The sequence below is a fragment of the Camellia sinensis genome, chromosome 13 (genome assembly GCF_055761805.1).
Source record: "Camellia sinensis isolate YWXY chromosome 13, ASM5576180v1, whole genome shotgun sequence".
Taxonomy (NCBI): Eukaryota; Viridiplantae; Streptophyta; class Magnoliopsida; order Ericales; family Theaceae; genus Camellia; species Camellia sinensis.
Genome location: NC_138973.1, coordinates 151,192,326 through 151,257,093, shown reverse-complemented (window position 1 = coordinate 151,257,093; position 64,768 = coordinate 151,192,326). Strand labels below are relative to the sequence as shown.

The 64,768-nt window shown below is 37.6% G+C and overlaps 3 protein-coding genes across 3 annotated transcripts; 2 read left to right on the top strand and 1 right to left on the bottom strand.

Moving 5' to 3' along the window:
* Nucleotides 1–8,258: 8,258 nt before the first annotated feature.
* On the bottom strand, nt 8,259–10,388 carry LOC145805784 (uncharacterized). Its single transcript, XM_082900994.1, has 2 exons — nt 10,318–10,388; nt 8,259–8,742 (listed from the first exon to the last, which is right to left on the bottom strand). Exons 1-2 carry the CDS (start codon nt 10,386–10,388, stop codon nt 8,259–8,261), a joined length of 555 nt encoding a protein of 184 aa, XP_082757120.1.
* A 5,815-nt stretch (nt 10,389–16,203) lies between these two features.
* LOC145806497 (fatty acid amide hydrolase-like) lies at nt 16,204–17,480 on the top strand. Its single transcript, XM_082903735.1, has 3 exons — nt 16,204–16,357; nt 17,167–17,279; nt 17,368–17,480. The coding sequence occupies exons 1-3, from the start codon at nt 16,311–16,313 to the stop codon at nt 17,445–17,447; spliced, it is 240 nt and encodes a 79-aa protein (XP_082759861.1). The 5' UTR covers nt 16,204–16,310; the 3' UTR covers nt 17,448–17,480.
* Nucleotides 17,481–38,663: 21,183 nt separating this feature from the next.
* On the top strand, nt 38,664–44,997 carry LOC114310513 (U-box domain-containing protein 35). Its single transcript, XM_028256525.2, has 9 exons — nt 38,664–38,762; nt 40,303–40,424; nt 40,975–41,183; nt 41,285–41,336; nt 41,746–42,043; nt 42,186–42,287; nt 43,200–44,429; nt 44,791–44,881; nt 44,993–44,997. The coding sequence occupies exons 1-9, from the start codon at nt 38,664–38,666 to the stop codon at nt 44,995–44,997; spliced, it is 2,208 nt and encodes a 735-aa protein (XP_028112326.2).
* The last annotated feature ends 19,771 nt before the right edge of the window (nt 44,998–64,768 follow it).

The following is a 64,768-nucleotide window of genomic DNA, read 5'->3' as shown; positions in this document are numbered from 1 at the left end:
AAGCTGAGTTTCTTCTACCATTACCACCATGCTTGCGTAGAATCAGCTTCCACCCTCTATCATCCATCTACTACCCTTGCGTGGCTACTCCGATCGTGGATCGATGAAAACTTTGCTTGCCTTTTTCCTAACAAATCCTTTTTAATTGATAATATAAGTAATCCACTTCTAGGGATTGAAGTTGTTGAAGGCTTCTTTGCAGTCTATGAAGAGATCAGAGATATGCAAACTTAAATCTTTATATAATATATACCTAATGAAGTACAATATTAAATTAATGATAAATTGACAAAAGTCAAGATTGGTAGACATGGAAGTTTTTGAATATGTGGCAGCAATTTTTTTGTGGCAGATGTCAATATAAAAAAATCACAACAATGTTATTTTGGATGTGGCATAGCTGCAACATTATTATTATTAGTTTGTTATTAGATGAAAACTTGTTTTGCTTTTAAAATTTTATTGGATATTTAAATATTAATGAATGACAATAATTTGGATTAGATGTGTAACGAATCAGCGATGAATATTCATAGGTATTTGCATATATATTATCATTGTGTGTCAATGTTCAAACAAATTCTTCTTATGCATGTGATTTGAAGCACTTTTTTTTTTTAATTTTATTCTTTGAAATATGCGAGTACAATTTGCTTATAAACATGAACTTTGGCTAATCTTATTAAGTGTGTCATGTTAGTGTTAACACGATTATAAGTAAATCAGATCGGTATCAAGATAATTGACACGTTTAATTAAATAGATCATATTAGTGTTAGATTATTTCAAACACTAGCCCGATATGACACAACATAACACAATTCCCACCCCTAGCCTCACATACATGGCTCACGAATGAAGCGCATGGACCGCATGTCTTAGCTTGTGGATAGTGTGTGGGATGCACATCTGGCGCGATGCAATTGCTGCCCGACGTGTGGATAACGTTGCTGATGATTTTTTGCACGCGTGGCCCACACATCGCGTCCCTATGCACTTTTGGGTATCATTTTTCGAAAGGAATCCAATGTTTTAGTATTCAACAAGTCTAAAAAGTAGGGTGGTGTCTACCTTTTCTTTGCTAAGAGTAGTAATGCAAAATTTCTACACTTCATTTTCTTCTTTAAGTCACCAATACTCAAAAAAGAACCAAAGTTACGGTTTGAGTTTTCTTTTCATCGTTAAATCCAAAACAAACATAAAGCCATGTTTGGTTTGTATTTATGAAATAATTTTGAAAATATAATTTTATTGAAAGAGTTCACAAATTTCAAAATTTTGTTTGATTGTATGTTTTGAAAATAGTTTTGGAGTTTTGGAAGATTTAATTTAATTTTTTTATTATTATTATTTTGTAGTTGGTGTGAAAGAAAAAGTGATTAATTAAAGTGTAGGATGTGCGAGAATAAGAGAGGTGAGAGAAGGAGAGAGGAGAGAGAAAAAGTGATTGATTGAAGTGTAGTAGAAAGAAAAGTAATTTTGAATTTTTTTTTTTTTTTTCAAAAATTTTCAACCAAACAAATTTTTGAAATCTTTTTCTCAAAAATTATCTCTTAAGAGACAAACCAAACAAGGCCAAAATATATCATTTCAAAGGTTTCGAAACAAGATTATGAATATATAAGTTTCATAGCATGAAATTGAAGCATGTAAAATACCCATGTAAATAAAGTATCAAAAAATCAATGGGTCTCAATTTTTTCCAAAACCCAACACTTTAATTTCTATGAGACTTTGTATATATATTCTACATATTTTGGACTACAACATATATCAAATTCATGTAAACCAGAGATAGTTCAAAAATCATCATTTTCATGCATGATATGTGATGATATAGTTCGTTCCAGGTGGAACGGGTCAGACTGATCCACGCTCCTCAAGCTTATGTCCGAATGAGCAAGCCCACAGGGAACCTGCACAAAAGTCCAATGGGGAATGGGGAGTCCCCCAGCGAACCCTCCGACAAGCAAGTTAGGAAGAGAAGTGGATTGTAGAGATAGACTAGAGATAGAAAAGCTTAACCTTCTTCTTGTCTTCAACGTCTGCTTATATCCTCTAGTAATCATTTCGTTGTCTCTTCCGACCTGTCACCTTGGCCGAAATGCTTTAGCTTACCTTGTTCAGGGTGAGGGCGTGCTGTCCTGACGGAGAGGGGTTATCACAATAAATGCTGTAAGGGGCCTCATTAATGGCGATGCGCCGTGACAATAACTTTGTAGATCTTTGTTTACTGATGTGGCTTGCCCTTCTCTCCCTACGTGTCTTGATGTCATTGGTTCTTATTGCTATGTGGGGTTTCAACAGTGTTGAGCTTCATTAATTGGATTATGTATTGGGTCCTAAGTGGTGGGCCTGGGTTGTTCATAGTGGGTTGTAGCCTTTATGGGCCTACCCATGTTAGTAGTCCTCCATTCGCAAGTGCAGCTTTAGTCCAACGAAGGGAATAATGAAGAAAATGAGGGTTGTGAGAGAGCGGCGAGATGGAGGCCGACTGATAGGAGTGACCGAGTGGAGGGACCGACCACGAGGAGGGTCGACCGCGAAGGGTGGCTGAGTGGAGGGACTGACCATGAGGAGGGTCGACTGCGGAGGGTCGCCGAGTGGAGGGACCGACCATGAGGAGGGCCGGCCGCGAAGGGTGGCCGAGTGGAGTGACCGACCACGAGGAGGGCCAACCGCGAAGGGTAGCCGAGTGGAGGGACCGACCATGAGGAGGGCTGACCACGAAGGGGGAGGTGGCGGGGTGCGGGGCTCGAGAGGCGGCGGGCCACGTGGTGACTTGAAGTGGAAAAGACAAGGTAGGGGAATGGGGTAGTGAATCGTGGCTGTACACGTGGCAGAATCACGTGGTAGGGAAGGTTAGGCGTTGAGCCAGAAGTGAAACGATAGGTTATTATGGGTGTTGAAAAGACAGTTTTGGCGGATGGTTGAAAATTTTTCAAACTGGCGAAAATTAATTGTGACCCCTAGAATACAGGCAAGCCTTGGGCTTTTGGTATTATACGTTTTACCTACCTTTTTTCGAAAAATCAAAACACTTCAAGTGCAGACTCCTTCGTTGTAAGTGATACACCCTTGCGACATTTTTTGAATTTCCTTGCGCCCGCATCCGAAGCTATCCGTAGACACACCATAGAAATGGCCCAAGAAGAAGCTGCAAATGCCAAGGTTGATCCATTGGGGAACGACGATGCGGTGGATATGGCGGAGCAATACAGGACGGAGAGGCGAGTGAGAAGTGGGAGGGAGTCGTCGGGGCGACCTCGTTCGTCCACAATGATGGCGGCGCCGACGCCAATCAGCCAGGTGGAACCAGATCACTGGCATACAAAGGCCGATAAGTCGATCATTACCGCGAAGGAGCTGGAGGGTATGCGGGAGAAGTACCAGATTCCCGCAGAGATAGAGTTAAGACTACTGGAATCAAAGGAGAGGGCATCTGATGTTCGACCGGGGGAAATCGCCCTATACGAGAAGGCGCTAAAGGGGGGTTTGAGGTTGCCCCTACCCCAGATAGTTGTGGAGGTGTTGAACCGGTTGGAGGTAGCTCCAGGCCAACTGATGCCCAATGCGTGGAAAATCTTGCTGGCCTGTGCGAACGTGTGGCCGAAGGTGAACGGGGAGGCTGAAATGACGGTGGACGAGTTTTTTGCGTGCTACAAGGCGTTGGGACAGCAAGAGACTTGGGTCACTTTGCCGGCGGCGACAAAGAAGGGCCTGGTGGCGGGGTTGTCGTCATCGATAAAGGGGTGGAGGCCACGGTGGTTCTATGTGTCCACCAACGGAGGGGTTGGAGTGCGCACGGTTTGGAAAGTGCCCACCAAGTCTGTGGGGCCAAAACTAGGGGCAGCAGCAGAGGCGAGAGTGAAGAAGGTGAAGGAATGGAGGGAGAAGGAGGGTGCCAGATAGGACGAGCTTGTTTAGCCGTCAGCTTTGTTTGCGGCAGGGTTGGGTCCTCAGCCGATCGGTGGAGACCTGGGACTGGTGGAGTTAGAGGCGAGAAGGAAAGCGCAAGAGACTGAGGATATGACCATCCTTGCCAAAGCCAATAAGTTCAAAGAGTCCCAGGAAGACCGACCGCCGAAGCCGATCGCGAGGGAGAGGATCCGACCGCGCCCCAAACCCCTGGAGGAAAAAGACTTAGGTGGATTTGAGCCACAACCACCCCCAGCTGATCCTTTAAATGAGAGAGCCTACAAGGAGATGAAGGTGTGGTGAAGAAGAAGGGGAGAGTGAAGAGGAGCCTGCCTTGAAGAGGATGAAGGAGGCGACGACGGAGCAGACCCCCTAGTGGAGGAGGTAGAGGGGACCCCTGAAATTAGGTTGGAGGGGGCGGCCAAAGAGGCAGAGAGTGGGGCGACTGGCCTTGGGGAGCAGATGCAAAGTGGTGGGGTCGGCGCTGAGCCAAGGGTAGAGCCAAGGGAAGAGCCACAACCGTAGAAGGGTCTGGCACCCCAAGGAGAGGGAGGGAGGCCTGGGTTGAAGACCGCCTTATACCACGTCACTGCGGTGTCTAGGCGAGTGGGAAGGGAAGGGAGAGAGGCCAGGATGGCTGCAGACTGCCTCTTGGCGGTGGTGGAAGACGTAACCGTTCGCTCGGTGGCTGGTTATACTGAGGCTAAGCTGATGAAGGGGTTGTGCTCAGCCTAGATAGAGGCGGCTGCCTTAGCAGGAGCCCTGTTGAATAAGGCGGCGGTGACGAAGGGCGAATTGAGGAGAGAGAGGGAGAGGTTGGGGCAGGTGGAGGCCCAACTTGAAAATTTCAAGAGGGAGAGGAGGCTCAGAAGGTGAAGAAAATGGAGGTGCTGGCGATCATGCAGCGCAACGTTGCCGTTCGAGCCCATGCTGAGCTACTCGCGGTCAAGTTGGAGCTGGAGGACGAATGCCGCAAGGTGGTGTCGCTCGAGTTCCAGCTGGCTAGCGAGCAGAAGAAGCTGGGCGATGCTCAAAATGCCTGGACGGTCGCCACCGAGAGGTTTGAAGAGGCTATGACCAGCAATGAAGAACTGCGCGCCCTGCAGATCAAAGAAAATGATGAAGCAGATCGAAAGATTGCTGGGCTGCAGAAGAAGCTGGAAGATTAGCGTGCTAGAGCAATGGAGGAGAAGGCGAGGTTGGAGAAGGAGTTGGAGGAAGAAAAAACTAAGGCATCTGAAAGGGCAGCATACCCTGATCTGTACGTCGCAGCAGTAGAGCAATTTAAGGTGTCTGCTGACTTTCAGATGGCCATCGATGCTGCTATTGCCAGCAACTTGGCGAGAGAGGGGGCTGGGGGGGCTGGTCTGTCGGGGACGACTGCTGGGAGCAGGAGTGAAGACGAAGTGATCCAGAGCTTCCAGCAGTCGGACTTCTACAAACACGAAATGGCTGAATTCTGGGACAGTGGCTGGAAGATGTTCAAGCGTAAAGCAGAAGAGCTGTTCCAAGACATAGACTTCAGCAGCGTTAGAATAGACGAAGACGACGTGGCTCAGACCCCCTTAGATGAGGGCATTGAAGAGGAAGATCTCGCCTCAAGTGAAGAAGAGGAGTGAGTGGAGTGGAGAAAATATGTACTTAGAGTTTCGGTTTTTTTTTTTTTTTTTTGGAATGGTTGTAATAAACTTGTGTGCAAGTTTGTGAATAAATATAATTTTGAGTCGTGTTTTCATGCTATTGCTTTTGTTTGTGCTTCTGAAATGAATGAGAATGGTAACTTGTATAAAGCTTGTGTATAAATCATTGTGAAGTGCAAAATGTAAGGAAAACTCAATGTAAAGTGAAGTTTAAAACGTAAGGTAACCTCAATGCAGAGTGACTGTAAGGAAAACTCAATGTAGAGTGAAGTTTAACTTGTAAGAGTGTTAAAGATGCGAAGTTTGTGAATCCCAACCCAGTAAGGAACCAGTCTGATTTGGAAAACGTTGGACTCGAATTTGATAAGAAAAATTCAATGCAGAGTGAATGTGAGAAAAACTCAATGCAGAGTGAAGTTTAACTTGTAAGAGTGTTAAAGATGCGAAGTTTGTGAATCCCAACCCAACAAGGAAACGGTCTGATTTGGAAAACGTTGGACTGGAATTTGACTAAGTATGGCCATTATGCTTACGATCATGAAGCTGGGGCTTGAAGTAACTCAGTCTGGTGGAGCGCGTATGGCCGCTATGCTTATGATCATGAAGTTGCAATGGTGGCTCAGACTGGCTGAGGCTTGAAGTAACTCGGTTTGGATGTGCTTTTCATGTTCAGTCTGGCTGAGACTTTAAGTGACTCGGTCTAGCCGAGCTCTTAATGCTCGGTCTGGCTGAGGCTTTTTGTGCTCGGTCTGGCTGAGGCTTTTTGTGCTCGGTCTGGCTGAGGCTTTTTGTGCTCAGTCTGGCTGAGGCTTTTAGTGACTCGATCTGGTCGAGCTCTTAATGCTCAGTCTGGCTGAGGCTTTTTGTGCTCAGTCTGGCTGAGGCTTTTAGTGACTCGGTCTGGCCGAGCTCTTCATGCTTAGTCTGACTGAGGCTTGTTGTGCTCAGTCTGGCTGAGGCTTTTAGTGACTCGGTCTGGCCGAGCTTTTCATGCTTAGTCTGACTGAGGCTTGTTGTGCTCAGTCTAGCTGAGGCTTTTAGTTACTCAGTCTGGCCAAGCTCTTCATGCTCAGCCTGGCTGAGGCTTGTTGTACTCAGTCTAGCTGAGGCTTTTAGTGACTCGGTCTGGCCGAGCTCTTCATGCTCAGTCTGGTTGAGGCTTTTTGTGCTCAGTCTGGCTGAGGCTTTAAGTGATTCGGTCTGGTCGAGCTCTTCATGTTCAGTCTGGCTGATGCTTGTTATGCTCAGTCTAGCTGAGACTTTTAGTGACTCGGTCTGGCCGAGCTCTTCATATTAAATCTGGCTGAGGCTTTTTGTGCTCAGTCTGGCTGAGGCTTTAAGTGACTTAGTCTGGCCGAGCTCTTCATGCTCAGTCTGGCTGAGGCTTTTTGTTGCTCAGTCTGGCTGAGGCTGCAATCAAAGCGTTATTGGAATACCACAGATAACTGAGATACAAGCTTGCTGTCATACAAAGTGTAGCCCATTGGATCATAATTTACACCATGAGAAGAAAATGAGAACATTCAAGTGTGCAGATTGTCAAAAAGAACATACAGCAATTGGACAATACAAAAGTACAACTTTTATTGAAAATAGCGCTTCAAATACTCAGTGTTCCAAGGATGGGGGAGGTCTCGACCTTCCATGTCCTGAAGTCGGTAAGTGCCCGGACGTGGTCTGGCTTTCACAACGTGAGGTCCCTCCCACTTGGCTGCCAGTTTTCCCTCAGTCAGATTTTTGGTGGCAAGAGTTACTTCTCGCAAAACAAGGTCCCCCACGGCGAATTCCCTAGGTCTGACTTTGCGATTGTAGTGTGTTCTCATTTTCTATTGGTATGAGGCCTGTCTGACAGTGGTGGTTTCTCGGAGTTCTTCGATCAGATATAGGTCTGCCCGACGCAACTCTTCGGTTAGTTCTGGATTCGGGTGTAAAACCCTGGGGTTGGCAGACCGACTTCCACTGTGATGACCGCCTCAGCGCCGTATGTTAGGCGAAAGGGAGTCTCCCCAGTGGGAGTCCGAGCGGTGGTGCGGTAAGCCTAGAGTACATTGGGTAATTCCTCAGCCCAAAGTCCCTTAGCTCTTCCAGCTTGGTTTTGATGATCTTCAGGAGAGAACGGTTGGTGACCTCGACTTGGCCATTGGCTTGGGGATGACCTGGGGAAGAGAAACATGGCTGGATTTGGAGTTCTGCATAGAATTTCCTGAACTCGGCGTTGTCGAATTGTTTGCCGTTGTCGGAGACGATGGCTTGAGGGATGCCGAACTTGCATACGATTGACTGGCAGATAAATCGGGTTATGTTCCACTCAGTAATAGTAGCAAGGGGTTCTGCTTCCACCCATTTAGTGAAGTAGTCGATGGCGACAATTGCGAATTTGGTTTGGCCGCGGCCAGTGGGCAATGGGCCAACCAGGTCGATCCCCCATTTGGCGAATGGGTAGGAGCTGCAAAGCGTGATCAATTTTGTAGGAGGAGCATTGAGGATGTTGGCAAAACGTTGGCACTTATCACATTTGAGCACGAAGTCTGTCGCATCCTGATTAAGAGTAGGCTAGAAATAACCAGTGCGAAGTATTTTGTGGGCTAGAGACCGGGCGCCCGAATGATTACCACAGATACCCTCATGGATTTCTCTCATCACGTAGGTGACTTGAGCAGGATTGAGGCATCTGAGGTATGGGCATGAAAAACCACGTTTCTATAAGAGGTCGCCGACAAGAATGTAGTTGGACGACCGGGCCCTGACTTTGGCGGTCTGCTGTTTGTCGTCTAGAAGTTCCCCCGTTGTCAGATACAGAAAGATGTCTGCCGCCCATGGGATAGGTTCATCTTGGAGGAAGTGGACTTCCTGCAGGTTGGGGGAGATGGCCAAGTGGGACAGGTATTCGAGGCGGACACCGTGGTTGAGGTCTGACTGGTCTGCAGAAGCCAATTGGGCCATCTCATCTACCTTGGAGTTTTCAGCCTGAGAGATGTGTTTGATATGGAAGGTATTGAAGAGGCGAGCAAGGGGGAGAGCAATATCCCTATATGCCCGCATGGTGTCCTCCTTGGCGTCGAATTCTTTCATAATTTGCCTGACGATAAGCTGGGAATCGCTGAACACCTGGATGTAGCTGACACCGATGTCTCTGGCTAGGCGGAGACCTACTATTAGTGCCTCGTGTTCGGCCTCATTATTGCTTGCATCGAACAGGAAGCGGAGAGCACATTTAAAATAACCACTGCCAGGGGCGGTGAGGATGAAACCAGCCCCACTGCCTTCTTTGCGGGATGATCCGTCGACGTTGAAGGTCCAAGAATAGGGGTCTTCTGGCTCGGTAGGGTTTGGTGGGAGTGGAGGAGTTGTGGCTGGGGTGAGGTTAATGAATTCCAGGATGAAGTCGGCAACAGCCTGTCCCTTAATTGCTATCCGAGGCCGGTAGGAGATATTAAACTGACTGAGTTCGACCGACCATTGCATAAGCCTGCCGGAAAGCTCTGGTTGTTGCATTATCTTCTTCAACAGTTGGTCAGTGAGGACCACTATGGAATGGGCTTGGAAGTAAGGGCGGAGTCGTCTGGAAGCGGTGACCAAGGCCAAGGACATTTTTTCTAACAATGGGTAGTTTTGTTCCGCCCCCGAAGAGCCTGACTGATGTAGTAAATCGGTTGCTGGACAGAGCTATCTTCCTTGACGAGTGCTGCACTGACTGCAGTGTGTGACACGGCTAGATAGAGGAAGAGGGGTTTGCCCGTGATGGCTTGAGAAAGTAAGGGGGGTTAGCCATTCACTGTTTCAACTGTTGAAAGGCCTCTTCAGATTCTGCCGTCCATTCAAAAGTTTGCCGAAGGACTTTGAAGAAGGGGAGGCACTTATCCGTTGCTCGGGAAATGAAGCGGTTGAGGGCGGCCAATCGGCCAGTAAGCATCTGAACCTCCTTGACCGTTCTGGGTGACTGCATTTCGATTAAGGCCTTGATCTTTTCGGGGTTAGCCTCGATGCCCCGCTGACTAACCATGAATCCCAAGAACTTCCCAGATCCTACGCCGAAGGCACATTTTTCCGGATTGAGCTTCATCTGGTACTTTCGTGGGGTGGTGAAGGTTTCTCGCAGGTCGGCCAGGTGATCGGTGGAGAGCTTGCTCTTGACTAGCATGTCATCGACATATACTTCCATGTTTCGGCCTATCTGATGATGGAAGACGACATTGACCAACCGTTGGTAAGTGGCCTCGGCATTCTTCAACCCAAATGGCATCACACGGTAATCGTAGGTGCCTCGGTCGGTGATGAAGGAGGTGTGCTCCTGGTCAGATGGGTGCATCAAGATTTGGTTGTATCCAGAGAAGGCATCCATGAAATGGAGCATTTGTATCCAGAGAACGCATCCCCGTTCCCCATTGGACTTTTGTGCAGGTTCCCCTGTGAGCTTGCTCTTGACCAGCATTTGATGACCTGCCTCGGCATTCTTCAACCCAACTGATGATACAGTTCGTTCTGGGTGGAACGGGTCGGATTGATCCATGCTCCTCAAGCCTATGTCCGAATGACCAAGCCCACAGGAGAACCTGCACAAAAGTCCAATGGGGAATGGGGAGTCTCCGGCGAACCCTCCAACGAGGAAGTTAGGAAGAGAAGTGGATTGTAGAGATAGACTAGAGATAGAAAAGCTTAACCTTCTTCTTGTCTTCAACGTCTGCTTATATCCTCTGGTGATCATTTCGTTGTCCCTTCCGACCTATCACCTTGGCCGAAAGTCTATGCTGTAGCTTACCTTGTTGAGGGTGAGGGCGTGCTGTCCCGATGGAGAGTGGTTATCACAATAAATGCTGTAAGGGGCCTCATTAATGGCGATGTGCCGTGGCAATAACTTTGCAAATCTTTGTCGATCTTTGTCTGCTGATGTGGCTTGCCCTTCTCTCGCCACGTGTCTTGATGTCATTGGTTCCTATTGCTATGTGGGGTTTCAGCAGTGCTGGGTTTCATTAATTGGATTATGTATTGGGCCCTAAGTGGTGGGCCTGGGTTGTTCATAATGGACTGTAGCCTTTATGGGCCTACCTATGTCAATATGCATGTATATATATTATGATCACTGTATATATGTTTCGAACAAAAATTACATGCATAAAAATAACATGAAAACACACAAGATGTCTTTGATACCAATGTAGAAAAACTAATACGCACCAGAAAAAATGAATTCAGGCATACATTTAATGCTGAAAACAAATTTATGGATAATACAGGTGAATCATATTTTTCAAATGATGAACTAGAAGCTTTCCCAGTGATAGAGTAGAACTACTAGAAAAGTACCCACACTATTCACAGTACTAATGCTTTAATTGTTCTCTAATGGAAGAAAGAGAGAGAAAGTTGGAGAGATTTTTCAGATCCCCAAATTACATAATGCGTATCTATAATATAGATACAATATGCATATCTATAATATAGATGCAAGAGCTCTAACCACCCACAATTCTATCTCTTTATAAGATGAGATAGTGCGTTATCCACACAAATCTCTAGGATAAACTCAAATTAGCTGGATTGTGGATTACGCCACCATGAACGTTCAAACTTGGGTCTGAAACTACCCGATTTCCAATAGTCACCATAAACCACATACGATGAGTGGTGAAAATGATTAGAAGTAGTGGAGCTATATGCTATTCTATGGCGAGGGGGTGGACAATGCTAAATGAATGGATGTTTAAAATTCATGGTGATAGCTAGTGGTTGTATAGGATGGTAGTTGTAGGGAAAAAAAATTTGTAGGTGGTGGCAGAAAATGGGGGCACTGTTAACAATATGGGGGTATATATAGAAAAATTGGATTTAAGAAAAAAAAAATGGTGGGTACAGAAAGAAAATGCGTGGAGTGAAGTAGAGAGACACTACAAGAAATAAGGGTTTTCACGACGTTTTTTTAACGGCGTTTTCTTAAACGTCATTTTAATTAACATTTAGCGACGTTTTAAAAACGTCGTATGTTTAGTGAATTAAAACGACACCGTATTATGGTCAAAGGCGTTTGAAAACGCCTCCAAATGCGGTATGTCACACGCGCCTATTTTGAATATGAGAGTAAAGCCTTTGTAAACCCTCAGTCTTCAGACATAAACATTGAATCCTCGCGTCGCCTCTCTCTCAATCCTCTCTAAACCCTTATTTTTGAATCTCACATTCAAATCTCACAGATTCATTGATTTCGAAGTTCCACCTCCACCACAATCTGCACCAGCCAGGTAGCGAGATTCACCGATTCACTGATTTCACAGATTCACCGATTCAAATCTCGCAGATTCACCGGTTTCAGATCGATCTGCACCGCCACCGCGATTTCGATTCAGATCGGTCTGCACTGTCACCCGATTTCGATTCTCTCTCTAGATTTCTCTCTCAGAGATTCATCTTTGATTTCATCTTAAAGCGATTTCGATTTCTCTCTCTCTCGATTTCAAAGCTCCACCGCCACCACCATCTATGCAAGCTTCCATGGCTTAGCACCTCATCTCCTTATCTCTTCCACTTTGTATATACATATACATATATGTATATTTATCGATTCTCTCATGTACATACACGTATTTCTATAGACACCGATCGATAATGGAGCAGAGCTTCTTCGATTTGATCTATTTTCTACACTGCCCAGCTCCCGAATGGGTAAAAAGTTATTGATGGAATTTTAGGCAAAATATGTTCCTAATATGGTTATATTTAGGCTTTGTTTCACAGGAGGAAAGGAAGTTCATAAAACAACAATGTGCTGCATGCAAAATTTGGCAAAAGCTTTCTCAAGCTATGAGTTGGAAGTACTGGTACAGACAACATGCACATCCCTCCATTTAGAAGCATCTATATAGTTTACAGTATTTTTTCAGACCAAAACTGATGAGTTTATTGACCTTTGGTCCCTGACCCTTTGTTTTTATTTCAGGTTAAGCGGGAAGGGCTGCTTCAATATGCTCAAGGTGCTATTGCAGGGCTGAAACTAAATTCTGATATTGCAAGGTTGTTAACATTTATTGTCTGTTGTGTGAGTTGGGTGTTAAAGTGTCATTGTTTTTCCTTTTAGAATGAAGTTCACATATATTTGTCTTAGATTCAATATGTAAGTGTCAACGTGCATGTGCCCATATCTATTGAGGCGTGTTCCTGTGTCTACCAAGGGGGCAGTTCTCCTATATGCTTTGACTATACTAATGTTGTCCTTGTAATTCGTAACTTATTAGTTTTTTGTTGTACTTATTGAAATGTTGAATTTTTTGAGTTAGCTGGGAGCATGTTGCATTTGGAGTCGTTGAGCAACTTTTTGCTCAAGTACATAAATTTTGGTATTTTGTTTTGTTTGTCGTTCTGGCCTTATAGTTTGTAAGTTAGTTTATTCAAGGGTTTTAACATTGGCTAATCAACTTGCTTTGGTGTAATGATTCTGAATGAATTACTATAACTGAGTGAGTTTATCTTTAGTTTGTTCTTTGGAAAGCTTCTTCAGTTTTAGTGTGACACTTGTGGGAAAAGCTCATTCATTGTTTGCTTGACTTATCAATTTGCTTGAGTATACATGAGTAGTTGCTATACATGAAGACATTGTTGTAATGCTTGATTATTTATCAGGTTCAACTATTATTAATAGAATTGGTCTATGATATCTAATGAGAAAAACAGAAGAAACTGTTCTAGCATATTGATTAATATGGTTGGCTTGTTTTTCTGTGTTTTAGCAATACGGACCATTGACTTTGAGTCTTTGAGAGGTATGAGTTTGATCATCTCCCTTGTCGGCTTCCAGACAGTTCAACTTATGGGCAAATTACTACTCTACTCAAGATTCAGCCAAAAAAAATTTAAAAATTTTCTTTTTGGGACATGCAGCAATTGTTTAAAGCCTTTAAGACCTATACTTCATTTAATGTTAGGTCTTGGATCTCAAAAAAATTGAGCTGTTACTTCTTCCCTAATGCTTAATAAGGAGTAAAAGAGTAATTCAAAAACACTAATTAGCGTACCAACTAACACACTAATTAAAAGAAGGGCAGGACATACTAACTTCCCCTATGCTAATTTCTTTTTGAAGAAATGAACATGAAAGGTTAACAAGATTACATAAATACTTTGTTTTATATTTCATAAGCATGTCTCCGAATTTATTTTGTAATTGGATATGATGTAGGGGTGTGACGCATCAATTCTCCTTGATGGTCCAAATTCAGAGAAAACAGCACCACAAAATTTTGTTACTTTATGATTGGCATTGTAATCCAAAATTTTGCTTTGGTTAATTATGTTGATTTCACAGTAGGATGTCATCTACTCCATGTTGAATTGCTTTGCTGAATAGTTTGATGTTTATGCTACATAAATAGAAAGTTTCATTTTCAAGATTTCATAGAAATCATTTACATGAAGCTAATATAAACATGATGGAAAATTTAGAGTTATATTTTATATTTGAATATGTAGTTTGAATGGGAGGCATTTATTCTTATTCAAAGTCCAAACCATAATATAGGGAGTGATATTAATTATACTAACCATTTACTCTTCTCAAAGTGATTGAATAGTTGGAAACAAAAATGCATAAAATGAAAATTTATTGAGAACATGGGAACAAAAATGCATAGAATGAAAATTTGCTTATGGAATCTTGACTTTGGAGCAGTTTCTTGACCGCCTGGTGGATCTGCCACTGCTTTGCAATCATATTTTGCAAATATCTCATTTACATGGTACTCATGTAGAGCTTATTGCATTTATAGAGCATACTCTGGCTAGAATATCATCAAGCCACTTGATATCAAATGGAGGCAGCAGTTCTTTTACTGATCCCCACAGTGGTTCTATTCCCACTACAGTGGAGATGGTGGAGGTATAAAATTAGTTTCTTCTATTGACTCATGCAATGTATTTAGACCCCATAAACACCAATCAGTTTGATAAATTTATTTCTTGTTGGATTGACTTTAGTTGAACTATTATTGTGTTGGATATTTTTTGTTAGAATGGAATGTTATTTTAAAGCCCTAACATGCTTCAATCTTCTTCAAGATCCCTTCTTGTTCTCCGCCTTCTTTTCTTGTCGCCAGTAGTGCTAGAAGCCATAGCTGGCTTCAATAAAAGAGCCTTGTTCTTTTAATTTATTATGATGTTCTATAAAATTGTTATGGTATTATGAAGAATGGATGTACTTGCAATTATCTTACTAGTCAAATAGGGTTACAAGAAAATTCAACCTGATCTTCTTAAATTCTTATGTAAAAGACATATAAGATAACTGAGAAAAAGAAAACACACACACACACAACATATATATCTCTGTATCTTCATGTACAGCCATGTCCTTTGTAGATTGAGTTGAGGTGGCCAGTCATTGCAAATAAGACCAATGACTACACCAATAAGTAGGGTTGTCGTCATACTCCCTATCAATAATTTGTTTCCAATCAAGCTGTTAATTTTTCTTGAAATACATTTTAGGATTGGGGAATTCTTGAGCATGTAGAAGATTAAATGATCTTTAAAGTGCTGCTTTGTATTTGTGCTATTAGTTGGAGTTTGCCATGCCGTACCAAGTTGTTTTCAGTGACCCCATTTTCTGTGTATAGTTTTTTGCCTCGGATATGTCTGGTTGCATGTATTCTTACTTTTAGAAGATAGTGCCTCTGTGTTCTGTATTCTCATTTTTTGTGCTTGAGCTGCTTTAGTTTATTAAGCGAAGCATTCTCTAGCGGTTCGTGTTTTTGTTTTTATTTTTTGTTTTTATTACATTAGATGCTTGATTCCTTGTGGCAGTTAGTGGGACCTAGGTCCTCACAGCATGGGAAGCAACTCTCTTCTTCCCTCCCGGTGCAACAAATACACCAAGGTTTACTCGGTGACAGGCATAAAGCACATTCCACTTTAGGCATTTTCCCAAAACCAATTTCACCCCCTGGGAATTCTTCAAATGTTTCCTTGAGTGATATTCCTAATCCTCAAAAGGTATTACATTGTATTTTATTTTTTATGAATAAGTACGGAACTGTATCAGATGGACACCAAGGGGGTGTCACCCCTGTACAGCAAAAGAAAAAAAAATTAATTAGACACAAGAACCCCAAAACTAAATCCCTTCCCTAAAATGTAACTCCTATAATATCTACCAAAAAATAAAAAGTCTCCTCCAAAAATGAATAAATCAGATTGAAGTAAGCTTTATAGACGTCTGTACATCCTTAGAAGGCATTGTATGTATTGTTTTCAATAAAATTATTCTTTTATTGGTTTTATTTATTTATTTTAATTTACACATCTAAGATGTTCTTTGCCTCCAGTTGTCTCTCGGTCTTTACAAATGATCTCATCACAGAATGCAACTGGCGTTCCAGCAGCTGTATTATCTTCTTCTTCCGGGTTTCTACATTTTTCCAGGGCAATTACTTCGAGTAAGTTATTTTATCATGCTTGCCATTTTCGATATTAAATCCTCATTTGTGCTCAAAACACAATTGAAGCACTTTTCATTTATCAACAAGAAAAGAAAACAAGTGTTGCAATTCTTTGTAATAATAGTCTCTCTTATTCTGTGTGCATTGTAGGTTTACTCAAGCTCTCTCTATTGAAAATGAAGTTTTCTTACTCAATTTACAAATGTAGCTCAGTATTCTATGACAAACAGGTGCAACGACGTGGTTTCATGAGGTGCGACCTATTAAAAAAGATGCAGTTTCTGTATCAAGGTTACGTAGCTGTGGTGTTATTTTTGTTGGAAAGGCAAATATGCATGAAATGGGTCTAGGAACAACAGGAAATAATGCAAACTATGGGTAAGATTCCATGTAGTAGCTATGTAAACAAAGAGATAAATATGATTTCAGTGTTCGACATGCATGCATGACAAGGTGACTGCAGAGATTGTTGAATGGAGAAATAAGACTGTTATATTCAGCGTATTACCTGCTGGTAGCGCGTTAGCTTTACAAAGGCTACTTAATTTATAACGTATCTTGCATCTTAGAATTATATTTGATTTATTTATCTGCTTAAAATTGCTTTATACCCCGATGTTTAAGTCTTTGCAATGTTCTTAGAATTATTTAAATGGACCCCACATAACAATGGTGCTTCATATATTGAACATGTTAGATTTTTAGTTTGGAGAAATATCTCAGCATATTGCCTTTTGTTTGCACGTTATTCTTGGAAAACTTATATTATCAAATGTCTTGCGTCCAATTATTATTTATATGATTTATTGGTTATCCACTTTTGCATATATGCTAACCTCATGAGCCACATAAGTTATAACTTAAGTGATTTTTTTTGACAGAATAAATATATTGTTTGGACATAAATGGCCAAGATTATGTTTATCTTATATAATTTGAACCACGGTTGGCTTAGTTCCTGATTTTTTGTTTCCAATTAAATGAACCTATTATTAATAAAAGTGATTCATTGGCTTTAGATCTTGCTTACATGAACTTAAATCGTCTCACATTATAGTTTTTTATTTATTTATTATTTTTAAGAACATGATTTATCCATTCACCTTTTTATCTCCATCACTTCTTTCATTGACTTCTAAATTGCTATCATTGACAAATATCTTTCACAAATCTGCTCATAATGACAGAACAACAAGAAACCCACATGATCCAAAAAGGTATACAGGTGGATCTTCCTCAGGCCCAGCAGCAATTGTAGCTTCTGGGCTTTGTTCAGCTGCACTAGGAACAGATGGTGGAGGTTGTACAAATTTGTCATCTTGTCTTCAACTGATTCTCTTTATTTTTCAAGACAATTATTGATATTGCTTTATTAATGCAAAATACAGGTTCAGTTCGTATTCCTTCTTTCCTTTGTGGTGTAGTGGGCTTGAAAACAACATATGGTCGGACTGACATGAAAGGGTAAAATCTTGGAATTATATGATGTCCAGTGTCTTACATAGTTTATAAACAAAAGCAATGAAAAGTTTATAAACACCATAGTTTTCTACTAGAATTTTTATAGGTACATGGCATGCTATATATGCACCATTGCTGCTTAGAATATTAGGTTGATAAAGTTGGTTATGGGTGTTTCACATTTCACAATGTTAAGTATATAGTTTATATCAAAGTCAAAACTGTTTTTGGATAAAGTTGGTTATGGGTGTTTCACAATTTTTATTTCACATTTCGTTTTTTTGTCATTTATTTTTGCAACCAATCTAAATGTGACTGAATGATCACATATGTTCTTTGGCAGGATGTTAGTGCTTCCCTTTCCAAAAAGTACCCCCAGTTGTACAAGGAGGGAATAAGAAATACCTTCTTCAAATGGAGAGTTGTGGTGACCTTGGCTTTGTTTTCATTTACCAATCATTAGTCATATACAATTTTGTGATCACTTCCGGTTCTAACAGTGTTGATTCGAATGGCAAGATGTTTGGCCTTTGGGATGTCAGCAAAAATGTAAACCATGTTTGTAATAACTGTTAATTTGCGGCTTCTTCTGATGTGCAACACGATTATAAGGCGGCATCAAATAATTGTTGGAGGAAGCATTGTAACATGGTTTATATTATGTGGATAAAATGGAATTAAACAATTTGGGTTAATGAGCTGGGTGTTATTTATATTTGGAATGATCTATATTTTTTTAGTTCAATCAAATAAAATTAGCCTAATTTCAAAAAAAAAAAAAAAAGAGGATATGACGGCGTTTTTACGAACGCCTCTTACACCCTACATACTAACGGTCAAATTTATGCAAGAAGATATGACGGCGTTTTTCCAAAAACGTCGCTAAATGCCGCCAATGACGTCAGCATGAGTTTAGTAGGACATTTCGCGGCGTTTTTAAAAACGCCGCCTATATTAATATCACGACGTTTTTAAAACGTCATAAAGTTATAGCGACGGCCGCGTCCTCGGCGTTCGGGGCTAAGCGTCACAAAAAGAATTGGCGGCGTTTTTGACACTTACAGTGGCGTTTTTTAAACGCCACTAAAAGTTAAAATTCCTGCAGTGAGAGTATTTAATCATGTTACCTCTAAACAACTAAGTTTAGTGAAATGACAAAAATGGCCTTTAACTGTTTTACTAGTGGTAATTCGATGAAGAGTCAAAAATTGCCCCGCAATTATAGGGTGATTACCTTCATTAAGGTACTCCTATTGCTTTTGAAAAGATAGTTGAATACATCTTGAATGGTCTCCATTTATATTGACATAATCAGCTTAATTTAGAATGTAAGAGAGAGAGAGAGAGAGAGAATGGGATGGTTACATGTTAATTTTTAATCTAAAAAACTAAAAAAAGAAACTCCATTGAGAGAGAGAGAGAGAGAGAGGGTCGTAAATCAAGTGGGAAGATCTATGACCCCTCAATGGTTAAGAGATATAGGGTCTGACAACGTGCTAAGTTTGAGTGTTTTGAAGAAAAAAAATCAAGAGACACACACATACACACACATACGGGAAAATTTTGGGAAACTCTTTGGTGCCTCCGAACATGCATTGACAAGGAGGTAGCAAAGAGGGAGGCAGGTGTAATTAACTTGTAAAATAGAGAGAGAGAGAGAGAGAGAGGGGGAGAGGGAGACAGAGACAGAGACACAGAGCTCTTCCACTTTTTTTATTTATCTATTTGTTTATTCATGCAAAGAGCCAACAATAAATTTGGCTAAATGTGGAACCAAAGGGGAAACAATAATGGAAATGCAATTGGGAATGTAGAAAGGAGGGCTGAAATAGTTGCAGTGGCAATAGACAAGGACAAAAGCAGCCAATATGCTCTTAAATGGGGTGTCGATCATCTCCTTTCTAGAGGCCAAAATGTTACCCTAATCCATGTCAAACAAAGGCCATACTCCATTCCCACTCCAAGTAACTCTCTTTTTCTCTCTCATAACTCCATAATATTTTCTTTCGCTTGACAATGTGAATAAGAAAAGTATAGGTCATTCAACTACCAAAAATATTAAATGACCATGTATATGAATATTGTGATTTGCACTTCTCTCAAGGTCATGAATCCCATTTGATTGGTTTGAGAGATTATATTTTGATTATGTTTTATATATATATATTTTTTAATTTTTACTTGTTAAACATATTGGGATACCTTGATTTCTAAACTCCGCCATTTAAAAAATAAATAAATAATCTAAACCATAAGCATGTTTGAACAAACCCCTCCAATCCAATCTCTTAATTCCAATTTTTGGAAGTCTTCTTTCTTTTTTTCTTTTTTTTTCTTTTTTTTTTTTTTTGTTTTGTTTCCGGACAAACAAAAATGATAACGTCATTTTGTGCATAACTTCCTTGATAAATTGCAAACCGTAAAGCTAAGTTAATGTGTAATGTGCTTTTGAAAATCAAGATGGAATCAATATTCAATATTGTGTGCTTGGTTTCGAGATAAACAAATGATAATTAAAATATTTGATGATAGTTTCATGGGGTTCTCTTTTTTTATGGACACCATGTTCTTGTGTGGATGCAGTGGGAAACCATGTTGCTGTCTCTGATGTCAATGATGGAGTTGCGAAAGCATTCAAAACACAAGTTGATAATCAAGCCAAGGAGTTGTTCCTGCCCTTTCGTGCATTCTGTACACGTAAGGATGTGAGTTCAATTATTTTTCTATATATTATTGAATTTTTTGGTGGGTTAAAGCAATTCCTTCAGCTTTTATAACTCAATTTTCCCTACAATGTTGCAAAAGATTAACCCCCGCCCCCTACCCTAAAAAAATAAATAAATAAAAAACAAAGTTTTCAACACGGGATGGACGAGATCCATTGTGGCCAATTTAACCTTAACTAATGTGATAAATTACTATGCATTTACTTTTTATAAGTTCCCTTTGTTTGTAGCAAAGAAAGTAAGACAAATGGGAAAAAAAAAAGGGAACCTTTTTTAATATTTTAACTTGTCTGTAGTCTATCGTGTAGACTAGACAACCCAGTTGGGCATGTAGGACCCACCGCAGGTGTCTTTCGGATGACTAGACCCTTTCATTTAGCATGCCCTTATGTGTAGATCATCCAAAAAAAATTAAAAATCGACGAATCATTTTGACACCATTCTTACCATTTGACGTAGTAGGAAAACATGAAAAGCAAAATTTGAAGTAACAAGAACAACACAACCTTTCTACATATTTGTTGAATTCTATGATTAGTATAATTGTACAAAAAAGAAGAAAAATCTTTCAACAAAATTCTGAATTAATTATCAAAACTTGAATAGCCCTAAGACTTACAACCCTTTTTGGGCACTTGGGCCATAATGTCAATTTCAAAACTTTTGGGCCAATAGCCCCAGGGTTTATTCTTTTGGGACCGAAAGAAAAGAAATAAATTTGAAAACATCATATTATCCCTACCTATCTATATATTTGTCCACGATGCATATATGTCTACCTATATGCCCTTGTCACTTATCCCTGTCCATGTGTCATACTGTTATATGTTCACCTAATATGTCTATCTGTCCATATCACCACTGCTAGCGCTTCCACTGGTCACCATCAGTGACTTTTTTGCCAACAACAGTGGTTCGTCGTTGATCCGGTGGCAATGAGGTAAAAAAGAAAAAAAAAGAACTTCAAAACAATAATTTTTCATTCTCGCCAAACAATTTCATTAATCGTGTCTTTATCTCCAAAAAGGATCAATTCCTGGACTTAATGCCATAGCCCTCCATAGAAATGGACTTATCACAAGTAAACTCTTATTTATAATAGAAGAGAACTTCTAAAGACACTAGCACTAAAAAGGAAAATAAAATATTATGAAATAAAAACAACTTCTTGTAGAACAATCCTTTCTTTTCTTTTTCTTTTTCTTTTTTTTCTTTTTTTTTTTACATTATTAGCAAACAAAAGAAGAATTATATTAGAAGCTATATATGTATATAATAGAATACCAAGGGGATAGGAATTGTATCATTGTTAAAACATTACATCTCAACTATGTTGGCACCTGATACATGACTAATCATTTGCAACCTCAAGGACAAGAAGAAACAAAATCGAAGCGTTGAGATGGTTCTAACTCCACCCTACAGAACAAAAATACAACACATTAACAGAACTAGGAAAAACAAATGCCAAAAGAAACACATCTGCCACTGGAGGAATCACCTACTACGCCCTACACAAAATCTAATTTGCTTTATGTTAAAAATAAAATCAACAACCTAGAAAGATGACCCTAATGAATGGTATTTAAACCATAGCACCACTCAGACTTTTATAAACTCACTCAATTCATCTAGACTTAGATGATGACCATTGAAGAGACAATCATTTCTATGCCTCCACACAAACCACAACACTACTGAAGGAATGGTTTTCCAAATCTAGTATTCTAACTTTTTGAACTTGGTTCCAAACCACCATTGAAGCAAATTTTCCATGGAACCTGGAGATGCCAATTGAAAGCCTCACCAATTAATGATATTAAACCAAACCCTCCAAACAAATGGACATAATAGTAGTACATGATTCAAAGTTCCATTGTTAGAATTACAAAGCACAGGTAGTGAAAGCACTTCTACTCAACATACATATTCTTTGCAAGAACACAAAGGTCTTAACCCTTCCTCTCCATGCTAATCATGTAAGGAATTGCACTTTAGGAGAAGAAGCATTCTTCAAAACCAAACTTGTTAACTAGAGATTGTGTTACCCAAAAGGCAACCCAAGAGGGGGGTGAATTGGGTTTCTACAAATTAAAACTAATAATTACCCAATAAAAACTTGGCAATAAGTACAATAGGTATAACAGATAATAATCACAATAATATCAGATGAATATCACAATTAAAGTAATTTAAATAGATGAGTAAAGAGATGAGGGAAAAGAAAGCAAACAAGATTTATAATAGTTCGACTTCAACCATGCCTACGTCTACTCTTCAAGCTTTACTTGAGATTTTTCACTATTCTTCTAGCTTCATAGGGTGCTAGAAACATCATGTACATGGAGCAATCCTCCACAAATTTTCTAGCTTCACAAGGGTGCTAGTAACCTCATACATATGGAACAATACTCCACAAATTCCCTAGCTTTACAAGAGAGCTAGTGACTTCTTACAAGTTGGTGATGAGTGCTTTTTCTTTCAAAGAAAGATACAAGGATAACCTCTCTCAAGTAGATACAAAATAATGAAGCTCTCAGAATTTTCTATGAACTCTCTCAAAGGTAAATAGACATAAGGCTAAAGCTTAGTATATGTTTTCTGAAGATGAGTGATGTATCAAGGATGAGGAACTCTTCAGATTAAACCAGAGAAGATGGAGTATGAGATTAATGAAGAATAATAAACTTTTCTAGCTTGTGGTTCACATCTCTGTCTCTTTGTTTTATCTTCCTTTCACTTTAGAGCTTTGTAATATATAGAGTAGAGTGCTTTCATTTCTTATCATTGGTGATGGTGAGATAATATACATATAATTAATGTCATCCTTTGTCTCTAGCCTATGTGAGTTTTGCCCGTCGGAAGATGGGTACAGTCGTTGTAGGAACGTTACAAAATTGATTCATACACAGTGGTCGTTCACCTGAATGTCCAGAGTAATCATTTACACTAGGTGGTCATCCGCCCAGACGTCCCCTTGGATGACCACCTGGACGTCCACCAAACATCAGTTGAACGAGGCAAGATAACCTTGGCCAGTCCTCCCTTCGATCAACCAGCTAGCCGACCACCCTGTGGTGGCTCGGCCTTCTTCCTTTACTACTTTGTGCTGCTACTATTCTGGGCCTGGTTCTATACCTGTTTTATCATCATTTTGGCCTTCAAATAGCATAGTTAACACAAAGAGAAGATAGATTATAATAATTAAATCAAACAATAAGTTTTTAATTGTAATCCACTCTACAAAATAAATCAAAACAAATCATCGAAATTCATGTTATTCATGCTATGCTTACAATCTCTCACATTTCGATGATGGCACACAAGGATGTTTTGATTTGTTTGGGTGAGGAACAACTCCCCCTCAAGGCATGCTTTTCTTAAATTTCTCTCCTTGACAAAGTCACATTCACATACATAAAACTTCCTTTCATTCTCTCCCCTTTGACATTATCAAAACAACATTACTGTGTAGCTTGAATTTGAGCTTGGCCTGAATGGGTCGAAATTCATCTTACCGGTCGTCTGACCGATCATTCAGCCGGTCGTTCGGTGACAAAGCTGACAGTCACGGTTGACAAGGTGACAACCGTGGTAGACAAGTGTTTCACCTGGTCATCCAGGTGGTCGTCCGGCCAATCGTCTAGTAATCTGACCGGACAACCAGCGAGAAGGCTGACAGCTGCAATCGATAAGGCGACAACCGCGGTAGACAAGTGTTTCACCTGGTCGTCTGGGAGGTCATCCAATAAACACCAATTTGGGCCTTTTCAAGCTACAAGGCATTTTTTCTATCAAAACTAAATATGGAGTTAATGTTCAAGTCACTCTTCCCCTGAGAAAAACATCTTTACTCTTACATCATCAACAATTAATAAGCCAAAGATCATGTTTGTAAGAATTAAGATACCAAGAACATTGATACCAAAACAATTTCACATTATCAACAATTAATAAGCCAAAGATCATGTTTATAAGAATTAAGATACCAAGAACATAGATACCAAAACAATTTCACATTATCAGCAATTAAAAAGCCAAAGATCATGTTTGTAAGAATTAAGATACCAAGAACGTAGATACTAAAACAATCTCTTTCTCTCCCCCGATGACATTATCAAAAACACATAGGGAAGTTGGCCCTACTTAGCAAAATGGGATGATAAAAAATGGCAAGTCTCATTATATCTCAAATAATCATTCATTTCAATATTACTAGTGGATAGATAGATAATACATTTCAAGCTCATACCAATACCAATTTATAGTAATGGGAAAATAGATAATGATAGTATGAAAGTACCATATAGCAGTTAAAGAGCAAGCTGATATGTTTGATACCAAATGTAAATGATGTTACTGATGCCAATAGGATATCAATATGCAGTCTAAAAGATTTAACAATCATAGCATAAGCATTATGCAGAATACCAATTATAGCTCACAACAATTTAATCTCATTACAATCTCATAGAGCTACTATAATTCAACAACTGAAACGTGTCCAAAGTATAACAGTTCATATGCCTAGAAAATCATGAAATCAATATATAGCACATATTTAAGCATAGGCAAGATTTTCTTTCTTCTTTTTTGGCAAGAGCATATTCATCATTAAAGAATATACATTACAATCATATGATGCAACTTTAAATGCCATGAATAATCAATCCCTTTTTTATATCATTGTAATGAAAATGTTAGTTCAAAGGATGTGAGATAACATATGAAATTTATCACAAGAGCTCAAGAGTGGATTAGGAATCACACCATTAATTCATGAGTTGGAAACTTTTTCATTCTTCAATTTCCTTGCATAAGGAGTCTCTCAGAGGAATTTAACATGCATGGTTAATAAAATTATTTCTCCCCTTAAGTTGGTGCTTCCTTTTTCCATTGTGATTTTGTGCATGTTTATCCAATAATAAAACAATCACATAAAACATATAGTGTATAAAATGTAAGCACATTATAAATGTTGTTCTATATCTCCTCTTTTGAAAATAGATAAACTTAGAAGATGAGAAGATTTCAATAGGTGCCATGATCAATCAAGAGTTTAGAGTGCTATTTTCGGATTTTTCAAATTGTGCCACATAGCATAATGTACATGACAAAATAGGTTTATGCTCTTTGTTCTATCAAGAAGTGATGCATCATACTCAATTAATCACAAAAAATTGACAAGGGGCATTTTCATCAACTATATCCAATCCATATGTTCAAGCTTGATACAATCTTTTTACTCAATGTGGAACAGAACATGAATGCTATACACCAATTAATTTTGACCGTTATCACTCAATAGCATCTCATGAGATATATGCCAATATAGTCTTTATTCAATTGATTTCCAACATAATAGATGCAATGTCTCTACAAAAATATTATTCTTCATTTTATTCAGACATTTTGGATGGACCATTAATCAAAAGATTTATTTCACAATTGAATACATCAAATATTTCATAACTCAATCAAATATTTCAATATGAAGCGTATGAGCATTAATTTTTCATATTAAGCATACTTTTTGAGATCACAAGTGTACATGAATGTACCAAACATAATTTTCACAAAATAGTATACAATCTCAAAACCTGCTATATCAACAAAATTGATTCTATAATGATATAACTCAAAAAGGATTATCAAATTTGTGTTTAATCACATATGTGAGGTGAATATTATGCTTACAATTGAAAAGTCATTTTCTTATCTTTTTTTCATAGCAATGGATGGCAAGATATAAAATAATCAATGTATTCATGAATCATCCATAATTAGGTAATCAATGTATACATGAATCGTCCATAATTAGGCATTCATCAATATAATATAAATATCAATTTTGAGCTTAATGATGGTTTTTAATGAAACAAGCATAACATGACTCATTAAACTAAGCACAATTAGAATTCATGAAAGTAATTATTAAACTCACCCTATTGTATATAAATCACACCTTAAAAATTTATAGAAGTTAGACTCAAAGGTGTGTTAGAGGTTATACCTTCATTTACCTCTTTGTAATTTTCACCCATACATTACCGCTCATGTTCATCTTGGTGGTTCTCATTTCATCATTTTTCTTCATGTAGGGACTGATTTTGTTCTCAAAATTGAATACTTTTGATGTGCATCTTCTCTCCAAGATTTTGGTGTTCTTTGAGATTTCACCTATAAAATAACTTGATTTCTTTCTTGGTACCCATACTTTCTCGGATCTATGGGGATTAACCTCAAGAATATTTAATCTCATAACTAGCTTCGGAGGATCTTTTTCAAAAATGGTTTTGAAGTTCTTTTGTTTCTTGATGGGATTAAAATCAATGCCTACTTTATAAAAAACACATCTTTTTTTTTTCCAAGAAGTTTGTTGAGGTTTTCTTTTCCTTTTACAAAATTTTCAAGTGTTTTGTTTAAATCCTCAACATTGTTTTTCAAAATATTTTTCTCATTAGTAATAGATGTAAAATCATTTTTCAAAGTAGAGTTTTCTATTTTCAATACATCTACATCATTTGATAGAGAAGTAACTAATTTCTTTAACACTTCATCTTCTTTTGCTATTAAGCATAGATAGGATGCTTCATTGTTGTTGTCTTCCTCATCGGAGCAGCTTTCATCATCTTCTCCCCAAATAGATTTAGTTTTCTTTTTACTTCCATCTATCATGGGAAGTTCATGAGCTATGAGTGACCCCGAGAGTTCTTCAATACTTAATCTTGTTAGATCCTTTGCTTCTTGAATAGCAGTTACTTTGGCTCCCAAATCTTTGGCAAGGACCTAAGAATTTTTCTCACAAGCTCAACATTAGTATAAGATTTACCAAGACATTTTGGAACATTAATAATGTTAGTAAATCTAGAAAATTTTTTAGAAATAGATTTATGGAATTCCATCTTAAAAAGCTCATAATCATGAATAAGTATATCAATAGGTGACTCTTTTACTTGACTAGTTCCTTCATAGGTAATTTCAAGTTTATCCCAAATCTCTTTTACAATATCATAACTAGAAATCTTATTGTACTCATTTACAGCTAATCCACACAAAAGGATGAGTTTGGCCTTCTGATTAGTATGTAACAGTTTATAGTCATGCTCCTCATATTCTTCTTCAGTTCTGGGCACACTAATATTGTCTACTAATTTGGTATGGATTTTAAGACCTTTTTGTGATAATGAGCCACAACACATAATTACTAGCTTGAAGATACAAAGTAATTATTTTCTTTCCAATGACTATAATTCCTACCATCAAATAGAGGTGGCCTAGTGCTTACTTGACCTACAACAGAGTAAATACTAGATATGGTTGCCATGGATCAAAAACTCTAAGATTGTTAAATCTAATTAAGAGCCTCAGGCTCTGATACAAATTGTTACCCAAAAAGCAAACCAAGATGGGGGGTAAATTGGGTTTCTGCAAATTAAAACTAATAATTATCCAATAAAAACTTGATGATAAGTACAATAGGTATAATAGATAATAATCACTATAATATCAGATGAATATCACAATTAAAGCAATTTAAAGAAATGATGGAAGAGAAGGCAAACAAGATTTATAGTGGTTCGGCTTCAACCAAGCCTACGTCCACTCCTCAAGCTTCGCTTGAGATTTTTCACTATTATTCTAGCTTCACAGGGGTACTAGCAACTTCATGTACATGGGGCAATCCTCCATAGATTTTCTAGCTTCACAAGGCTGCTAGTAACCTAATACACATGGAGCAATCCTCCATAGATTCCCTAGCTTTACAGGAGAGCTAGTGATTTCTTACAATTTGGTGATCAGTGTTTTGCTTTCAAAGAAAGCCACAAGGATAACCTCTCTCAGGTAGATACAAAATAATGAAGCTCTCAAAATTTTCCATAAAACCTCTCAAAGGTAAATAGGCATAAGGCTAAAGCTCAATATATTTAACGCCCTGAAATAATTAACATTAACCCAACTCATAATAGTGCTACAATCGATCAACCATCTTAGAACTTCTATTTATTATATCTTTGATTATTACAAAAGATAACATATGCAATATATATTCACCAATCCTAGATTTTGAATCTACAACATACGGCATGGATATAAGAGTAAAAAGAGAAATAAAATCAAGCAATGAAATGCCTTAATGGCTATAACTTTCCAAGACGTTGCTTGGTTACAACAAAATGAGTTTAAACTCAATACAAGTAAAGCCCTACGCTTAAACAAAATAATTACATCAAGAAACCAAAAACGAAGCCTTAAGCTCCAAATCCTCCCAAGCTATATCTTTGGCGAAGGCATATCATTAGCACTTGAAAGTTGTTTTTCTTATAGGGTGAGCCACAACCTAGTAGAGATACTCTAATATAGTATATGAATCTTAGCAAAATTATAAGGTGAATGCACATGCATGTCATTTGTCAAACATTTCTCATTTTCCATCTCAAAACAATACAATGCCAAATTATATATCAATTCATGAACATAATCCTTTTATATCAGAAAACAAGGCAGTGGATACAATACACTGGGAATCTCTAGGTACGTGTCTGCCAGTGGGCTATACAAGCACTACCAAACCATTTTACTGGTACTAACCGGAAGGATTGGCACCTAACCGCATGAGTTTCTGGGCTTTCACCAGGGACACACAGGCCAACATAATAAAACCACAGCCACACCCTCTAACTAGATTCACTACGGTATTCACCAATTTTTCTCAAAATTAATAGATTTACAATATTCAATATGAAATGATGCTCAATGCACAACGTCTAAGAAATTAGTTTCAATTCATCCTAATTCTCATGCAATGTTTACAACAATCAAGACTATCCTCCACCGATAGCCCAAAACAGTTATTTCTATACAAAAGATAATTTATAATCAAAAGATACAATTTCATCAATTACTATGGGAGTGATACTACATATCCAACTCCACCATCATCATCAACATAAACATTGTTCCAATGTCACAATACCCAATGTCATTTTACATTTCCCTTCACAATTCCAAATATCCAAAATCTAGGGCAAAACCCCATTTATTTTACAAAGTCAATTTCAAGAAGAAATATCCACCATGTTAACATATCTCACTCCTAAATACATCCCCACAACCATTTTCAAAAATCCATTTGGAAAATCCCTCTTCAGATTTCAAATCCAAACCCTACGTTTTTCTCAAAATTCCCAAATCATTAAACCTTTTCAAAGAGAAAATAACTAAGCTAAAAATCATATAAAAGAGTTAAAGAAATCTCTACCTTAAAGTAGAAAACAAGAGAAAACAATGAGTAGTACTTGATGGAGCCAAAGACACAAACTTCTCCGATTAAAATGAAGCCCTCGACATGCTCAACGTTTTACTCCAAAGGATTAGGGTGAGGAAACCAACAGATTTGGAGTATTTGGAGCTAGAGTACAAGAAAGAGATGAAAAAGTGACTAAAGATTGCTTTCTCTCAGACTAATATACGCACAAACTGCTTGAGTGATCAAAACACCGCTCGAGCGAACAGCCACAATAAGTGACACTGCTCAAGCGACCAAAATCACCTCTCAAGCGCACCATGACCCCCTTCCAATAGTTTTACAGACTGCAAAAGATCGCTCGAGTGCAAGAAGTGCCTCTGGAGCGCAGATATCACATTCTCAGTAGTTTTACTGACTGTAAAAGACCGCTTGAGTGCAAGAAGCATTGCTCGAGGGAACATGCAAAAATTTAAGCAACAACTTATTGGAAAACTGACTTCCCAACTTGTTTCAAACACAACGAAAACTCCCAATAGCCAAACTAAGAAAGTATTATGATGGAAAATATATGAACAACAATTGAGTACATGGATTCTCGAATCTGAAAGCAACGGATGGGTCGGGTCTAAACCAGAATCGTTATAATATATATTTTCTGAAAATGAGTGATGTATCAAGGATGAGGAACTCTTCAGATTAAACCAGAGAAGATGGAGCATAAGATTGATGAAGAATAATAAACTTTTCTAGCTTGTGGTTCAGTTCTCTATCTCTCTGTTCTATCTTCATTTCACTTCAGAGCTTTGTTATATATAGAGCTGAGTAATTTTATTTCTTACCCTTGGTTTTTTCTCGTTGGTGATGGTGAGATAATATACATATAATTAATGTCTGCCTTTGTCTCTAGCACATGTGAGTTTTGCCTGTTGGAAGATGGATGTAGCTGTTGTGAAGTTGAATTTGAAAAATAGCCATTGTAGGAGCATTACAAAACTAATTCATACACAGTGGTCGTCCATCCGGATGTCCAGAGTCATCATTTACATTAGGTGGTCGTCCGCCCGGATGTCCCCTCGGATGACCACTCGGACGTCCACCAAATAGCAGCTAAACTAGGTAGGAGAACCTTGGCCAATCATCATCCAGGGTAACCGGCCGGTCGACCACCCTGTGGTGGCTCGGCGTTCTTCATTTACTGCTTTGTGCTACTATCCTGGGCTTGTTTCTATACCTATTTTATCATCATTTTGGCCTTCATATAACATATTTAACACCAATGGAAGATAGATTATAATAATTAAATCAAACAATAAGTTTTCAATCATAATCCACTCTTTAAAATAAAACAAAACATACTCAAAACAAATCATCAAAATTCATATTATTCATGTTATGATTAACAAATTCAAAAGAAGGGCAGACTTACATCTCATAAAGATTGACTAAGCCATGAATAGACCATAACTTGAGTCAATCAACATACCGGTCTCTTATTAATGGTCCATATCCCAATAAATCACAAAGTCTACTAACTTGATTATTCTTCCAAGCAAATAGAGACCTTATGAAGCTTAAATTCCAACTACCAAAGCTACTCTTTTTTTTTTGTCAACTTACAACCTTAAAGAGCCCTCCTTCTTAGTTGATAAGCTTGAAAGTATAGGAAATTCATTATTCATGTTAACATTACCTATCCATTGGTCCATCGAAAACTGAAATCTATTTCCATCCACAATCGCAACTGTAACATTATCCAAATAAAAGTTAAGTAGAGTCAAATTAGAATAAGCCATAGAAATAACATTATTCCACACCCTTTGTTGTTGGTGGAGCGTGAAACAAGACTTAACCTAATCAGATTAGGAAAAGGAAACAAGAAAATTAGTGTTTGGTTAGATTTGAACTCTAAACTATTTCCTTGTTGGTTAAGATTTTCCTTGTTAGTTTAAGTTTTGGTTTCATTATTACTTCAGGATTGGGTTTGAGGCTACCTTATAAATACACCCATGTAGCTCTATATTTTTGATTCATTAGTTTTGTGATCTTAAAGAGAGATACACAATAGTGAGGATGAAAGATAGATCATTGTAGAGAGAGAGTTTGTGAGATTGGGTGTGAGAGACTCTTGTAACTCGTTTCATATTGATCTTGGAAATCTGCAGTGACTCCGTAGACATAGCCTATGATTTGGGTAAACCACGTAAATTTCTTGTGTTGCTTTGGTGATTTTGATTTTCTAATCTTTTTCATTTCCATTCTAGATTCGTTGTGTGCGTGATTATTTACTCAGATCTTGGAATTTGGTATTAATCATATATACCATAACAAGTGGTATCAAAGCGATAGTTCCTATAGTAAGAATGATGGCGGATGAAGGCAAAGTAAAGATCAAAAAATTTAGCAGTTAAAACTTCGGATTGTGGAAGATGCAGATAGAGGATTATCTCTAACAGAAGGATCTTTATCTTCCTGAAGACCAGTGAGTGGGAGGTACTTGACTAGAATCCTTGGTTACGGTAGGACTATCCTTTGCTACATCAGTTGTGTTTAATATTCCCAATGAAAAGACAACCGAAGATTTGATGGTTGTTGTTCTGTCATGAATGTATGAGAAACCCTCAACCATGAACAAAGTCCATTTGATCAGCAAGTTGCTCAACTTAAAGATGTCCGAAAGAGGAGTTGCGATTAAACATATTAATGATTTCAACTCACTAATTAGTCAGTTGGAATCAGTTAGTATCTCGTTTGACAAAGAAGTCAAGGCCATAGCACTACTATCGAGTCTTTTTGGTAGTTGGAATTCGTTGGTTATTGTAGTGAGCAATTCTACCCATTCGAAAAATTTGAGCATGGATCATGTAGTGGGTTTGTTTATGAGTGAAGACACCCGAAGAAAAGATAATGTTGAAAGCTCTAGTTGCATTGGCAATTGATGATAGAGGAAGGAAACCCAATAGGGGCAACAACAAGAAGAGAAGCACAAGTAAATTCAGGAATGGTTGATCTCCATCTTGACCAAAGTTTAAAGGCAAGTGCTTGGGTCACGGTACGACTGGTCACACAAAGCGGGATTGCAAAGGTAAGAAACAAAACCACAATAATCAAGAGAGAAGGTGTTCGTAAATGTTTCTGATGAAGATGGTTTTGAAGCACTCGTGTTGTCTTTAGAAACTCATGAAGAATAGTTGGTGATTGATTCTAGTGCGTCGTTTCACGCTACTTCGCACAAGGAGTTGCTCCACAATTATGTCTTAGGTAATTTTGGAAAGGTGTACCTTGGAAATGATGAAGCCTGTAACATAATTGGCAAGGGCGAAGTATACATAAACTAGCCCAATGGAACAACTTTGAAAATTAATGAGGTCAAACATGTGCCATGTTTAAAGAAGAATATAATTTATGTTGGTCAACTCACTGATTTTGGTATTGTGACAATATTTGTGGATGATACGTGGATATGACCAAGGGGGCCATGGTAGTGGCTCCTGGAAAAAAGGGAAGGTACTCTCTACATAACGTCAGGTACCTTTAGTGCAATTGAGGTAACATCATCATAAGTCGAAATGGCATATGGCATCGCAAACTTGGATGTATAAGTGAAAAAGGAATGATGGTTTTGATGTCAAAGGGGAAACTATTGGGTTTGAACTCTTTGGATTGTAATTTTTGCGAAGACTGCCTTAGAAAAATAGAAAAGCGTTAGTTTCACCATGGTTCTAAGATCACGAAAGTCAGAACGATAGGAGTTAGTTCATATAGATGTGTGGGGTCCATCTCCAGTAAGATCTCTTGGGGCTTTAGTTATTTTGTCACCATTATTGATAATGCTATGCATATTGTGGGTAATTTTTTGAAGAACAAATATGATGTGTTTGATGTCTTCAAAAAATGAAAAGTGTTGGTTGAGAATGAGACAAGTTCAAAATTAAAGTGTCTCAAGTCTGACAATTGTAGGGAGTATGTGACGACGATTCCTGGCAACCTACGGCAAAACGGTGTCGCTAAGCACATGAACTAAATAATCCTAGAACGTGCTAGGAGCATGAGGATTAATGCTGGATTGCCAAAATAATTTTGGGTAGATACTGTGAATACATCAGCATATTTGATTAACAGAGGTCGTTTAGTTCTCCTGAATTGCAGAATCTTAGAAGAAGCGTGGATTGGTAAATGCGTAAATTTGTTGCATTTAGAAATATTTGGTTGTATCTATTCTGTTTACATTGATTCTGATAAAAGAAGTAAGTTAGATCCCAAGTCTTGTAAATGCATCTTTATTGGGTATGGCTCTAGTAATTATGGTTTCCAATTTTGGGAGATGGAAAATAATTGGAAGCATGGATGTTGTGTTTAATGAGTCTGTCATGTATAGGAATAGGCTTGATGACAAGACTAAATAACCTGAAATGGTTGAACTTGAGGAGATTTCTAATAGTGATGTATTGAAACCTCAAGACACCAATGTGCAGTTGACACCACCCATTGAGATGCAAACTCCTAAATCTCTTAGGAGGTCAACAAGAGAAACGAAACCTGTTGATCATTATTCTCCTTCCTTATATTTTCTATCGTTACTGGATAATGGTGAACTAGAATGTTACGAGGAAGCTTTACAGGTTGAAACTAGGGAAAAGTAGGAGCTCGCAATGGATGATGAGATGGAGTCTCTCACGACAAATCAAACTTGGAAACTAGTACAATTGCCCGAAGGTAAATTTGCACTATAAAATAAATATGTTTACCGATTGAAGGAAGAACCCAATAGTACTATGCGATACAAGGCCAAAATGGTGGTGAAAGGTTTCCAACAGAAGGCAAGTATTGACTATACCGAGATTTTCTCTCATGTGGTAAAGTTTTCTACAATTTGTACTGTACTTAGCATTGTTGAGGTTGAAGATTTGAATCTAGAGTAGTTAGATGTTAAAACTGCATTCCTTTATGGTAATTTGGAAGAGAATATCTATATGCATCAACCCTAGGGCTATGAGGTGGTTGGGACAGAAAATCTGGTATGTAAATTGAAGAAGAGTATATATGGGCTGAAACAAGTGCCTAGACAATGGTATATAAAGTTTGATAGCTTCATGGCAAGTGCAGGCTTCCATTAGTGTCGTAATGATCATTGTTGTTATTATAAAAAGCTTGACACTTTATATTTAATACTTCTCTTGTATGTAGATGATATGCTTGTTGTAGGTTCAAGCATGGATGCGAATGAAAGATTTAATCTAAATGAGGAGTTATCCAGAGAGTCTGCAATGAAAGATTTGGGTACAACAAATAAATCTTAGGGATGCGAATTAGCAGGGACAGGAGGAACAAGAAATTGAAGCTATCGCAGGTCAAATACATTGAAAAAGTACTCAATGAGGAGTTGTCCAAAGAGTCCGCAATGAAAGATTTGAGTACAATAAACAAATCTTAGGGATGCGAATTAGCAGGGATAGGAGGAACAAGAAATTGAAGCTATCATAGGTCGAATACATTGAAAAAGTACTCAATAGATTCAACATGGAGTGCACAAAGCCTGTAGGCACACCGCTAGCAAGCCACTTCAGATTAACAAAGGAACAAGGTGCATGTCACGACCTGAACCCGCCCCTAGAGGTTTGGATCATAACTGGCTAGTAATCATGAGATTACCTACAGCCTCAAATAGAAATTCAAAACATAATTAAGTATATGGGGCCAACAGTGGAAGCAAATAATGATATAATAAAATTTATCTAACGAGCTGTACATATATGTTATATCAGAATACTTATAAGTTAATAACCCACATCCAATATACATTCATACAAACACAGTTACACATCCAAAAGACTTACATAACTACAAGTCATCATCTTCTTAAAGGAGCTCAAAAAGTTATATACAAAGCATGGTCATACAAGACCAAACAATAACTAAAGTAAAAGCCTCATCAAGAGGCACACTTTAGTTGACCATCATCAAAAGCAAAAGTCGTATTCTATTGATTACAACTGTGTCAGATCATTATAATGACCATTTTATCAAACATATAGCAAATATCATAGACTGTTCAGATATTCGGAATCACCTTGGGTCCATCTTATCAGATAAATAGAATGACCTTGGGTCCGTCATATACATTCATACATCGTCAATCACAGTTACAGATATCATGATAATCGGACAGATAGAAAGCTCATTCATACTTACGAAATTATAAATTCAGAAAAGCTTACCACAATAGAACATTTAGAAAATCGATTATGCAAAAATTTCTGTACTAAAATATTACTCACAGCAATTACATTGTTGTCACGTCTCTGTAGGTCAACCTACACAGCACAAACATATACACACATTGTAACACGTGGCTAAATCAATTCATTCTTTTTTATTCAATCCCTTTAAGTCCAGTTCTAACGTATGAAGTCATTTGAGAGGCTTAACTCATGCCTAAGAATGCTCGGAAAGGAATAAGAATGAAAATATCAACATAATATGACTTTCAAAAATATATTGGAACTTGGCAGTTTGCTCGAACGCACAATTGGTCACTTGAGCGAATCTCATGGTCTGCAAAAGTACTAGATGCTTGAAATCTAGATTCGTTGATTACTCGAGCCAAGTTTAATTAAAACTGAGGTCGCCCGAGAGCACAATTGGTCGCTCGAACGATGTGGAATGTTCTGCAAAAATACTGGAAGCTCTCATTGTGCGTTCGAGTGGTAATTTCATCACTCGAGCGATGAGGTCGAATTCTGGTTTTCAAAACATGAAAAAAAAATGCTCCAAACTCAATTCCAAAGCAAAAACTCTTGCATGGCTTGTTCTAGACCATGAAAACACTTGTTAAAACATAAACACATGACCAATTCCAAACCCTTAGCTCAAAACTTCATGAATTCTTCATAATTGGAACTCAAATCTCCATGCATGTATAAGTTAGTTTCAAACTCTTTTCCATAACTGTCAAATCATAAAATTAAACTTCAAAACATTAGGAACCATGGATGCATGTATGATTCAACTCTCAATTCAAACATAGATAGCAAAAGTCAAGATCAAAATGAAAGAACTTTACATATTGATACATACATGCATGTCAAACCTCAAATTCATCATCTTAAAGCTATTTTCTTGTAATTAACCTCATATTCTTCCTGAATTCATTAGCTAGATGACTTGATTACATAAATTAAGGATTAAACTCTTACCTAGAGTCTTGAATTTATCTTGTTATAGCAAAATCTTAACCTCTTCTTCTTAATTCCTCAATCCTCCAAGCAATTCCTCAAGTTTTCTAGCTCTCTCTCTTTAAGATGAACCCTCCTTCTCACTCTAAGTTCTCCATCAGATTTTTGAGTGCCAAAATAAGTTCATCTTCTTCTTAAGGTTCAAATATATACATGTGATTAGCTTATTACATTAATTAAATATTAAGCTAATTAATTAAGGCTTAAGGTTAATTAAACAAATCTTAGTTTTACTAAACTGAACTGAATTTTAATCAAACTTTCTAAAAGGCTCTAAAAATTATGACAACCTAGTTAACTTGTCAATTTCGGTTTCTATAAGGCTCTAAAAATTATGGCTTTCAATTTCAATTTCAAATTATGGCTTTCAACTTTCTAAAAGGCTCTAAAAATTATGGCTTTCAATTTCAAATTCAAAACAAAAATCATAACATATAATTCACAAATCAATCAGATACATGCAAATTAAATGTAAGGCACACATTCACAACTCAAAATTAAATACATATAAGTATGTCACATGGTGGGGTTATCACAGTGCAACCACACATGAAGAGCGAGAATACATGGCGAAGGTACCCTATGCTTTAGCCATTGGCAATTTGATGTATGCCATGATATGTACAAGACTAGACATTACCTATGCAGTTGAAGTTGTTAGCATATTCATGAACAATCCTAGGAAAGAGCATTTGGGAAGTTGTCAAGTTGTTATTTAGGTATCTTAGAGGTATGAGTGATATGACTCTTTGGTATGGCGACACGGAAATCTGCATGCTTGGGTATGTTTATTCTAATCTAGCGGGTGACATTGATAATAAGAAGAGCATGACAGGATATATGTTTACTCTTGGCAGTGCTGCAGTAAGTTAGGTCTCTCAGTTGTAGATGATTGTAACTATGTTAACCACAGAAGCAGAGTACGTTGTAATTGCAAAAGCTTGCAAAGAGATGGTATGGCTATAGAGTTTCTTAGGTGAATTAGGGAAGAAGTTCAATGATTGCAAATATAGTGACAGTCAAAGTGCAATACATCTTGCGAAGAATTCCGCATTTCACTCAAGAACAAAGCATATTGATGTAAAGTACCATTTTTTTCGTTCATTCTTAGAAGATGGCAAGTTCAGCTTGGAGAAGATCCACACAAGTGAAAATCCTACAGATATGTTAACCAAGGTGGTTACAGTTGAGAAGTTGAAGCTATGTGCAGCTTTAGTTGGCATTGGCATGTGAGGTTAACGGTTCGAGTCAATGCGGTGTTCTATAGAGTTATGGGGTGAAGATTGTTCATGTCTTGATCAGTCTCCAAGTGAGAGATTGTTGTTGGTGAAGCCTTAAACAAGACTAAACCTAATCAAATTAGGAAAAGGAAATAAGGAAATTAGTGATTGGTTAGATTTGGACTCTAAACTATTTCATTGTTGGTTAAGATTTTACTTGTTAGTTTAGGTTTTGATTTCCTTATTAATTTAGGATTGGGTTTGAGGCTAGCCTATAAATTGTTAGAGAATGTGTGAAGGTAGAGTTCTACATCAGACAAAAACTAAAAGAGATAGGTCTTAATATACATTAGGTGGGCTCTCCAATTATAGACATAAACTTTTAAGTGGGTATGCGTTCCAAATAATGTATGTTGGGCCTTGACATGACGTCTGTGGACTCTGGAGTTTCTCTATGATGAATTGGACTGGTATTGCTGTGCCCTTGTAGGCTCCCTGATTCCTTAACAATTGGTATCAGAGTCAATGGCTAGTGATCTATAGGTGGGGTCTCCTAAAGCATCGATGTTATTGGCCTTGGGTTCGCACAGAGGCTCTCAATGGTGCAAGAAAAATCCATGACGACTTTTGATGGAACAAAGAAAATTCCTGGTACACTTGGCAAGGTTGGACCGTGATAAGATGGCTCTCAATGAAGTATGGTGGCTCATGATGGAGTGTGTGTAGGTGGCCCAAGTTGGACTCGATGTTTGAGAGTTATAGATCAAGATTAAGGGGGAGTTCATATGATCTATCATGAACCTGCTAATGATAGATCAAGACTCAAGATGGAGCAAAGAGAGGCCAGATGTTTGGTTTACACAGGATGGGGAGATTGTTGGAGCATGTGTGAAGGTAAAGTCCTACATTGGACAAAAAGTAAAAGAGATAGGTCTTAATATACATTAGATGGGCTCTCCACTTATAGGCTTAAGTTTTTAAGTGGGTAAGAGTTCCAAATAATATATTTGGAGCCTTAATATGGCATCTGTGGACTCTATAGTTTCTCCTCGATGAATTGGACCGGTATAGTTGTGCCCTTGTGGGCTTCCCGATTCCCTAACATCCTTAACACTGAATTAGTATCTAACCATCAACCTACCTTAACAATATATTTGTTGCACACCAATCTTTTCCATAGAGCAGTATCTTTTTGAATAAAATCTCCATCACCATTTAAGTAGGCAATCAATCATTCACAACCTTTATTCTTCTGATGCCTAGATCCCATTGATCCTTACTTCTAGACACCTCCTGCAGCTTACCATATAAACCTTTCCTTTTAAATATGTAACCCCTGTCCCTCCCCCAAAAAAATCAACTTCAATATTGTTAATTTCTCTTGCAACACCGTCTAGCATTTTGAAAATAGACAGAGAATAGGCTGGTAAGCATGAAAGTATTGATTTTAACAATGTGAGTCTACCAGCAAAACACAAGAGCCTTCTTTTCCATGCTGCAATTTTTTACTTGAACTTGTGTAAAACTTGCTTCCAAGTGATCCGCCTACTAGGATTAGCACCAAAAGCTAATCATAAATACTTGATTGAAATCCTTTGGCTGATGCAATCTAACTTTGAGGCAAAATCTGCAACAATAGCATAAGGAACACCAACAGTGCACATTACACTTTGTGATTGTTAATTTTTAATCTAGACGTAACTTCAAAGCACCTAAGTATTCTCTTTAAAGTTACCAACTCCACCCATTCAGCTTAATAGAAGATAATGTGTCATCATCAAATTGAAGATGTGAAAGTGACAAGCCATTTGGGTCAACGACTACTCCTTTAAATAGCCCCATCTCTTTGGCTCTCTGCAACAATATATTATGGCCTTCAGCCACAATGTTGAAATAGAAAGGTCAGAGTGAATCACCCTGCCTTGGCCATTTTTCAAGGTAGAACTCAAAAGTGGGTGAGCCATTAACAAGCACTGAGATCCTAGCCAAAGAAACACAAGACCTCATCCAACTCACCCATTTGGGTCCCAATCCAAACTTGTTAAGTATATCAAATAAGAACTCCCAATTAATATAATCATATGCCTTTTCAATGTTCAACTATAGAATATTTTAGAACTAAACCAAAATATTCATAATTAATTATTACTTTCAAAATAATATATATATATATATATTGTAGAAAAGTAGTCTACATCACTGTCCATTTATGAAGAAAAGTATTGAAATAATATAGTTACAATTATTAGATCAATTTTATTTTTGGAGTGGATGATTAGAACATAAAGGCCTGCAAAATGAAAGGATTGAATCAATGAAGTGAGCTCAATGATGGGCCCTACAGGCCAAACCAAACCAATGGTGGATTGGAGAGAATCAAAATGCTTTTCTTTTTCGTTTTGCTTACTTGACGTTGACATTTAGTTCCATGCAGATAAAATGTAATGAAGTCATCTTGGAAGACATGGATATAGCAAAAGCCATATGTGATTATGTTAAGGTCAACTTAGTTGAGACTCTGGTAGTTGGTTCCCCCTCGAAGAATAGCTTTATGAGGTAAATTACTTCTGGCCTTCACTCTTGAAATATAAATATATAGCAATGAAGAAAACCAAATCTTTCTGAAGCTCAGTCACACCCTCACGCGCATGTGTATGCATGCGTGTGCACATTCATGCACATAAATAACAATAAAAAACAGCAAATGCTATCAAATCGCTCAAAGAACAACAGAATTGAAGTTTTGATTATTTTATTCTAATGACTTCTACATAGCCACTTACTAGGATTCAAGTAGTTTTGTGCCAACATTGACATTGAGACTCAAATGTGTGTCAAAACTAGCATTCAAATTCTTCCGTGATAATTGACCACCAATTTCACTATACACTCAAAATTCTTTATGTATTCAAGGAAGGTAATTAGACCTTTTCCGATTTTGCAAAATCTACTAGGTTGTGCCACAACATTTGATTGAATTGTAAGAATCAGACCAATAGGAAACAGAAGTGGTTTACATTGATACTCATCAATCAAGCAGTGTTTGTACCTAAATTAGACATACTAATTTACAATGAAAGTCGTTAATGATCATCTTTCATGACAGAAGATTTAAGAGCTCAGATGTTTCGACCAATGTTTCAAAGGGAGCACCAGAATTCTGCAGTGTGTATGTCATCTCAAAAGGCAAAATTTCATCGGTAAGATCTGCCTCCATCCCAGTTCCAAACCCACCACCCCGCCCATTACAGAACCAAATCATTCCATATCATAGTTCACTCGATGTACGACCCATTCAAAATTATGGTACAAGAGGTCTGCTTCTGTAACTTTTAATATAACATCATGTTATCTATGAAGAGAGTTTTGTCATTGTTGCTAATAGAAATTATCTGGATTTCATCCCATTTCAATAGCTGAGAGGACACCATTTGCACCTCGCAACTTGATTGAAGACACAGAGATCAAGTAAGTACTTACTAATTCATTCAAGAAATTGAGAAATAATGATATAATAAGAAAACCGGAATAAATAAATAAAAAGTTAAGACTTGTATGTGTGCAGCTAACATATATATATATATATACATAAATGTAATATAACCGTCTTGCTTCGGTTGAAATGAATAGGCATAAGTACAATATACTTGGTTAACCTAGCTAGGAGATGCTTGAATAAGGGAAACTATGTGATTTTGATTGTGGTAGTGGTAGTGGTAGTGGTAGTGTAGTGGATGCTTTGCTTAATTATAAGGCAAGGCAATCATGGCTACCATACAAAATGCAAAGAGACTTCTGGAAAGGGGGAAAAAAAAGAAAGGAAAAGAATAAATAAATGGAAGTAACATAGTTAGGTGTTTGAATTACTAATGTGCAGGTCACCATTCAATAGAAATAAAGCATCAAACAAATCGTATGCGGAGCTTTCAATCTCTGATACAGACATATCATTCGTGAGCTCTGGGAGACCAAGCACCGAACGTATGTATCCCTTTGATAGTCAAGAAATGATGGGTGGGGCACCTCCTCGACTTTCATGTAGCTCTGACACAGACAACAGAAGCAGCTTTGGGTCATCATTCTCAGCATCCAAGTCATCTGATCCAAACTATATGCATGGCTTCTCATCTGGCTCCGAAAGTAACACTGCGTCGTGGTCATCATCACAGAACCTGGTATATATAAACTATTGTACTTGTACAATCAATTTCTAAAATACAAACAAAACAAAAATCATTATAGGATGCCCTTACTAGTAACTCAATACTCTTTTTTCCTTAAAATTAAAAAAATAAATAAATAAATAAAAACTTGCAGGATGAAGTGGAAGCTGAGATGAGGAGGCTCAAGCAAGAGCTCAAGCAGACAATGGAGATGTATAGCACAGCTTGCAAAGAAGCACTCTCAGCAAAACAAAAGGTACTGACTGGGTTTGTTCTTTTAGAGTTTTGATTTTCCTATTACATTTGATTTTAGATCATTGTTATCTAAAATTGTGTAATTAATTTTTTAAAAATTTATCAAATATAGGGACAAAATGTTAGGAAAAAACAAAAAAAGATATACTTGAAATTTAAAATCAAAGGTTAAATTTGATCCTTGGTTTTATTAGCATGCAAATACAGGCATTAATTTTGTAATCCGAATATATACAATACATATACGTGAAACTTTATATAACTTACAGTTTAGTATGGCAATTTGCTTAACACTTTATAGGAGAGCTACAAGAGCTCATAGTTACAATAAGGTCATCCCTTACTCTATTCCTTCCTAAAGTCAGGAACAGCGGGATGGGAACTAACTGATAGCTACAATTACGTAGTCTCGTGCAATTAACAGGCTAGGAAGCATCTTAGCTCCCAACAAAAGTCTATTGGTAGGGTCAAGTTGTTGAGGTCTCTCCAGCCTCAATAAATAAAGTATAGAAAAAGTGCGCTCTATAGTTGGGTCCAATTGAACAGGTCGTGGAGAAGATCTAGTTGCCTGGGTCACAAGGTCAGCCTCAGGCTAGTGCTTGATTGAAACTAGCCCTGAACCAGGGCAGAAGGAATAGCATGCAAAAGCCAGTTGGAAAAAAAAAAAAGCTAATTCACCTATTCTTTTGGTCACCGTTTTATATCACTACCTATGTGCATACTCATGATTGGTTCCTTGTTTGGAAACTATACTAAAAAAATAATGAAGAAAAATAATATAGTTTCACGCACCTGGTGATATAAAATGATGAAGAAAAAAAATTCGATAGAAGGCCTCCTACATATACTAGCATGAGTTAAGTTGAAATTTAATTTGTAATCTAATAATATTAATTTTTTTGTTGCATTATAGGCAATGGAACTTCATCGTTGGAAAATTGAGGAACAACAGAAATTTGAACAAGCACAATTAGCTGAGGAAGCAGCATTGGCAATTGCCGAGAAAGAGAAAGCAAAGACTAAGGCAGCCATTGAGGCAGCAGAAGCATCTCAGAGGATTGCAGAATTGGAAGCACAGAAAAGAATGAATGCTGAATTGAAAGCACACAAAGAAGCTGAGGAAAAGAATAAGGTACTAGATACCCTGGCACATAGTGATATAAGGTACCGTAAATACAGTATAGAGGAAATTGAAGCAGCAACAGATCACTTTTCCGAATCTCGCAAAATTGGGGAAGGAGGTTATGGGCCAGTGTACAAGTGTTATTTGGATCATACACCAGTTGCAATAAAAGTTCTTCGTCCGGATGCAGCTCAAGGAAGATCGCAGTTTCAGCAAGAAGTTGAAGTCCTAAGTTGCATAAGGCATCCCAACATGGTTCTCCTTCTTGGAGCCTGCCCAGAGTATGGTTGCTTGGTGTATGAGTACATGGCTAACGGGAGCTTAGAAGATTGTCTCTTTAGGCGAGGGAACAAACCAGTTATTCCTTGGCAAGTAAGATTTCGAATTGCTGCAGAAATTGGCACTAGCCTTCTTTTCCTCCACCAAACAAAGCCAGAACCACTAGTCCACCGTGACCTAAAACCTGCAAACATTCTGCTTGACCGTAATTTTGTTAGCAAGATTAGTGATGTTGGGTTAGCCAGGCTGGTTCCTCCATCTGTAGCCAACAGCGTAACTCAATATCGCATGACCTCAACTGCTGGAACTTTTTGTTATATAGACCCAGAGTACCAACAAACTGGCATGCTTGGAATTAAGTCTGATATCTACTCCCTTGGTATCATGCTGCTCCAAATAGTTACAGCCAAGCCTCCTATGGGTTTGACTCATCATGTTGAACGAGCTATTGAGAGGGGTAATTTTTCTGAAATGCTTGACCCATCTGTTACTGATTGGCCAGTAGAAGAGGCCTTGAAGTTTGCCAAGCTATCTCTTAAATGTGCAGAGCTCAGAAGAAAAGACAGACCAGATCTTAAGACCATCGTGTTACCTGAACTTAATAGATTGAGCAACCTCGCAGAAGATAATATGTCTAGTAGCAACAACAATAGTGTCATGATGTTGGGTGGCACTAGTTGTAGTAGTACTAGTACTCCTCCAAGGACCTCACTATATCAGAGCCAAGTTTCCACATCTCAAGTGAGTTCCTAACTTACTTCCTAATGCTCTAATGCATTCCATGCCATGCCATGCCATGGACGTAGATAAGCTAGCTCGTTTGCATTTAGTTTTTGTATTTTTTCAAAATTATATCTTCTTCATCTTATTCTCTCTAAGTTGATTTTTGAGATTCAATGAAACTTGTTGGATTGGAAGGAATTGTTCCTTTCATTCCTTGTATAAGACAAAAATAAATCCACATATTATTATATATTTGCGAGATTTTATTTATCTGTAAGACTACAAATGAGATTCAATTGAACCAAGAATCTTCTTGGTTGGTTCCGTGATGCTATAATCTTAATGTTGTCTTAAAGAAACTGAAAACAATCTTTTGCAGGAGATGATAAGCGACCCTCAATTGCAACAGTCTGGCTATGAAAGTTCACAGAGCGCTTTGAGTGCATCTTTTAATTCAGATAGGAGATCAAGTATGTATAGGGAAGCATTACAAATTTTTGGATTAAAAAAAAAATACAATCATATGTTTTTACAAGTTAAAAGTTTACTTGAAGCTCATTCTACTTTTGTGTTTTTCACAGGCTGAATGTCCGAGGACATCTTAACACATAATTCATTGTTCAAGGAGTTCAAGATGAAAACAAGGAATTAAAGTTAGCTCCTCGGCATATAAGATAAAAGGTGGAGCCCTTAGTTGATATTGTCAAGAAACTGTTTGAATTTTTTGAAAATTTTTTTTTAATGACAAATAAGATGATTGTATTTACAAAAATGTTATTGTAACTTCTATTTTGAATATTTGGATGACTTGAACTCTGAAGTTGTTCACTATCTCCTTGTTGACAAAGTAAATAATAAAAAAAAATCCATAATTTTGATATTTTGACCATGCTTACTCTCAACCAGAATCACAATTGAATTATACAGAAAAACTAAAATAGTTTAGGGAAACTATGACCTATTGGGCGAACAGTTACAGATCATTGAAAACTTTTTAAAAGTTACATCACAGGTGAAAGAATACAAAAGTAATTACAAAACCATTCAATCTTTAGATAGGATTACAAAACCACACTTGTATTTTTTTGGGCAAATTACACTTACATTTTGCCCCTGGTATCATTTTGGTCCTTACACTTTCAATTGTCTCAATTTTGACCCTTAATTTTAGATTTTATGTTGATTTGGTCCAAATGATAATGTCGTTAGCGATTTTGACGAAAATTGATCATTGAATTGGTTGAGATTAACTTACTGAGTTAAGTAGGTTTATAATTTTACTCTTAAAAATATGACAATTTTTCATTAAAAAAAATTACTAAGAGTTATTATTAATTAGACCAAATTGAGATAAAGTCATAAATTTAAGGTTAAAATCGAGTTAATTGAAATTACAGGGATCAAAATGACACAAGAACTAAAGTACAGGATTACTGTCACAATTTGTCGTATTTATTTATTTAAGTTTTTTTTCCTTCTATAAATATCCTATTTACTTCCTTTTCCATTGCCACCACTATTAAACCATTGTAAAGGGTTGGAAATTAAAATGTTGACTTTCCCACCAAAGTCGCATCGACAGGAAGAATACTTTAGATAAAAGGAGCATGGGCAAAACCTTAAGGAAAATAGGTCAACGAAGAACCTAATGGGCACCAACTAACTAGATCCGAAAAGACTACCAGTGGTAGAAGTGACCAAGGTAAAACTAAATGATGTAAGACCTATTGTGATACAATCGCTGTGGCAAGACTTACTGAGGCACTGTATAGACACACCATTTTATTTAACCATAAAGATATAGACGCTTAAATGCTTCTTGATGATGAAATGGTGAATTTTGACTTTAGAGATGCTTTGAGTTGCAATGAGCTACTATATCACCTCTTTTACATCCAAAAATCAACTTTTTTTCAAAATGATCATTTTACCCCTAAATCTATTTTTATCTAACTCACCTTTTCTTTTTTTTTTTTTGGCATCTTTTAGATAAGGGAGAGTCCAATTAAGTCCAAGTTGGCGAGATTTTTCAAAAGTATTAGCTGAGTTTTTATCAAAAACGTCAATTGGGAGTCAACTGGGCCTTGTTAGGCAACAAAGTTTGCCCATGAGCATAATAGTAGACTTAGATAGCTAAGTCTATCATTATTAAGTGATTTTAGATAGCTAATTAATTTATTTAAAATAATATTAAGTGATTTTAATAGTGCTAATTAAATTATTGAATTCTAGTAATAGTAGCGTCATGATTAGTACTAATTTTTAACTCTTTTAAATTAATTTTCTTTCTTTTTTGTGTTAAATTTCAGTATTTTAATTAATGCTGTAAAAACTAAAATTTAGTTAGGAATTTATATGTAATAAATAAGTTAGTTGAAAATAATAATAATAATAATAATAATAATAATAAAATAGAAAATTGAAGGATGCTGCAAGGCCTAACTTGGAAAGACTAAATAAGTGTATTTTTTGACTTTTTTTGTATTATGTGTAGAAAAAGTAGAGAGGAGATGTTGATTGATGTGACTCAAAAAAGATAAAAAGATAAAATAAGTGCACTTTTTTTGGAGTAGCCAAACTAAGCCTTACACCTATTGAAACCTTTTGTTTGTCTCAGATAAAAAAGATCAGCTATCCTTGCAAGCCAAGACCTAGTAGGATAGGATTGAAGTGATTAGACTAGACAATGAAGGAGAAAGAGGACCAATCATATTACGTGCAATATATATATATATATATATATAATAACAAATTCTAATTAAATTAAAACACAAGTCCTCTCATGTGGTACATGTACAGCTGGTTGGAAAAGAAAAGAAAGAAAGAGAAGGTGAAAAAAAAAAAAAAAAAAAAGAGGAGGAGGAGGAAGTGAGTAAGGAGGTTTCAACACTTGGCGGATTTGTATTTTTTGAAAAACCTTTCTAGGTAGGAATAGTTTATCTCTATTCTCCCTTAGATTATTCCTAATAGAAATAAATAAAATAAATCTTAAATTTACAATTTTAGATAACAAATAATTTCAAATATACAAATTATTTCCAAAAATAATATCATAGTGGTGTGCCCAAAATAGTCATTTTCATAAAAAGTTAATTTTTGGTCAAAACAGGTTTGCCCAGTAACTCCAAACACCCTTAAATATTCAAAAGATGAAGTAAGTATCGTTTCATCATCGAGAGGCTTGCAAGCACCTAAAGTCTAAGGGTTAGTCAACATAGGGTGTCTACAGGCTTAACTCACAAGATTCGAAAGTTGCATCTTATTCACAACCACCACTACAATCCACCAAATACTCATTACAAATTTCAAGCTTGCAATTTTCGCAACTACCCCATCTTGGAGATCACACATGCAACCAAAATGCATATCATGATTTGTTAATTATGTGCTAAGTTTTAATTGTGATATCTGCCATGTGATTAATTTGTGTATATCTGTCCGATTTAAAAACTATCTGTTATGATTTCCATTAAGATTTTGAAATTGATGGCTTAAATAATTTCAAGAATCAAAATTGGCTACATGAATAGACTAATTGTAATTTTTAGAAGTATTTGGTAAGTTTGACTAAAAATTGATTCAGTTTGATTAATTAAGTTGTGTTTAATTAGCCTAATGTTCTAATTGATGTATTAGGCTATCCTAGCTATATATATGAGCATTAAGCTCATTCTTGAGCTCAACATTCTTCATTCTTAAGTACAAAAATCTGAAAATTAATTTGAGAGAGAGAGTGACATCTCATCTAGAGAGAGAAAGTGTAGAGATTGAAGAGAAACTTGGAGGATTAGCTAAAATTGGTCAATATTGGGCAAGAATTAGTGTATTTGAAGGCTCTAGGTAAGAATTTAACCCTCAATTCTTGAAGATGAGTTGAGTTCATGGTGTATATATGATCTTTTCCATGTATTTTAGTCAAGAAGTGTTGTAGCTTTACATGCATGCATAAATATGTTGAGTTTTTCCATGTTGAGGTTGATTTCTATCATCATGTTGAAATTATGAGTTAATTGGTACATGCATCTTTGATTCATCATGTTTTAACTCTTAAATTCATGTTTTGGAAAAGAGTTTTGTGCATGCATGGAGCTTTTGAACTCAATTGTGTTAAAGTCATGAGTTTTGAGAGGGAGGGAAGTTTGTAAATCTTGTAAATCTTACATGCATGGAGGTTTAAGTTCAATTTTGGTAAAGTCATAAGGTTTTGAGAAAATAATTTATGAATGATCATGTATTTGAGTATTCTAAAATATTTTTATAAATATCAAAGTGATTTAATGAGTTTGGAATTGTCACAAGCCCCTATGGGTTTAGCACCGTAACCGGACAGTAATTCGAGATTACCGAAGGCCTACTTAACAGTAATACAGTAATACGGAGTACAGGGGCTGGCGGAAGCCAAAACAGTAATTAAAAGATGTCCAATGAGTTGTGACAGTCTGTATGTAAAAAGACTTTTCATATATATATATATACAATTAGTACCAAAACAGTATGTACAATATATACAATCATTCAGGACAGGGACTTAATCCCTATTAGAACAGTACAGTACAACATCATTCAGTCAATACAAAACATAAACAAAAAGGGGGAAAACTAAAACACCCCAAAAACCTTAGTTTGAAGGACTTGGAACCTCTCAGTGAGGCACGTTGGTTGGCTTGACAAAACTGGAGTTTATCCTGACGCTTCTAGTAACGATCTGGTGCCTGTACACCTACATATATATATGAGCAGTGAGCTAAAGCCTAGTGAATAACATATGCGTAAAGAGGTTAAGAATGAATATCCTTTCAATATTGAAAACAATCATTTAAACAGTATATCAGTCATTCAGTTTGTGGCTCATATTTCGGGCCATAACAGTCATTCAGAAACTATAATAGTCATATGTGGTACATCCAATAGCAAAACAGTACAGTAGGTCTTATCAGACCGAACAATCAGTTGATGGCCATCATATCAGTAAACAATAGTGCTTCCAACATGGGAACCGACAGAGATCTCTGTGACAGTAGCAGTATAGTACAGTAACAGTAGGTTGCTATGGATGCCACGAATACAGTTCACAAATAGGACATCATTCATTCAGTAACAATATCATTTCAGAAAACAGTATAGTTCAATTGTTCAGAAGATAATCATTATTGAACATATCTTTACAACGTTGTTACTCATAGAGTTCTGGGCTACAGATAAGTTAGTACGCGTCCTCGGATGCCAACCCTACACAGTTACAGAGTGAACACACTAAGCTACACAGTTGGAAAAATAATAACTTAATCCCTAATTTGCCTCAGTGTGGTTTTACATCAATATCCTCATTAAGATGCCTTAAACTAGGCCTAGAAATGCCTAAGATGGAATGAGGATGCAAATATGCACTTTAAAAACATTTTCATAATTTTCAAAAAACAGAGGTCCCGCTCGAGCGTACATGCAAACAAAAGGCTCCGCTCGAGCCTAAACTTTCCCGTTCGAGCGGACCTCAAAAGTACTGGATATGTGAAAATCACGCTCGATGGGCGCTCGACACCCGCTCGAGCGTGTGACACAAGTCCTCGCTCGAGCGTGCAAAACCCTGCTCGAGCGGACTGTAAACACAACAAAAGTGCTGGATACACGAATTTCCCACTCGAGCGCCACTTATCCCGCTCGAGCGGGACTCCAAAATCTGGAATTTCCAAAATTGAACCTCAAGCTTAAAATCAAATTTTAATACATTAAATTCGATCCTCTTGGGCCAATTTTCTAGAAAACACTTGTAAATTCATAGTTTAACATGATTCAAAGCTCAATTTGTAAAATCAAGGCCCAAAGGTAGTTCAATTGAACACAAATTCAAACAAATTCCATGAACATGATATAAAACATAACATGTATGAATTAAATCAACTTCAATCTTCCAAAACATGAACAAATGAGCCAATTCTTTCTATAACAAGATGAATTCATGGACTATAACAATAATATGGACATGCATGAAAGAATTTTCTTGAAAACAACCTTAAAGTTCAAGAGATGCACATGCATGCATGAGATAAGCTTCAATTCAACATTTTTAGACCAAAACTTGACTTAGATCACTAAACTCCCAAGAACCATGCAAGATAATACATAAATACATCAATGAGAGGTTGAAATCCTTACCTAGGTTCCTCAATTACAAGTCTAGAGGCTCAATTTGCTAATTCTCTCTTCAATTCTACCAAGTTTCCAAGCAATTTGGTTGAAATCAAGTTCTTCTCCTAGCTCTCTCTCTCTAGTCGGCTAAGTCTAAGAAAAATGGTCTAATGAACTGTTGTAATGCTAGCATTAGAGATCAACTAAAAGGCTCATGAAACTCCACTAAGTGGCATAGTTGTAAATAAGGCCAACTCTTGTAATTTAGCTTTATTAAATCTAATTTAATCATATCAAATTACATTTCAATTAAATATACCATAAAATCATATAAATCTTAATTAGCACAAAACATCAATCAATTTCATATTCGGCCACCGATAAGGCCTTCAATTTGCAGTTTAAAGCATAAAACATGAACAGATAATTTAACAGTCAATAGATATAATTGCATTCAAACTAGCACAATCAATCAATCAGTTTAGTAATTCAGTCAGTCAGTCAATCAATATGCTTAATCATAGTTTAGCACTAATCCGTAGTGTTATCAGTAAACAGTGCTGAGGGTTGTTACAGTCTCCCCTCCTTATAAAGAGTTTGGTCCTCCAAACTCGAATTACCTTCATTCTGGAAGAAAACAGGACTCAGTGGGAACAATTCAGGATATCTCTTCATCATATCATCTTCCCTTTCCCAAGTGGCATACACCCCACCATGGTTTTGCCAATCAACTTTCACTAACGAAATCTCTTTGTTTCTCAACTTCTTGATCCGTCTGTTCACAATCTGAATAAGTCGTTCTTCATAAGTGTAGTCATTACTTAGCATTACACGGGTAGGCTCAATCACATGGAAGGGATCCCGAAGGTATTCCCTCAACATAGAAATATGGAACACGTTATGCATATGCTCCATTTCAGGAGGAAGCGCTACTTGATACGCCACCGGATTGATTTTCTCAATAATCTCGTATGGTCTGACATATCTCGGCGCTAACTTGCCTTTAACACCAAAACGGGTCTGGCCCTTCATCGGTGTCACTTTTACAAACACATGATTACCTACTTCATATTCTCTGTCTTATCTTCGGACATCCGTATAACTTTTCTGTTGGCTTTGTGCGGTTTTCAATCTTTGTTGAATCAGTTTCACCTTTTCAGTAGTTTCCTGTACGATCTCGGGTCCAAGCAAAGGCCTATCTCCAACTTCTGCCCAGCAAATTGGAGATAGACATTTCCTGCCATATAAAGCCTCGAAAGGCGCCATACCAATACTTGAATGGAAGCTGTTGTTGTAGGCAAATTCAGCTAAGGGTAGATGACTTTTCCAATTTCCCTGGAAATCAAGAACACACATCCGCAGTAAATCCTCCAGAGTTTAGATGGTTCTTTTTGACTGGCCATCTGTACCCAATGCAGTTTGCAGACTTTGCCAGAATCTTGATGTAAACTTCAAGTCCCTATCAGAAACAATGGACACAGGTACTCCATGCAATCTCACAATTTCATCAATATGGAGTATAGTCAATTTGTCCACATTATAAATTGTTTTGACAGGTAAGAAATGAGCAAATTTAGTCAATCTATCAACAATAACCCAAATTGAATCCATACCTTTACTGGAGCGAGGTAAACCAACAATAAAATCCATAGTGATATGTTCCCATTTCTACTCCGGTATCGGTAAGGGTTGCAGTAAACCTGCGGGTCGTTGATGTTCGGCTTTAACTTGTCGGCAATGAAGACATTTTGACACAAAATCAGCAATTTCTTTCTTCATTCCCGGCCACCAGAAATTCAATTTCAAGTCTTGATACATTTTCGTATTTCCTAGATGGATAGACAGTTTAGAATTGTGGCCTTCCTGCAGAATTCTTCTTTTCAGTTCAAGATCATTCGGTACACACAATCTTCCTTGAAATTTCAACACATTATTCTCAAATTTGAAATCCGACCTCGGTTTAGATTCCCGTTCTTCGATGATCTTCTTCAAGAAGTCATCCTGTTGATGTTTCTCTTTAATCTCTTCAATCAGTTCCGGTTGAGCCGAAATAACAGCTAAGGTTCCACCTTGTTCACGTAAAATAATCTCAATTTCAAGTCTCTCAAGGTCACATAGCAATTCTTTCTCCCCGGTGAGTAAACAGGTTAAATTTCTAATCGATTTTCGACTCAGTGCATCAGCAACGGTGTTAGCTTTTCTTGGATGGTACAAAATTTGCAGGTCATAGTCTTTTATCAGTGCTAACCATCTCTGCTGCCTCATGTTCAGTTCTTTCTGTGTGAAGAAATACTTTAAACTTTTGTGGTCTGTGTATACTTTACATGTCGCCCCATAAAGGTAATGACGCCAAATTTTTAGTGCAAACACTACTACAGCAAGTTCTAGATCATGGGTCGGGTAGTTCTTCTCATGTGGTCTCAGTTGTTGGGAAGCATATACAATAACTTTCCCATTCTGCATTAAAACACATTCCAAACCCTTATGAGAAGCATTACTAAATACAGTATAACCATCCGTACCTCAGGGTATGGTGAGAATCGGTGCAGTCACTAGTCGGATTTTCAAGTCTTGAAAAGCTGATTCCCTCTAATCGGTCCAGTCAAATGATATCCTCTTCTGAGTTAGCTGTGTCAGTGGTAGAGCAATTTTGGAGAAATCTTTGACAAACCTTCTATAATGCCCAACCAAGCCTAGAAAACTTCGGACTTCAGTAACATTTGTCGGTCTAGGCCAGTTCACTACTGCTTCAATTTTCTGTGGATCAACTGAAATTCTATCTTTACTGATTACATGCCCCAAAAACATAACATTGTCAAGCCAAAATTCACATTTAGTCAGTTTAGCATACAGTTTCTGTTCTCTTAGGGTCTGTAGGGCAATTCTCAAATGATGTTCATGTTCCTCCATGCTTTTGGAATAAATTAAAATGTCATCTATAAATACAATAATAAAGTCATCGAGGAATGGTTTAAAAATTCTATTCATAAGGTCCATAAATGCGGCAGGTGCATTGGTAACTCCGAAAGGCATAACTAGAAATTCGTAGTGTCTATACCTCGTTCGAAATGCAGTCTTTCTCTGTCCCCTGTCTTGACTTTCAACTGGTGGTATCTAGATCTAAGGTCAATTTTGGAGAACACTTGGGCACTCTGTAACTGGTCAAATAAATCATCAATATGAGGTAATGAATATTTATTTTTCACTATCACCTTGTTCAATTCACGGTAGTCAATGTAGAGTCTCAGTGAGCCGTCTTTCTTTTTCACAAATAAGACTGGCACGCTCCACGGTGAAGTACTGGGCCTGATAAACTTCTTATCTAATAATTCTTGCAGCTGAACTTTCAACTCTTTCAATTCAGTTGGTGCCATTCTGTAAGGAGCTTTAGATACGGGCTATGTACCCGGAATTACATCAATGGTGAACTCAATCTCCTTGTCAATCAAATCCCCTAGCAGATCATCTGGAAAAACATCTGGGAATTCTTTGACTATAGAAATATTGGTCACATCAGTATTATCATCAGTAGGTACAGTCAATACAGAACATAGATACCCTTTACACCCATTTCTAATCAGTTTGAGAGCTTTCATGGATGAAATCAGATATGGGGGAGGTACTACTCCTACTCCGTTAAATACAAATTCAGGCAGTCTGGGTGGACGGAAAACAACTTGTTTTGTTACACAGTCTATGGTAGCATGGTATTTTGTTAACCAGTCCATTCCCAATATCACATTAAAGTGATCAATATTCAATGACAGTAAATCAATATACAGATGAACATCCCCAACAAAAATTTCACATGTTGGGTACATATAAGCACAAGTCGTAGATCCCCCAACAGGTGAAGATACAGCTAATAGATAGTTCATGGGTTCCAATGGTCTATTCAATTTTTGCGAAAAAGCATGCGATACATATGAATGTGTAGACCCCGAATCAATCAAAACATACGCATTTTGAGCACAAATTGAGAGTATACCTGACACGACGGTCTCGGTATTTTGTACGTCTCCCGGTACGAGTGCGAACACTCGGCATTGCCTCATAGGCTCTTTTCTAGTCGCTTTGGGGTTGGGTGTTGGTGGAGCAGTTGATGCTGCTGTGCTTGGTGCAGCTTTGCTATTGCCTTGGGGAGTAGAAGGGCAATCTTTGACCATGTGGCCCACCTTGCCACACCTGTAACAAGCACCAGATAATTTATAACAAACCCCCTTATGGTTCTTACCACATTCGGAGCACGGCAGTATAGAGCGGTTCCCTTGACTAGAACTAGTCGTTGACCCTGTATTCTGCTTTTTGTTCAATGAATTATTTCTGCCCTTCTTGAACTTGAAGCCTTGTCTTTTACCACGCCATTCAGACGCTGGTGTTTCAGTGCCTCGATATTCGACTCAACCATGATTGCTCGGTCAAGAACATCCACATATTTCAGTAGTTTCAGAACATTGATTCTGTCCAGTATTTCCACATTAAGGCCGCCTTCAAACTTCCTGGCCTTTTTGTAGTCAGTGTCAACCATGTGCGGTGCATATCTGGCGAGTTCGGTAAACTTTGACTCATACTCAACCACGGACATGGTACCTTGTTTCAGTTGTTCAAATTCAGTCACCTTTCTGTCCCTGTCACACTGTGGGAAATATTTTTCAAAGAAGGCTCCCTTGAACTGAGCCCAATCCATAGCAGTATTTGTGTCACGAACCAGCATCCACCACCTTCTGGCCTCTTCTTGTAAGGTGAAGGTAGCCAGTAGCACTTTGTGTGCTTCAGAGCACGGAAAAACTTTGAATAACTTTTTTGTTTCAAGCACCCATGCTTCGGCCTTTAAGGGTTCAAGGCCTCCCTGAAAGGATGGTGGTTTCATCTTACTGAACTTCTGTGTTAGAGCAATGATGTCCTCATTAACATTCTGTTCCGGCTGTACCGGAGGAGGTGGGGGCTGTTGGTTCTGTTGTTGTAGCCTTAAGGCCTCAGTCAACATTTCCACTGTTCTTTCGAGCCTTGCCATTCTGGCCTCTGATGATTCAGTTTCATCAGTAGTTCTTGCATTATCCATTTCACTATAGACAATTATAGCAATAATAAACATAGGCAGTTGCATACTTAAACACATTAGCACATTAGCACAGATATTCATGTCATGGCCACACACATTTTTCATGCTCATGCAATGCCCTATTTACTTTTCTAGGACATCCTATAGCTCATTTGGACACCCTATAGCTCATTTGGACACGTGTGTGCGGTATATCTCGTGGTTAAGTATCGCTCTGATACCGCTCTGATACCACTCTGTCACGACCCAGACCCACCCCTATGGGTTTAGCACCACAACCGGCCAGTAATCCAAGATTACCGAAGGCCTGCTTAACAGTAATACAGTAATACGGAGTACAGGGGCTGGCGGAAGCCAAAACAATAATTAAAAGATGTCCAATGAGCTGTGGTAGTCTGTATGCAATAAGACTTTTCATATGTATATATACAATCAGTACCAAAACAGTATGTACAATATATACAATCATTCAGGACAAGGACTTAATCCCTATTAGAACAGTACAGTACAACATCATTCAGTCTATACAGAACATAAACAAATAGGGGGAAAACTAAAACACCCCAAAAGCCCTAGCTTGAAGGACTTGGAACCTCTCAGTGAGGCACGTTGGTTGGCTTGACAAAACTGGAGTTTACCCTGACGCTTCTAGCAACGGTCCAGTGCCTGTACACCTACATGTATATATGAGCAGTGAGCTAAAGCCTAGTGAATAACATATGCGTAAAGAGGTTAAGAATGAATGTCCTTTCAATATTGAAAACAGTCATTTAAATAGTATATCAGTCATTCAGTTTGTGGCTCATATTTCGGGCCATAACAGTCATTCAAAAACTATAATAGTCATATGTGGTACATCCAATATCAAAATAGTACAGTAGGTCTTATCAGACCGAACAGTCAGTTGATGGCCATCATATTAGTAAACAATAGTGGTTCCAACATGGGAACCGACAGAGATCTCTATGACAGTAGTAGTATAGTACAGTAACAGTAGATTGCTATGGATGCCACGAATACAGTTCACAAATAGGACATCATTCATTCAGTAACAGTATCATTTCAGAAAACAGTATAGTTCAATTGTTCAGAAGATAATCATTATTGAACATATCTTTACAACATTGTTACTCACAGAGTTCTGGGCTACAGATAAGCTAGTACGCGTCCTCAGATGCCAACCCTACACAGTTGGGAAAATAATAACTTAATCTCTAATTTGTCTCGGTGTGGTTTTACATTAATATCCTCATTAAGATGCCTTAAACTAGGCCTAGGAATGCCTAGGATGGAATGAGGATGCAAAGATGCACTTTAAAAATATTTTCAGAATTTTCAGAAAACAGAGGTCCCGCTTAAGCATACATGCAAACAAAAGGCTCCGCTTGAGCGTAAACTTTCCCGCTCGAGCGGACCTCAAAAGTACTGGATGTGTGAAAATCACGCTCAATGGGCGCTCGACACCCGCTCGAGCGTGTGACACAAGTCCTCGCTCAAGCGTGCAAAACCCCGCTCGAGCAGACTATAAACATAACAAAAGTGCTGGATACACGAATTTCCCGCTCGAGCGCCGCTTACCCCGCTCGAGCGGGAGTCCAAAATCTGGAATTTCCAAATTTGAACCTCAAGCTCAAAATCAAGTTTTAATGCATCAAATTCGATCCCCTTGGGCCAATTTTCTAGAAAACACTTGTAAATTCATAGTTTAACATGATTCAAAGCTCAATTTGTAAAATCAAGGCCCAAAGGTAGTTCAATTGAACACAAATTCAAACAAATTCCATGAACATGATGTAAAACATAACATGTATGAATTAAATCAACTTCAATCTTCCAAAACATGAACAAATGAGCCAATTCTTTCTATAACAAGATGAATTCATGGACTATAACAATAATATGGACATGCATGCAAGAATTTCCTTGAAAACAACCTCAAAGTTCAAGAGATGCACATGCATGCATGAGATAAGCTTCAATTCAACATTTTTAGACCAAAACTTGACTTAGATCACTAAACTCCCAAGAACCATGCAAGACAATACATAAATACATCAATGAGAGGTTGAAATCCTTACCTAGGTTCCTCAATTACAAGTCTAGAGGCTCAATTTGCTAATTCTCTCTTCAATTCTACCAAGTTTCTAAGCAATTTGGTTGAAATCAAGTTCTTCTCCTAGCTCTCTCTCTCTCTAGTCGCCTAAGTCTAAGAAAAATGGGCTGATGAAGTGTTGTAATGCTAGCATTAGAGATCAACTAAGAGGCTCATGAAACTCTACTAAGTGGCATAGTTGTAAATAAGGCCAACTCTTGTAATTTAGCTTTATTAAATCTAATTTAATCATACCAAATTACATTTCAATTAAATATACCATAAAATCATATAAATCTTAATTAGCACAAAACATCAATCAATTTTAGATTCGACCGCCAATAAGGCCTTCAATTTGCAGTTTAAAGCATAAAACATGAACAGATAATTTAACAGTCAACAGATAGAATTGCATTCAAACTAGCACAATCAATCAATCAGTTTAGTAATTCAGTCAGTCAGCCAATCAACATGCTTAATCATAGATTAGCACTAATCAGTAGTGTTATTAGTAAACAGTGTTGAGGGTTGTTACAAGAATAGCCATGCAAGCTTTTACATGTTATAATGCATTTTTGGAGCTTAAATTATGTTCTGGAAAATGCAGAAATTCTGCAGACTGCTCAAGCGGTGCTTGTTCCGCTTGAACGCACATAGTGAGCTCCCAACATTTTTGCAGACTTTACAAATCGCTCGAGCGGTCATCACTCCACTCGAGCTCACTTGAGAACCATCCAGCATATTTGTAGACTGTATAATCCGCTCGAGCAACCAAGGGTCCGCTCGAGCAATCAAGCTCTTTTCAGCATATTTTTGAAAGATGTTCTATGTTCATATCTTCATTCCCATCTTCTTCTGAGCATGTCTAGGCATGAATTATGATTCATTGGGAACTAATAAATAAGAAAACAACATAAGTAATTGAATTAGAACAGAGAATAAAGAATCATTCGATTCGAGCAATGTGTTACAATGTGTATGGTTATGTGTAGGTTCGAATGTTGTGGAAGAACATCGAACTAGTCAAGGTGAGTAATTTCTTTGTAACAGTATTTTTATATGAACTACTTCAACATTTTTTTTTTCTATACGATAGTTTATGAAACCTGAACTTGGTACAAGTTATGAGATAAGACAAGATTTTCGAATAAGTTCTTTGAGATGCTAAGTTATACTTTGGAACTCTGAATCGTGTACAATGTGATAACTTTTCTGAAAGTGAGATTTGCCAAGAATGAATGAGTTTCCTTTTGAACAACAATTATGGAATGTGCTTTGATCATGCACTATTTTGTCTATGATCCATAAGTGATATTTTGTATAAGTTATTGCACCGTTGTAAATGTTCTGTATGATGTTGATCTTTGATGATTATTCTGCATGACTTCGATAGTAATCGTTCTGTATAGAATCTACTAGTAATTGACATTCTGAATGAGCTCATCAATAAGCCATCAAGTGTGATGTTCTGTATAAGTCATCAAAGTGATGTTCTGCACTTTGTAAAAGGCATCATCATGATGTTCTACATTTTGTATAAGTCATCAAAGTGATATTGGCCCTGTTTGGTAGAGCTGTGGGAAAGTGATTATAACTTATAGCCTAACAGCTTATAGCTTATAGCTATGAATATAAGCTGATTTTTGACTTGTAAATTAAGCTTCCCCCCCCCCACTCAAAGAATAAGTTGATTTTTGACTTACAAAAAGCTATAAGCTGTATTGTTAAGCTGAACCAAACACATCAAAATAGCTTAAATTAAGCTAAAAGCTGCAATAAGCTGGAAATAAGCCTTACCAAATAGGGTCATTATGTATTCTATATAAGGCACATCAATATGATGTTCCACATTTTGTGTAAGTCATCAGATAAGATGTTCTATATAAACTGTCAAAGTGTGATGTTTTGTATAAGACACCAATAAGGGTGTTTCGAATGGAGTCATTCTATATAAATGTTCCGTACGGTATTTCGGTAAGCAAAATAAGGCCTTCAGGCACTTCACAGTGTGTTAAGTTATTAAAGGTTTGTTTCGAATGAAGTTATTCTATATAAATGGTCCGTATGGTATTTCGGTAAGCAAAATAAGGCCTTTGGGCACTTCGTAGCGTGTTAAGTTATGAAATGTGTGATAAATTGTATTTGTCACTATCTGTTTTTGAAACAAGCTTTGATTATGTTAAGAACTTGTATTGTTTTGATAAGTTATGAGACTCATTCATTTAACTCCCTTACTTAGAGATTACTCATTGGGCTTCCAGCTCACTTCGTTTATATATATATATATATATGTATGTATGTAGGTGAACATCAGGAAGTTCCACATTAGAACCTGCTTAGGAGTCACCTGTCACGACCCAAACCCGTCCCTATAGGTTTAGCATCGTAACCGGCTAGCAATCCTAGGATTACTGAAGGCCTCTGAGACAGATTAACATAATACTAGGGGCTAGCGGAAGCAAATAACAAAAATATGACGTCCATTGAGTTGTGCAGACTTACATGAGACAGAAAAATTTTAAAACTTTTATATACATATCTGCACATCATCCTTGCATCATCATATATATACAAACTAGACAAAAAGGGACTTGACCCTATTTACAAAATAAACAAAGACTTGTTTAACCAAACAAGAAAACAAAACTTAAACTTTAATCACATAGCCAAATCCACTTGACATATTCGGAACTTCCACAGGAGGCACATAGGTTGGTTGACAAAAACAGATTCCAGGCAGACACCTCTAAACCTGGTCATGCGCTTGATCACCTGCATACATAAATAATATAGTGAGCTAGAGCCCCGCGAATAATAACAGAGTAAAGGGTTTTAATGAATGATGTCCCATATCAGCTTCAAAAAACAAATTCAAATTTATTTCAAAAATAGAAGCAGATCCATATTCATAATCTTGTCCAAATCATATACACAAATTAGAGTTCATGCTTAATTATACGTGGTATATCCATTAGCGCTAACAGAATAGACGCAAAATATATGGTGATTATGAGTAACCAGTTCCATAAAGGAACCTCCAGATCCGGGTAATAGAGAATAGATATGCTGAGCCCCATGATGGAGCCTCCGGTACGGGTAACAGAGTGCAAACATATTAAGTTCCATAATGGAACCTCCGATACCGGGTAACAGCTAACAGATATCACATTATGCTAAGGATGCCACAAATATATTGTCAGACATTGGACAATCATTCATTGTACAGAACATATCATTTCAAAAAATAGATCTTAATTCATCATACAGAAAATAAATAAAGTTGAATATAGCTTTACTAAGTTATTACTCATAGATAGCTGTAGAAGCAGATCAGACAGATTAGACAGATCAAACAAATCAGGCAGACAATAGCGCATGACCTACACAAATACATAACATATACACATTGAAATACAATATCAATTCCTTAATCAAACTTGACTTTTCTTGTCTTTTTCTGTCTAAGTAGTCTGGATCAAACAAATCAGGCAGACAATAGCGCATGACCTACACAAGTATATAACATATACATATTGAAATACAATATCAATTCCTTAATCAAACTTGACTTTTCTTGTCTTTTTCTGTCTAAGTAGTCTGGAGTTCTACTATGCTTATGTTTTCTTATTTAAATGAATCGGGTTCTCATTTCACATATCCTTTTATTACTAAATCATTCTTTTTTGAATAAACCAATTTCTTGGCTTCTTAATAATAACTTATTCTTTTAATCAACTAATTAATGTTGATTGTCAGCTTATTAATCTTTATTGTGCCATAAATCATGTCTAGAATGCTTTGGAAAGAGATGAGAATAAAAATGTGAATTAAATGCAATTTTCCAAAAGATGCTGAAAATAGGGTCTTCGCTCGAGCGGACCTTTGATCGCTCGAGCGGTCTGCAAAGCTTTATAAAAATACTAGTTGGCCTTAATGTTCGCTCGAGCGGTTACTTTTTCGCTCGAGCGGCCAGCAAATTTCTTGTGCTTTCAATGTCACGCCCCAAACCCGCCTCTAAAAGTTTGGGCATGACCACTTCAGGAACGGGCAGAGAATACGATATATAGAACATATGGGGCTTGAATGGAAGAATTTAATAACATAAAATAATACAAATTAACATCCATCGAGCTCACGCCAATATGCCAGGATCTCAATGTGCCATTTAACAGTTTCCCATATGATAGACAGACATACAAGAAACAGCTGTTTGCATTCACACAACACTATACATGGGCATATATATATAGAACCCGACCACATGTGGGCATATAGCAAAAATGTTGGTAAAGGAAATTACACACGACTAATTACATTAGACAAAAGGTTAAGGGCCAAACTAGGGGTCATTAAGGAGACCCCACAAAATGCATGTGCTTCTCTGCATGGCTTGACCAAGAAGGGGTAACCAAAGCTGAACTAAGACCGATCTCTAGGTTGGTGCCTACTGAAACAGACATAACATAGGGTGAGCAAGGCTCAGTGAATATTAGCACTCAAACAATTTAATGATTAAACTTGAAATGTACTATTTATAACGTATATAAGCGTAGAGGTCCTATAATTAATCATATTTTGTAGTCATTTTCAGAATAGCCTTGGGCCCCATTTTCATACAGAAAGGCTTCAAGCCCAGTATCATGCATAACAGAATGGCCTTAGGCCCAACGGATTTCATAGATTGGCCTCAGGCCCAACAGAGTTATACAGAATGGCCATAAGCCAAGATATCATCAGAACAGAACAGACTAGTCTCAGAGTTATACAGAGGTTTACAGATTCTTTCAATCATTTACATGAGTTAACATAGTTAATTTGCGATTAACAGAGTGTTAATGATAATTATTAGCAATAAGTAAAGCGTATTCTACAGATTGGCCTAGGGCCCAGATATCAATAAGGCAGAGTGATTCCAGAGTCCTACCAATATATGCAAATCTTTCAATCATTTATAAATGTTAACGGAATCAACTTGTGAAGAACAGAACGTTAATAATAATAATTATTAACGATAGGTAAATGTACAATTACAGTACTAGTACTCACAGTGCTATGGGGGAGCGATGGTTCCTCCCGGAGTGTGTCCTACACACATATACAATTCACACATTAGTTCCTTTTTCTTTTAAATCATTTTCTGAGTCATTACGCTTTGAATGAATTTACAACCATTCTAAGATTATCAAAAAATTATTTTAATAATATCAGAGGATCAAGCACATAAAACGGAGCAGGCAAATTTTTCTGACCTGGGCCTCACGTGCGGCAGTCCTCTCCACACGTACGAAAGTGGGCCGCACGTGCAGTATTCCTTCCCCGCACGAGTGGCAGAAAGCAGAATGTAATCCCATTTTTCTTCCTCTTTTCCGTACAAGCGGCCATGACCTCCGCACGTGCGGTGGTGCTTTGCACGTGGTGGTGCTCCGCACGTGCAGTCATGACCTCCGCATGTACGGGCGCGGCCCTTGTTTTGGGCAGTCCGAATCAAAGCACAACATCACCAAACTATAACATTTCAAAGCCCAAAAATGGAGGAATTTAAGACAATAGGATGTTATAACATCACATTAACATGGATCACAAATTCAATTAGGTCTTCAACACTCTAAAATTCATATACACAAATCAATTCCTCACATTCATAATTACTCACATTTCCAAACACACACACATAATTACCCAAACATTTAGAAGAGTTTGAATATGTAAAGCAAGGGAATAAGATGCACCTCCTCTCTACAAAGTTTAAAACCACCAACACAACCACAATTAAACAAGAAACATACACACACACACACTTGATCTTTAAACACAACCCTAACTTCATTATTGTAGAGAATTTTTCACTCTTTAATCAAGAGAAGCTTAACAAGAGTAGATAATATGTACCTTAAAATTAAATTCCTACATGCCCTCTCAATTTCTTACTCTTCCTCCTTGTTGAACTTCCTTCTCCTTTATTCTTCTCTAACTCTCTCCCTCTCTCTCAGGAGATATTTTTTCTTTGAGCCCAAGATTATAAGTCAAGTGCTTAATGGACCAAGTTTATATAAAAGTGAATAAAGACGAAATCCAATCAGTTTAATCATTCCAAATCAAATTTTTACAGAAAGTCATATTATGCTCTAAAAATTATGCTAATCTCAAATATAAAGTCAATTTCAGATAATTAAGCTTCTAAGGCTTCCAATTTTTGATCCAAACATTATAATTGTAACAGACATTCCTCTTAGGTAACAGATATAGTTCCATAACCATATTTTTCACACAATTAAGTTTAAGCTCACACAGAATTCCATATTGGCCAGATAAATACACAATATAAGGGACATAAAGTATACCATAAAGCATATAGAGGGTCGGGTTATTACATTCAAAATCAACAAATAAGTTCCAAACACATTTTCAAAACTTAAACTCTTCCATGAACCAATTTAAACATGTTGTGGGAGCCGAATAAGTAGAATAGTCGGAAGATACGTACCCCATAAATTACATACTGTTCGCCTTCATGTTGCGTGACTAGGACGCCGAATACGTTAGAAAAGCCGAATAGACGAAGGTCAGTGGCTCCGAATGAATAAAAGGGGAATGAGATAAAAGTAGGCTCATGCCCCGAGGCCCAAAAAGCAAGTACAAATACAAGAACCACAGATTTAGAAAGGTATGTAAGAATCACTTCACAAAACTTAGTAGACAAGCTATTCTGAGTGTCTGAACTAACTTGTCCGTCGAAGTGCTAATTCCGGCACCCCCGACCGGAGTGTTTGTGTCTTTTCAGGTGACTAGCTGAGGATCACTAGCGTCTCCCAGGATCTGAAGAGTATTTCCAAAACCACTTCTCCACAACTGGCGCCATTTGTGGGAATACTCAAATACATCCATGGCAAGCGTGACTGAAGATCCTCCGATAGCCACTGACGAGACCGCACAGAGAGGTGACCTCATTCCAGCGAACTCGCTTGGACCAAAAACCATCGCAGCAAGACTTGCCTCGGACCTGTGCTCATCTCCAAACCCAACGCAAAAGACAATACAAGTGACCATGGCACAAGCTAGGCAAACCAAACAGAGGTT

Bases quoted from the DNA above. Each gene is read 5' to 3' on its own strand.
- LOC145805784 (XM_082900994.1), bottom strand. From the start codon at position 10,388: ATGAGGCCCCTTACAGCATTTATTGTGATAACCACTCTCCATCGGGAC. The intron at 8,743-10,317 runs GTAAGCTACAGC...GTTCGATGCAAG, and splicing joins ACGCCCTCACCCTCAACAAG to CAATAATGAGGCCGAACACG.
- LOC145806497 (XM_082903735.1), top strand. From the start codon at position 16,311: ATGCATGAAATGGGTCTAGGAACAACAGGAAATAATGCAAACTATGG. The intron at 16,358-17,166 runs GTAAGATTCCAT...TCATAATGACAG, and splicing joins GGAAATAATGCAAACTATGG to AACAACAAGAAACCCACATG. The intron at 17,280-17,367 runs GTTGTACAAATT...TGCAAAATACAG, and splicing joins ACTAGGAACAGATGGTGGAG to GTTCAGTTCGTATTCCTTCT.
- LOC114310513 (XM_028256525.2), top strand. From the start codon at position 38,664: ATGAACCTGCTAATGATAGATCAAGACTCAAGATGGAGCAAAGAGAGG. The intron at 40,425-40,974 runs GTAAATTACTTC...CTTTCATGACAG, and splicing joins TCGAAGAATAGCTTTATGAG to AAGATTTAAGAGCTCAGATG. The intron at 44,430-44,790 runs GTGAGTTCCTAA...AATCTTTTGCAG, and splicing joins GCCAAGTTTCCACATCTCAA to GAGATGATAAGCGACCCTCA.